This window comes from Helianthus annuus, chromosome 8 (assembly GCF_002127325.2).
Source record: "Helianthus annuus cultivar XRQ/B chromosome 8, HanXRQr2.0-SUNRISE, whole genome shotgun sequence".
Lineage (NCBI taxonomy): Eukaryota > Viridiplantae > Streptophyta > Magnoliopsida > Asterales > Asteraceae > Helianthus > Helianthus annuus.
Window position 1 is genome coordinate 12,798,345 of NC_035440.2, and position 72,089 is coordinate 12,870,433.

Here is a 72,089-nt window from a genome sequence, read left to right on the forward strand (position 1 = left end):
TATTTATAATTGATTATCTCATGTTTGCTATCTCCTTGTAGGTTATTCATCATCAATTCATAATTATGTTCTTCATGGTGTAAGTAGTCAACTGAAACCCAAACATACTCACTTTTAACCATGTGCATCTGTTGGTGTAGGAACATGGAATTTCAACATTAGTCTTATCGGAGGTAAAATTCTCAAGGCACAAGTTTGGTCAAACTAATATTCTATGTATGTGTGCATTATAAATGTGACCTTTTTTATTTGGTGTTTGTAGAGATATCATTCCAAGACAAAATCTTTTATTACAATTGGAAGCGAGCATTATTTCTCAGAAACATGAAAGTTGCAGTTTAATCATTTTTTTTCTTTATTAATTTTGTTCTTTCCATTATGTATATAGTATATCTTGTTTGGGGGTATATAGTGAATTTGTGTAATAGTTAACACATAGTGTTAAATTTGTACAAGTCAAATTTCAATTGTTCCATGGGAATTTGAATATGTATTGTTTATAGCAAAAACGTCTAGATATAAATTTAGATTTTTCTTCAACATTCTATAGCAAAAACGTCTAGCAAAAAATTAGCAAATTTTCTTAGCTAAATATGTGGCAAAAAGCCAATAAAATATTTGTAGCTAAATGTATAATTGAAACCAGAATCTAAATCTATAGCAAATACTCCATAGCAAACTTTGTAACTGAAAATTCGTAGCAAACCTCATAGTTAAAGTTAGGTAGCTAAAAATCCGTGGCAAAATTTCGTAGCCAACATTTATCGTAGCAATCTGTAACTAAAACTACAACGTCCCTTTTTGTAGCAAAAGTCGTCACAAATATGATTTCGTAGCTAAAATTCCTAGCAAATAAATTCGCGACGAGACTTGTAGCTACTGACCAAATAAGTAGCAAATCCGTAGCAAAATTGGTGTTTACTATGAATTAGCTATGAATTTAGCCGTATCAAATACCGGTTTTTGTAGTAGTGTGTAATGAACTACCTCCTTCTTTGCTAGAGCGTTAACTTTGGGCGTCAAACTCTTGCACTAAATTGTGATGTATTTTACAAAGATAACACTATATATATATATATATATATATATATATATATATATATATATATATATATATTTGAGAATTGTACTTTAAATTAATACTTACATATTGTTGGCTTGCTGGTCGGCTAGCGGGCTGTTAAAGAACGCTTGGATTCGTTCCCAATTCTTTTTAACACTAAAACCTAGATTAGACATTAAATAAACACACACACACACACACATATATATATATATAAAGCATTACTTGTTTGTAACAAGTACCACTGTATGTGTTTGTGTCCCCTGCGGTTTTGGTATATCCAGGGTTGACGAACTTCTTTGTTAGTTGTTGATCGTCTTTGATGTTCACCCGACAAGAAATGATCTACAACTTTTTCCAGTTCTCGTAAGACATATCCTTAGTGGGGATGGGCCTTTTCTCTAGGTACCCTCCTTCACGCAGAAATGCCTTTTTGACATTGTGTTTGCGATCTTTGTAACGTTTTTGGATTACAAAGTCAATGCCACCCTTCAACTAAGCAAATTCCAAATCATGTCGAACCTTATCCAAATTGAAGTTTGCCTAAGATTTAAATAAAAGAAGTTATTCAAGTGAAAAACAAATCAACAGATTACATATAAAATATATATTTTTAAATCATTTACCCTGAGATGCACATACAAGGCATTCTTGTAGGCAGCATAAATATTTTTCCAACCAGTTTTATCAAATGAAATGGTCTTCCACATATGTATCTCTACTTGTGAGTCAAGAAATCATTACGCACGCCAACTGGGGTACACGTTGCCTTATATCAAACGGAAGACACAACCCCCCCCCCCTTGCGTTTGTGCCACATGTTGGCAAAGTTTGAGGTTTTTAGCCTTCCCCCTCACCTTTTCTACAGAAAAACTGCAATTTTAAATAAAAATTATTAGTCACAATATTTATAATAAATTAAGTAAAAAGAGTAAAAAAATAATTTTTAACAAGACTAACGGTCTTGCTCTTGAGCACCACGAAAAAACCACTGGGAGGTGGTCGATCCTCGACTCCATCGCCGTTATATCCTCAGCCCATCACATCAGCCATGATAAAAACGAGTACATTCCATAATGAAAATATTTCCTAAAAGTTACAAATATAAATTAGAACATGTGTCTCTCATATATAAATAAAGATTACAACAAGTGTTTTTCAAGTACAAATTAATCGGGATCGTTCTCATCAAAAAATTGTCTCATCGAAATCGGGATCGTTCTCATCAAAATTAGTCTCACCCTCAGGAACTTCATCGGCGGTAGCCGTTGGCGGATCAACTTCACTTGTAGTCTTAGCCTCAGTAGCATGAGAAGACCTGTTTTGAAAGTATTGGACATGATTGATGAAAAGTATACTGTTAGATGAAGAGTTGTTGTGAACGTCAAGATCAATGGAAAAGTCATTGTTAACATTTCAAACATTCTCGACGTGCCTATTATTTAATGGTCAATTCTAAATTATTCGATGATTAACATTCTCGACGACCCACCTATACTTATTGTTTTGTTTCATGGAGAAGGTTCTTCGATGTAGAACACTTTCTTGGCTTGGGAAGTAAATATGAGTTGATGTTCTTTGTCCCATTCGTGTTCTGAGCTTATTCATGTGATATTATTTTTATATCTTTCACCCCCTTCGAGTATCGAACCACTTGCACGGAACTAGGGCAATTGAATAACCATTTGGATAACACTACTCAATTATTTCTTCTAAGTGGCCATACAATTTCTCATTGTTCTCTCCCTCCGCCAGAATCCTAGAGTTTTGCGTTGTCCAGTTTGCATCATGTTTAAGTACTATAAACCTAACACCGCTGGCTATGCAAGTAGTGTAAGTACATGCATTTGTTTTCGCGCCCATTGAAAGAGCATAAAACTCTGCACGGGGTTCTGGAGAATTTTTTGTTTTCCTCGAATATACCTAACAAATATAGAGTAATAATGCTTGTTATATATGTATTACCTAACAAAGATAGAGTAATGTGTGTTATGTATGTACTATACCTTCTCAAGAAACCACTTTGGAAATTTGGTTTTAACATATCTTGGGGATGTTAAGATTTGAATTCACTACATTGATGACAAATATAAGCAAGTAAGGAAGGAAAAAAATACTAATTAACAGATAAAGAAAAGTTAAAGACATGAACACTCAATTCTTGTAGTCCCTGACTTCTTTGCAGTTATCGAGGATAAACCATCATATCTTGGTTTTTTCGCTTACTAAAAGTTGTTTGCTCTTTGTTACGCTAGCCGGATAACATTTAGACTCAAACATCCACAACTTTCATTTATCAACAATGTCATCCTCGTCTCTATCAGGGCGATTGAACTTAGTCTGAACATCTCGAAAAAAACATGCTATGCTCATCCACGAATGGTCTAAGGAAAACGTCCATGTCCTTCCTGGGTGATTTAAGGCCAGGTATCAACAAGCACAACATAAATGAGGACTCTTTCATGCATAACCATGGAGGCAAATGGTATGTAATGAGTATAACCTGCCACATGCTATGAGTTAAACTTAAGTTACCAAATGGATTAAACTGCCAACTGTAAACCCCTACTCTCTGTACCCGGGTTCTCTTCGCCAAGATTGGTATCCTCTTCCATACGCTCCCCTACAAGGTCTTCAATAACGTCATCCATATTGTTTCTTAGCGCAACTTCATCTACAACCAAAAGCATTGACCTTTCACTGTGATATACCACGTCGTGTAACGCCGATAGAAACCAAATGAATTCATAAGAAATTTCATATTTGTGAAGGGTATTAAGCTAGAATTATGAAATTTTGTACATGCACATCTAACATTGCCTTTGTTGTCGACCTGTTCTTTGCACTTCTTGATAAAAGACTTAGGTCCTTGTTTGTACTCAGGTGAGTTATGTGGATAGGTAAACCAACTTTTATAGACATGCATGATGCAACTGAAAACACAATTTAAATTAGGGTTTACAAGACAAGGATAGACTACTAAAGCCACTTTTTGAACACATTATCTCATATATAAATGTGTATTACATGATCGTTTGTATAAGAAAAATTCGACAACATTTCCCTTTGGCTCCCAAGCGCATATGAAGGAAGAGTTTGACAGTTTGGGGAATCTACGATCAAAGAATGCTTAGATCTAGGAAAGGTCAAGATGGTCCAAAAAATGAGGAACCAACATTTTTGTGAAGGATGATATGTCCATGAAAAGATTAAAGGGTATTTGTTAGACTAATCTTGTTATAGGTTAATAATTTGAGGAATTAACTAGTAAGTTTTATTTATGGAGTCATATTTTAAGTAAAAATATGAGTCTTTACTTAGTTATTCTTTTGGGGATTTGGATTTTAATAATCCAAACTTTGCCCAGTTGGCCGACATTAGTTCCCACTTAAGAAATTCCTAAGAACAATCCTAACTTTCAAAATAATATCCTATACCAAGCCTTTTAAATTGAGGTTTAACCCAGGTAGTTTTTCCTAACGTGGATTAAAACTTAGTAATTTACTGAGGTGACTGTTTATGTGGTACCATCACCACCTCCCCCTCCACCATCACCACCACCACCGTACCTAACCCAACCTACTACCTCCACCACTATCCAACATTTGCCATCACCACTCCACCATTGTCACAAGCCCTAATATAACCTCATCATCTTGTTCATTCAACTTACCCAAAACCCTAGTTTTGAAAATCCAACCATAATATCAATCATTGTACGAGATTTCACATTTAAAACATGGAATATAGTTTGCGCTACTAATTAGGTAGTATACCTTGTTCGGAACTCACAAAACGGTGGCCGAGACTTCATTAGAAAAAAGTGAGAGCTGGTGGAAGTGAAGATTTTGAAGTTTTTGAGTGGCGCTGAAGGTCATAAAAGGTCAGAGATGACTGGTAGTATTCTTAGTTTGTGGTTTTAAGGGTAAAGAGGGTCGCCGAATCAAGTTGAAGGTCACCAGAGTTGTGTAGAGTCTCTATAAAATGTAAGAACTCATCAGAATCAGTTTTGAGTCATTCAAACTTCATAAAAATAGTTTTGACAATTTGGTTAAAGTCATAATGGTGGAATGGTGGTGGAGGGTGGTGGATCATGGTGGTCGTAGCATGTTGGGGTTAGGTATGATGGTGGGGGATGGTGGGAATGGTGGTGGCTAAGGGTGGTGGTGGAGATTGAGGTTGTGGTGGTGCCGCATAAGCAGCCACATCATCAAATAACTAAGTTTTTTGTCCTCGTTAGCAAAAACCTAACTAGGTTAGACCAAATTAGAAAAAGCTCGGTGGAGGAAATAGTCTGAAAGTTTGGTCTGTCAAGAGGAATTTCTTAAGTTGGGATTGATGTCGGCTAACGTGTCAAAGTTAGGATTATTAAATCCAATTCCCTTTTTTTGAATGGAAAATGTTACTCTTATTTTACTTTGCCAATAATCTTAAAATACTCACTTTTGCTCAGGTTTACCTACTGAGACCTGCCCTCTAAGAGGCATATGCCTTTACCATGTAGGCTAGCCCTACGTTGACATTATTTATTTAGACATTTAGTTTCCTATTTGAGTGGTTTAGATTTCTTGTGTTCTAAGTTGATTTAGTATAAATAGACGTTTAGTATTATTGTCATTGATGTGCTTTGGTTAAATAATAAAAAAAAAGAGTTGATCAAATATTTTGAACGAGCGACCTTTAGAACTAAGGTAGGGGGTTATCACTTCAACGCTCTTGAAGTTATTACTATGGGTTCACTCAAAAAATTCTTATGGGTTCACACAAATAATTTTTATTACGTATACTAATTTTTTTATAATCAACGGTTCCTGTCACATCGACCCATACAATCTGGGTCTGCCCCTGAACATATAGCATAATATACACAGTTTTATGTTTAAGATGCAATACAATGCTTGGATATTTTTCATATCCTTTTAATACTGCCTGTAGAATGTCATTCTTATGTATAGTCTCATGATAAGTAATGTTGTAAACGTGACTAGTAATAACTTCATATCTCACCTCATTTTCGTTCTTGACCTATTACTTGCAATCATCTTATTTTTAAATAGAAAATATTGAAGGATATCACACTAAAGAAAAACTTACTTGGTGGAGGAATTGTAGTTTGAATACGACTGCATGATAACTAAAATGTCTGTTGTGATTGTTTTTTAAAGCATTTAACTAGTCTACCAACTCAAATAGGACAATACTTTTAAGATGATTTTTATTGCACCCACAACTTTTGTGGCCAAGAATTCGAGCTTAGTCCCTTCATGTGACAAACTACATTTAACATTTGGTGGGTTCAGGAACCGATCATCACCGCTTTATAAACATATTAAAAATTCTCCTAATTTGATATACTTAGGTAGGAGCATTGGAATTATGAAATGGTTCCGAATAAAGGTAAATCGAGCGAGGATTGAAATCATTTACTATTAGCTATTCCAACTTTTGTATGCGGCCACTAAAAGATGTATGTTCTTTCTTTAACTTGTCAAGCGTTGAAGTTCTTTTACTAGACTTCTCGACTTCTTATAATAGAGTAGAAAGTTGTAGTTTCTTTAAAAGTATTGGAAATGTTTACAAATAACATATAAACTTGTTTTTTGAGGAAATTAAAAGAATCCAATACAAAACCCTTCTTTTAGGTGTAATATATAGTGCAGTGTTTTTTTTTATGAATTATCATATCTATACTATCTATTAAGGGAGCTTAAATGATGACATAGAAATACCTACGTGTCAAGCTCTCATGTATGCCACGTAGTCCAAGCTGATGTCATAATTACGAATTATCTATTATATATATAAATATTAAAATCTGAGTTTATTAATATATAGAAAGTAAATTTTTTAGGAGGCAAATTTGAATTGCATGAGGAGTTGTATGGCCATTTAATGCACATCAGAACTAATCAAATCAGCTCTCTCTTTCTTCTCAATTCAAATTCACAGCCCCATTTCTCTCATTCTTCTCTCTTCAAAGTTACTTCTCCTCTCTTCTAAGTTCAGGCATTTCTAGGGTTTGTGTTTCTTCTCGATTCAAAAAGCTTCAAGACGAATAATGTCATCGGCAAAGAAATCCGATGGTGAATCAGCATCTTTGTCACTCAGTTTCGTAGAGTATTTGAATCCCTCTCACTGAATCTTTCAGATATGGATCTGCTCTAACCTACCGATTATCATAAGTTCAGATCTGAATCTCCTCTTTTCATTTGCAGATCAAAGTTTGAGAAAGAAAAAAAGATTACAGGTTCGTTAGGGTTTACCGGTTCATTCTCAACTCTTTTGATTCGTTTTTTTTGTGTGAACGTTGATGATATGTTGTTTACAGGTTCGTTAGGGTTTATGAATTTGTGTATATGATTCGATGTTAGATTTGTATTGATTTACGCGGTTTTTGTTAGTCGTGACTTTATTGAAGATGTATGTTTCACAAAGTTGAAATAGTTCTGAGTTTGACTTGAATTTTGAAAGATTTGAGAAACTCAAGCTAGCTTCAACTGATAGGAAGCTCATATACATGATATAACGATGTTGTGTTTTGTAATCATGTTGGATTTGAATATCGATTAACTTATTCCTTTTTTTCTTAGGGTTTTAAAAGCTGATATCATGTTGTTTGTTTATATGATTTTGATTTTCACCTTCGGATGATGAATAGAAAAGGGTATGGCCTGCAGCTTAGATGATACGGACACGATTACTATGGTTTGATTACCCTTGTGTCCTTCCTTCTTTGTTTCTTCTGTTCCCCCTTTTGCTATATTAGAGTTTTTGATAAGGCAATGATGAGTTCGAAGTTCTGATTAAATATTGTTGAATATGGCACCTTGGCTTGGCAGGGTTAAAGGATGGTAGATCTTCATCTGCAACCTCCCTTGCAACCATGGTGCTTTCATTTTTGTGTAAACTCTGAGCCTGACTGTAGCATCTTTCCGACGAGCGAAGGGAATTCCGATAGCCTTAGGTAACTCTACACACTTAGAAATCTTCTCTTGCACAATTACTTAGTTATGAGGTATCCATCGTCTTGCAGAGTCTTGTGGATCTTGCTGGCAGTGAGCGTGCATCTCAAACGTATGCTGCAGGTGCCCGATTGAAGGAAGGCAGCCATATAAACAGAAGCCTACTCACATTGGTTGGTCGGATATTGGTGAGCTTTTCATGTTTTCTAGGGTTTGTATGTCTTAATATGTTAAAATTGGTGTTTCAACTTTTGATTTGGTTAAGTCTTTTGTTAAAGGTAGTGTTTGTTGCTAAATTCAGTTGATATGTTAATGTAATTAGTGAACTTTTAGTGTTTCTAGGGTTAGTAAGGTTTGATATCTAGAAATTAGTGTTTTAGTTTTTGATTTGTTAATTAGTGCTTTTGTTTAAGGGAGAGTTTGTTGATTAATTGTTGTTTCTGTGCTTTTTATTTTTGCTGTACCTGTACAAGGGCCTTTTAGCAGCTTGCTAAAGGCTTTTTCTTTGTTTGGTTTGGTTTAATGAAGTCTCCTTTGGCCAGTAAAAAAAAACGTATTAATCCCAGCCATTTAGTGAAATAAGGTTATCTTACCAACAAATTAACAGCATATGCCATGTTTCAATGTTTATGATTGAATTTATGTTTTCAATGTTTCTACTTCTATATCTTAATTAAATGCCAAAGTTATACAGTAACTCTACATTTTCAGCAATTTCATATTCTTTTTTTAGATAAAGCACAATTACATGGCAGTTTCTTAATGGGTACAGTTTCTTTAATTTTGTTGTATAAATAACATATTGACTTGACTTTCGTAGTAGGTTAGAAGTCAGTTTGGATTTTAGTAGGTGAAATGTTTAGGTACACAGTGTTTTTAAGAGTTATTAAGTTAGTGTATGTTGCAAGGTAGATGTTTGAAAGAATTATCTTTCTAGATTTGTTTTGTTTATTCATGTTGCAAGCTATATTATTTTGGCAAGGATATCTGAAGGAAACTATTATGGAACTGTTAGATTTATAAAGTAAATAAAACAACCAACGTACTATTGATGTAAATAAAAATTATACGGATTTGACTATTCGGACCAATGTTAACAAACGATCTCTCTTTTTTTAGGTTGTGGCTGCTCTTGGATCAGAGTATTTTGAGAACCTTCTTCCTGACATTATATGTAATTGCTCTCATCCAAAGGCACCTGTGCGTGATGGTAAGTATCATTTTCTGTTGACATTTTGAGATAAAACACATCATAATGGACTCATTAATAAGTGGGTCAAACTTGCTAATTATAATCCTTTTTTTTGTTGTAACCTTGGTTTTAAATTGCGTGATGCGCTCCGATGCGTTTGGTCTAAAAATCTGATGCGTGATGTGTGAAGCGCGATGCGAGCGCATCACGTATGTGATGAGCTCTTTATAAAAAAATATCAAAAAATTATTTTTGTTTGGATTATTTTAAATTATTTTTGAGTATATACATCAAAGTTGGTATAGCAATATAAAGTATAAACAATTAAAATTGGTACAAAGGGTTCATCGACAATGAGAGATCTTGGATTTCAAAATAAGAATGTGTTATTTTAATTTTATTTTTATTTTTATACAAATCACGGTTTAATAGTGCTTTTCTCTTGCTTTTCCCTTTGTATGCCATTGTATCACATGTATGCTTATATAAATAACTTTATTTTTGTGAGTACAAGCAAATAACATACTTATGTGGCTACTAGTTGCTTGGATTTATTTTGCTTGGAATGGAGCACATCGTTCCACAGGTTTGTCTCATTATTTTGAAATTCCAGTTATCAATTTTGCCTATTCTGTTTTTTTTTTTTTTGTAATTAGATTTCTTAATATTTGCATCACTTATGTTGGTTGCGTAGATTTTCGTTTAATAGGATAGTGATGATGAAGGTAAATTTGGCGATGATGAAAATACCACACGTAACTGGAGTGTATCAAATGTTGTTGTTGCAAATTGGACTGTGGCTATGCGCTCTTGATCCTGAGATGTTGGAATGGCCAATTGCATCATTTTTTGTAACACCCTAAATATCTTGACAGAATTTAACTAAATATTTCATACCACTTTATAAAAATCAGAATTTCAAAAGCATTTCGTTTTTTTTTTAAACCATACACACTAGTGAAAATACCAAGCATATCCAAGATAATGCATAATTCATTTAAAGTCAACCCCTACTAGTCAAGTAACAACTAGTTTAAAGGATTCAAAACACTATTAACAAAAGTATTTACGACATGTTTAAAGTTTAAACAAGAATATATTCAGTGCGGAAGCTCCAAAATGCGTGTTCGGTTCTTGACAAAGTGCTTGATCACCATCCGGGAGAAATTTATCCATACCTAGAGTCAAACACTAAAACCATTAGTTTTGATATTAATACATTATGTATACACAGGTTCTAGCAACACGAGGTAATAACAAAATATAATTTTGGTTTTGGGTTCCACCGTAAATTACGGTATCACCGTAAGTTACGGTGGACCTGGAATGTTTATGGTTCTGCCGTAAAACAGGGGCGACATACCGTAACACCTTTGATGTCCACCGTAAATTACGGTGGGACCGTAATTTACGGTGGGTTCTGCACATTTGCCCTTTTGCTATTTTTTTTTCAACTTTAGAAGATCATAACTTTTTACCCATTGATCCGATTTAACCGATTCTTCTTCCTATGAGTCCGTAATAAGACTTCGGATTTAACCATGTAAATTTTACATTGCGGAAACCGAGATACCCACAATTGGTTCACAATTTCCTTATTTCCATTATTCAACCCATTAGTGTGAGTGCATAGCACCTCTTTTCATTCTTAAAACCCTTTTAAACATATTTACCCAATTACCCGGGCTCACATACTTGGTGTTTTCACGCCAATTCCATGGCTTTGCAATTCCTCTAGGGCTAATACTTGATTATTCGGAATTCAAGCATTCCGTTTCAAACAACCCTTTTTCCTTTAACATTATTGTTTGACCAATATCCCGGGTTCTTATACTTAGATTAATATCACCAGATCATTAGTATGGTACAATTTATCATTTAACAAGGTATAAGACCTTCAAGTCTCTGCTCTCGTGATTCTTTTGAAAACATCATTTTGACCTGTTTTGCTAATTAGTGAAAACCATCACTTCATTGACTGACCAAACTAAATACCAAGTCCTTATTTTGACCCGTTTGATAGTCGAGTGTACTTCGTCACTTAAACGACACATCAAACGCATCCTTTACACTACAACATCAATTACATATCAAGCTAAAGCATTTAAGCATAATTTGACGAGACTAAAATCACGTACCTTTAAAGCACACCTTTTCCGCGGGTATCACTTCCGGCGTGTCCACTTGACGTTCCGGATTCCTTGCCTAAAGAGTTCAATTTATAACAAAAATTAGAACCCCTTTCGTAAGCTTTAACGCATTATTTCTTAATGTATTCAAATCTGCGTTTTGCCCGACTTTTAGCATTTTACCCTCTTTTAGGCATTTTATCAAACACCTAACGGGTCAGATTTTTATATGATCTAAACCAAGTTCATGACTCGAGTTTATCACCAAAATTAACTTCAATTTGACTATATGTCTATATGTTAACATTAACAATTTAGAGTTTTCCTCATAATTTCAGTTTACACTAGAACACGAGTTTTAATCCTAGTGTTCATCAAGTTTTACTAACATGCTGATCACCCACTATGGTGATTTTGATCTATACAATTATCATGCAAGAATTTGACAAGAAATTATCTAGGGTTTGTCCCTAAACCTTACATTACTTCCAATTTCATGTTTACTACACATAATCAAGCTCTACATTCGATTTTTGATCACATACATGAACTTTGAATCGAATGAAAATGACCTAATTCGACATACCTTAGGATCCCTTTGACAAGGTGATCACGATTCTGTGCTTGGATTTTGATTTCTAACTGATTTGAGGCTTCAATTTGTGATTTTCTTGCATGTTAGGGTTTGGGTGAAGAAACCCCTTGTCGCCCCTGCTTGTTGATCGACCAGACACCTCTTGAATGGGGTGTTTGGTTGGTTTTTACTATTTTAGTAATTCAAGTTTTGATTTTTACAAGATTGGTCCCTCCATTTATTTAACATAACAAATTGTGTTGTTTTAACCTCATTGTAGGCTAATGCTAGACATGTTAGCTAACCAAGTTACTACACTTCTAGATGGGTAATTCCTCATTTATTTAAACTATATGTATTATTATAAAGTTTTATATTTTCGGGATGTTACAAGTCCACCCCCCTTAAAGAGGGTTTCGTCCCCGAAACCGAATTACGTACTGAATAACGTAGGGTAGAGCCGTTGCATTTCTTCTTCGGACTCCCACGTAGTATCCGCACCCTTCCGGTGTTCCCATTTAACCTTCACTTGGTTGATCCTTTTGTTTCTCAAACTCTTCACTTTACGATCTAGAATTGCAATTGGCTTTACCGCGTAGTTGAGGCTGTTATCCACCTCGATATCGTTGTAGTGGACACGATCAGTTTCGTCCGCTAAACATTTACGGAGATGTGACACGTGGAATGTGCTGTGTACTCCACTCAACTCCTCAGGTAGCTCGAGACGGTATGCTACATTTCCAACCCGTTCCACGATTTCGAATGGCCCAATAAATTTTGGGCTCAACTTTCCTCTTTTTCTAAATCGAATTATCCCCTTCCACGGCGATACTTTCAACATTACCTTATCGCCCACTTGAAATTCTATTGGCCTCATTCGTTTATCCGCATACGATTTTTGTCGATCCTGAGCTGCTTTTAAGTGAGTGCGGATCAAGTCGATCTTACAATTTGTAGCTCGGATTATATCAGTCTGAGCTAACCCCCGCGGACCAACTTCTCCCCAACAAACTGGGGTTCGGCACTTTCTACCATATAACATCTGGTATGGAGCCATTTTAATACTCGCGTGATAGCTGTTGTTATATGAGAATTCGACTAAGGGTAAATGGACATCCCAACTGCCCCCAAAGTCGATAATGCAAGCACGCAACATATCTTCCAACGTTTGTATTGTTCTCTCACTTTGCCCATCCGTTTGGGGATGGTAAGCAGTGCTAATGAACAGCTTGGTCCCCATTTGCTCTTGGAAACCACGCCAAAAATCCGAAGTAAACCGGGTATCTCTGTCGGACACTATGGATATCGGTACTCCGTGACGCGCTACAATCTCATTGGTATACACTTCTGACATCTTCTCTGATGTATAAGTCTAACGAATCGGAATGAAATGTACACTTTTTGTCAATCGATCCACAACTACCCATATGGCGTCAAAACCACGGCTGGTTTTTGGCAGTTTGGTCAGCAGGTCCATCGTAATTTGTTCCCACTTCCAAACTGGAATGTCTAATGGTTGCAGCTTACCGTATGGTTTTTGATGCTCTGCTTTGACTTGTAAACAAGTCAAACACTTCTCCACGTACTTCACGATATCTCTTTTCATTCCGGGCCACCAATAATTTTGTTTTAAATCATTATACATCTTAGTCGCCCCCGGATGTATCGAATAACGAGATTTATGGGCCTCGTCAAGTAAAAGTGCTTTGGCTCCACATGTATTGGGAACCCAAATTCTCCCAAATCGAGTTTTTAATCCTTGGTCGCCGTCCTCCAAGTCTTTTAACTGCCCTACTATTCTTTCCTTTTTCGCATTCTCTTCTTTTATTGCTTCACTTTGAGATTTCCGAATTTGGTCGAGCAATCCCGATGTCACTATTAGTTGCATCGATCGGACTCGAATAGGCGCATAATCTGTCTTTCGGCTTAACGCGTCCGCTACTACATTAGCCTTCCCGGGATGGTAATGTATATCACAATCAAAGTCTTTGACCGTCTCCAACCACCGCCTTTGCCTCATATTTAATTCCTTCTGATCGAAGAAATACTTTAAGCTTTTTTGGTCGGTAAAAATAGTGAACTTTACCCCGTACAGATAATGCCTCCATATTTTCAAGGCGAACACCACCGCCGCTAGCTCGAGGTCATGAGTAGGATATCTCTTTTCATGAGTTTTTAGCTATCTTGAGGCATAGGCTATAACCTTGCCTCGTTGCATCAGAACGCAACCAAGCCCCGAATGCGAGGCATCCGAGTAAACTATCATATCATCCGTCCCATCCGGTAATGACAATACCGGTGCTTGTGTCAATTTTTCCTTAAGCGTTTGAAACGCCTTTTCTTGGTCCTCGCCCCACATAAACTTCTCCTCCTTGCGGGTTAGTTTGGTCAGTGGCATGGCAATTTTGGAGAAATCTTGTATGAACCTCCGATAATAACCCGCAAGCCCCAAAAACTTCTGATTTCCGAAGGATTCTTCGGTGGATTCCATTTCGCCACGGCTTCTATTTTTGACGGGTCTACTAACACCCCGTTTGCATTAATGACGTGCCCGAGAAATTGCACCTCTCGCAACCAGAAGGCACATTTTGAAAATTTTGCATACAACTTTTCCTTTCTGAGCGTCTCCAAGACTTTGTACAAATGTCTTGCGTGTTCCGCTTCGTCCTTTGAGTATATTAAAATGTCGTCAATAAACACTATTACCGACTTATCTAACATAGACTTGCAGACCCGGTTCATGAGGTCCATGAAGGCTGCGGGCGCATTTGTTAACCCGAAGGACATCACCAGGAATTCGTAATGTCCGTACCGCGTACGGAAAGCCGTCTTCGGTATATCTTCCTCCTTGACTCTCAACTGGTGGTACCCCGATCTAAGGTCGATCTTGGAGAACCATTTAGCACCTTGCAATTGATCGAATAAGTCGTCAATTCTTGGAAGTGGATATCGATTTTTCACCGTGAGTTTGTTCAACTCGCGGTAATCGATGCACATACGCATACTCCCATCCTTTTTCTTAACAAACAACACCGGTGCGCCCCACGGTGACACACTTGGGCGAATAAAGCATTTGTCGAGGAGATCTTGAATTTGAGACATTAACTCTTGCAATTCTGAGGGTGCAAGCCGATACGGCGCCTTGGCCACGGGTTTCGCGCCCGGAATCAACTCGATCCCGAACTTTACCTCCCGTTCCGGCGGTATTCCCGGTAGGTCTTCCGGGAACACATCGGCGTATTCGCGTACTACCGGCATGTCTTCAATCTTTAGCGACCCTTTGTTTGGTTCATTTGCGTATATCATGAATGCTCTACATCCGTGCTTCATGAGCTTGTAAGCTTTTATCATTGAGCACATAACAGGTTTTCCTTCCTTCTCGCCACGTATGATAATCGATTTCCCACTTGGAGATGTTAGTTTTATCTCCTTGCGGAAACACATGACTTTCGCATTATGTCGGGATAGCCAATCCATTCCGACCACTACTTGGAACTCTCCCATGGACATAGGAATTAAATCTATCGGGTATTCCTCATCATCTATGCTTATCCTACAACCTCGACATATATCACATACAAGGAAGTTTTTGTTGTCACCTATTTCTACCTCTAATGGCATAGGTAATTTTGTTAGTACAAAGGAAGGATGTCGAATAAGCCCATGTGAAATAAAGGACTTGTTCGCACCCGTATCAAATAACACATGTGCAGGGATTGAATTTATGGCAAATATACCTGAGACCACATCGGGCTCCGTTTTCGCCTCCACTTCCGTTAACTGGAAAGATCTAGCTTTTGCTTTCGGTGCTTCGGTGTGCGCACTCTTGTCTTCCCTCTTTCCGAACAATTCCGGGCACTCGGATTTCTTGTGACCCGGCTGATAACATTTGTAGCATACCGACACCTTCCCCGGGCACAATGCAGCCGTGTGCCCTGTCTTCCCACAAATAGGACATGGCTTGTCCTTAAATCGACACTCACCCTTGTGTCCCTTTCCGCACACTTTACAGCTTGGCGAGCTACTTTTTCCTTCTTGTTTCTTTGATGAGTCATTTACGCGTGCCTTTTTCGTAGGACTTGGATTAACCACTTGCGTCCTTCTTTCACCCCTATCTATTTGTTTCTTCAACTCTATCTCTCTTTCCCGAGCGACATTGATGATTTCGGTGAGGGTTTCGTATTTTGAGGGAGTCATAAACTCCCGATACTCTGCGCTTAGCATATTATAATAATAATACACCTTCTGTTCTTCGGTCGTCACCAATTCATCACAAAACCTTAATTTGTCAAGAAAGGTTCCCGTGATCTTATCAATGGATTCGCCCTTCTGCCTAAGCTGGATAAATTCTTCTTTGATTCGATTGATGACCGCTTTGGGACTGTGATGTTTAAGGAAGGGTACCTTAAACTCGTCCCATGTCATCGCATTCGCTTCTTCGCTACCAATTTCCTTTTTCTTATTATCCCACAAGTCTTTTGCTTGGCCCCTCAGTTGACCCGTGCCATAGGCTACGAAGTCACTTGTATCACAGTGGGTTCTCTCGAACACCCCTTCAAGATCACTCAACCATCTTTGGCACACTATCGGATCCACTTCTCCGTGATAGAGTGGTGGTTTACATGCCATAAATTCCTTGTACGAGCAACCCTTACGCTCTCCCAACTTCTCCTTAGCTAAATTTGCATTATCCTCCAATTTCTTTATTCTTTCATCCACCACTGATAACACCGTGTTTTGGATTTTATCGATGAAACCCGACAAGCTGTTCTCGATTGCTTTTCCTACCTCTTCAGCAATCACTTCTCTCATTTGTTCGGTGACTCTTGGCACCGCTTCGTCATTTCCCTTATCCGTCATCTTTGAAACTGAAATGTTTACATTTAAACGTTAAACATTTCGTTTATAACATTGCTTCTTTTGTTTTGGTTTAGTCAAGTTCTCAACTTGCTTTAACCGTTTAAATTTGGTGCACTTCCCGGGTTTAAGTGTGTTAACACACTCTTCCCATGCACTTTAATTTCCTTCTCATTCATATATAAGACATGATTTGTTAACATAATAAGTTAATTCTTACCGGACGATCGATCAAGCTTGAACCGAACACTTTGTTGACAACCTTAAGCTCTGATTACCAACTTGTAACACCCTAAATATCTTGACAAAATTTAACTAAATATTTCATACCACTTTATAAAAATCAGAATTTCAAAAGCATTTCGTTTTTTTTTAAACCATACACACTAGTGAAAATACCAAGCATATCCAAGATAATGCATAATTCATTTAAAGTCAACCCCTACTAGTCAACTAACAACTAGTTTAAAGGATTCAAAACACTATTAACAAAAGTATTTACGACATGTTTAAAGTTTAAACAAGAATATATTCAGTGCGGAAGCTCCAAAATGCGTGTTCGGTTCTTGACAAAGTGCTTGATCACCATCCGGGAGAAATTTATCCATACCTAGAGTCAAACACTAAAACCATTAGTTTTGACATTAATACATTAAGTATACACAGGTTCTAGCAACACGAGGTAATAACAAAATATAATTTTGGTTTTGGGTTCCACCGTAAATTACGGTATCACCGTAAGTTACGGTGGACCTGGAATGTTTATGGTTCTGCCGTAAAACAGGGGCGACATACCGTAACACCTTTGATGTCCACCGTAAATTACGGTGGGACCGTAATTTACGGTGGGTTCTGCACATTTGCCCTTTTGCTATTTTTTTTTTCAACTTTAGAAGATCATAACTTTTTACCCATTGATCCGATTTAACCGATTCTTCTTCCTATGAGTCCGTAATAAGACTTCGGATTTAACATGTAAATTTTACATTGTGGAAACCGAGATACCCACAATTGGTTCACAATTTCCTTATTTCCATTATTCAACCCATTAGTGTGAGTGCATAGCACCTCTTTTCATTCTTAAAACCCTTTTAAACATATTTACCCAATTACCCGGGCTCACATACTTGGTGTTTTCACGCCAATTCCATGGCTTTGCAATTCCTCTATGGCTAATACTTGATTATTCGGAATTCAAGCATTCCGTTTCAAACAACCCTTTTTCCTTTAACATTATTGTTTGACCAATATCCCGGGTTCTTATACTTAGATTAATATCACCAGATCATTAGTATGGTACAATTTATCATTTAACAAGGTATAAGACCTTCAAGTCTCTGCTCTCGTGATTCTTTTGAAAACATCATTTTGACCTGTTTTGCTAATTAGTGAAAACCATCACTTCATTGACTGACCAAACTAAATACCAAGTCCTTATTTTGACCCGTTTGATAGTCGAGTGTACTTCGTCACTTAAACGACACATCAAACGCATCCTTTACACTACAACATCAATTACATATCAAGCTAAAGCATTTAAGCATAATTTGACGAGACTAAAATCACGTACCTTTAAAGCACACCTTTTCCGCGGGTATCACTTCCGGCGTGTCCACTTGACGTTCCGGATTCCTTGCCTAAAGAGTTCAATTTATAACAAAAATTAGAACCCCTTTCGTAAGCTTTAACGCATTATTTCTTAATGTATTCAAATCTGCGTTTTGCCCGACTTTTAGCATTTTACCCTCTTTTAGGCATTTTATCAAACACCTAACGGGTCAGATTTTTATATGATCTAAACCAAGTTCATGACTCGAGTTTATCACCAAAATTAACTTCAACTTGACTATATGTCTATATGTTAACAATTTAGAGTTTTCCTCATAATTTCAGTTTACACTAGAACACGAGTTTTAATCCTAGTGTTTGTCCCTAAACCTTACATTACTTCCAATTTCATGTTTACATTACATAATCAAGCTCTACATTCGATTTTTGATCACATACATGAACTTTGAATCGAATGAAAATGACCTAATTCGACATACCTTAGGATCCCTTTGACAAGGTGATCACGATTCTGTGCTTGGATTTTGATTTCTAACTGATTTGAGGCTTCAATTTGTGATTTTCTTGCACGTTAGGGTTTGGGTGAAGAAACCCCTTGTCGCCCCTGCTTGTTGATCGACCAGACACCTCTTGAATGGGGTGTTTGGTTGATTTTTACTATTTTAGTAATTCAAGTTCTGATTTTTACAAGATTGGTCCCTCCATTTATTTAACATAACAAATTGTGTTGTTTTAACCTCATTGTAGGCTAATGCTAGACATGTTAGCTAACCAAGTTACTATACTTCTAGATGGGTAATTCCTCATTTATTTAAACTATATGTATTATTATAAAGTTTTATATTTTCGGGATGTTACATTTTTGCACCAGATCCAGCTAATGTAAGTTTTCTGTCACTTTCCGTTTATATTAACCTTTGAATTGGGCATTTCAATAAGGGGTTGTTTCGATTGACCCTTTCAACAATTTGACCCTTTCAAAAAGTCTTTACGATGTTCGATTAAGCTATTCCTGTCCAATATGGTTGACTTTTACTATACAAAAAAATGCGCATTTCAACCCCAGCCCGTTTTCACTGCATAAAAATGGTCGCTTTTAACATAAGTTGGAAGTTTAAATCATTTACTAAATAATGCATCAGTTTTGGTTTTGCTTTATCTCAAATCAATTAAATTGATCAAATTAAATTTATCAAATTTTATTATGTAACGGTTTGAATTCAGGATTCTATTAAGGGAGATTAGAGGATGACCTCGATTTGCCTACGTGTCACGTTCTTAGCTATTAAGGGAGATTAGAGGATGTCCTCTGTTGAAGAAGCAACCAGTGAGAGTGTGTTGGCTTTCAACTTGGAGGGGTCAGTGACGTTGTCGAGGGTTGTCAGGAAATGCTATGTGATAGCATTTCCTGACAACCCTCGACAATGTCACCGACCCCTCCTAAAAATTCCATCAAAACACTCTCACTGGTTGCTTCTACAACAGATGGTTTCTTTTTATTACCTGAACATGTATCATCTCAACTGTGTTGACTGACCCTGTATGTGTTGTTACATTAAGATTCAATTATGATTTTTTTGATTTTGAAAATTGATCGGTTCAGTTTTGATCACCTTAGATGCTTTTGTATCTGAGGCTATGATGGCGAGATCTGGCGTGTTGTTGCAACATGCCCTAATAGTTGCCGACTGCCGTTCGCGGCTGTTCTAGGTAGCGTTGGGTGTAATCGATGTTTGGTTGATGATAATTAGATCGATGTCACCTAAGGATATTCAGTCAATGATGTTGATGAGATGCTTCTCACCTGAGACTAAAACTATGATGAAGCAAACGCCTGCCCGAATATAAGCGAGGTCTGACATTTTCAAATCATTTGTATTACTTTAGCAAATCATTTAGTGTTGACTGTGATGATGAATAAAAATGAATTCAAAGTGCATTTTTCTTGTGCTTTCAACATGAGGCTATGATGATTTTGCAAACTATGTAAAAATTGAATGAAGATAGCATTATTGTATGGCAACGTTGTAGGATGGCAGTTGTTCATGCAACCTCTCTTGCAGCCATGGTGTTGTCATCTTTATGCACAATCTGAGCCTGACAGTCTGACAATATAAATGTTTTGCAACTTCACCATGAATAGAGAAGAAAGAGAGAGTTTGAAGGAGATATGATTACTTCTGAGTGCATTAAATGCCCAAAACAACTTCCTATGCATTTCAAATTTTGCCTCCTAAAAAAACAGATTATTACCTGAACCTGTATCATCTGAATTCTGAACTGTGTTGACTGAACCTGTATGTGCTGTTACATTAAGATTCAATTAGGATTTTTTTGATTTTAAAAATTGATCGGTTCAGTTTTGATCACCTTAGATGCTTTTGTCATTTGAGGCTATGATGGCGAGATCTGGCGTGTTGTTGCAACATGCCCTAATAGTTGCCGGTTGTCGTTCGCCGCTGTTCTAGGTAGCGTTGGGTGTAATTGATGTTTGGTTGATGATAATTAGATCGATGTCACCTAAGGGATATTAGTCAATAATGTTGATGAGATGCTTCTCACCTGAGTCTAAAACTATGATGAAGGAAACGTCTGCCCGAATATACGCGAGGTCTGACATTTTCAAATCATTTGTATTACTTTAGCAAATCATTTAGTGTTGACTGTGATGATGAATAAAAATGAATGCAAATTGCATTTTTCTTGTCCTTTCAACATGAGGCTATGATGATTTTGTAGATTTGAGTAAAAATTGAATGAAGATAGCATTATGGTATGGCAAGGTCGTAGGATGACAATTGTTCATGCAACCTCTCTTGCAGCCATGGTGTTGTCATCTTTATGCACAATCCGAGTCTGGCATTCTGACAATATAAATGTTTTGCAACTTCGAACCCATAAGACAACGTTTTTTTAGATTGCAAGTGATATTCAGTCAATGATGTTGATGAGATGGTTCTCACCTGAGACTAAACTATGGTGTTTTCCAAGAATTCTATGGTTGGCGGTGCTCCCAGAGTGGTGATACATATTAGCTATTTCACATTGAAGGAGCTTAGAAGCGATTGATAATTTTCCCTACGTGTCATTATATTAGCTATGCCACATTGACTCCGCTGATGTCATAATTCCGAATTTTGAATAATATTATGCATATATAATCTGTTTTTTATTTGTTATTAAATTGAAAAAGTATTCTTTTTTTGAGCAGGCAAAATTTGAAAATGCATGGGGAGTTGTTTGGCCATTTAATGCACATCAGAAGTAATCATATCAACTCTCTCTTTCTTGAAAGGGGACCGTGTATAATTGTTGTTACATCTATACAAGAAAATGTAGTTTGGTTGGTCTGAGATGCCTATCTATATCTAATCTATTAAGGAAGCTTAGATGATAATAACAATTTGCTGATTTCGATGACGGTTAGTTTGATAAGCAACAAACCGGTGTACACATGTGGAGGCTGCGGTGCAACACTTCAAGGTTGGTAGCATATAACTAACTATTTGTGTTTAGTTTTTTTTTTGGAACATTTTGTTTGCTTTTATGTACAGCGAAGAAGCGGAATAACAGTACAATTGATTATTTCCAACATTAAACAGTCTGGACAACAATTCGTGCGGGAAAAACCGGTTAGTGCATTCAGAAGTTAATAATCTGAATTATGGATTGTTATTAAGATGGTTGTAAATTGGTTCTTTGTTGTTAGCTGATGTTGAGATTCTTGAATCAGTGAGAATCCGGTGCCATATAATTAAGTACAGGTTATACTTCAAGCTTTTTTGATCTCTTTGCAGGCGGATAGGTGGCTTTGGGAGGTATGAAAATCAGAATTGATAAATTTAGGGAAAATGTGATTGAAAGATGATAATGTGTAACACCCCGAAAACGGGTTTGATAATCAAACCACGTTAATCCTAAAAGACGGGTAAGATACCGTTAATGGTAAAATTGAACCCAGTGAATATTAGGACTTAAACAAATAGTCCTAATATTAATTAAAAGGGGGAAATACAAGCTTGAGAAAAAAATAAAGTTATGAAAGGCCCGAGTTAACGAGACTTAAAATATAACGGGTTATAACTTCCCGAACCTATTAAGTTAACTAGGGATAATTAACCTAGTTACTAGTATGCGGCTAAGTGATAAATGGTAAGTTGTAGCTTCAATTGATCAAAATAAAAACATGAGGGACTAATACTTACCAAGTGGGAAACTTGTTTTAATTAAAACAAGTAATAACACACAATACACACACTAAGGGTGTGTGTGGAGATCGACCAGGAAGAGCTCTTTGGAGCCCAAACCCTAACTTCAACAAGAATCAACAAATTGAAGGTCAAATCCAGCTCAAATCAAATGCATGAACACGTATAAACGATCACCAAGTCGTGGGGATCATAAGGTATGTAAAATCTTGATGTTTGGTGAAGTTGTAAGAATTTGATAATCATCCTAATCGCGAATTAGGCATGGATTAAAGAAGCTATGGCTAGATTAGTGATGTATACTTGCTTAGGAACGAAACCCTAAGTGAAAATCATACATAACATGCTATGATTCGAGTAATTTGATGAATTACCACTTTTAGACAAGTGGGTTTTGATTATGTAGTGAAGATGATGAGGTATTTGTTCTAAAAATCGTCATAATTGATAGTTGAAGTTAGATACTTGAACAAATTATAAGTTTGAGTGAAAGCTCATGCATGACTTGAAATGGGTTTTTGTATGTTATGATGAAATTGGTAATTTCGTTCATATAAATAGGCGTATGAAATAGTGTAGCTTATTAGTTCGTATGAAGAACTTGATTTTATAAGATGTTGGGATGAATGCTAGTGATATGATGAACGGGTCTCACTTATAGATGAGAACCCTTTTGTTCTTGTGAAATGAATAAATAAATTAGTCTTGATAATCGCTTGATCTAATTAAAGTGATTGAAATGTGATAAACGTGGTTAGAACTTTTGGTTAAAACGGTGGCCTAAAGATAACGCCTACCGGGTAATTAAAGAATGCAAAAACTAGTTGATGAACTCAAATATGCATTTAGTATACTAATGGGCATTTGACTTTTAAAAAGTCAAACTGACCTACGATGTGATGAATGATAATTAGATATAGAAATGCGTAAGGTGGAATAATCGTACTAAGTCATGATTAAACTAACCACCTTGTGAGTGACGAATAATAGTTGGCGCTTAACAAGCTAGGTGGAGCTTGGGGAGAAAGCGGGTCAACCGAATCAAGAAGGAAAAGAAAAGTGTAGCTTGGATACGAGGTAAGTAAAACTTACACCCTTTTTGTAGGACACGTGTTTATTTTATAAACTATAAATGCGAATGATGTAATATCCAAAATAAGGGTTCCGACATGATTGATACAAGTCGGAACAAGTGTAAATGATAAAAACCATGGCTTATGGTAAACGGGGCAAATGGGTGAAATCGGAAATTTAAAACCATGTTTTTATTTTTGGTCTTATAGTCCAAACGGGTCAAAGGGTGATGATAACACCATTTGACAATATCGACTAATATGATTGTTAAGTCGTATGTTATCAGGAGCGATTAGCAATTTGGATATTTGCAACGCCATAGAATATTGGTTAATTCAACGTGAGGTATAAAACGGGTCTATATGTTGACTCGAGCCAGGTACGCATATATATAAATTTATAGTTAAAAATGCAATGAGGGTCAAATACCTTAGCAAAAGGACCTATGTCGTAAAAGGAGGAAATAAGTTGACGAAAATGCCCTCGATAGGCAAATCAGGCAAACGACCCTTAGGAGTCGTTTAAATACTAGTATTATCATTGTGTAACTCGTAGGCACGTGTAAGAGTTGCAGGCATCAACCTTGGGGGTCAAATGTCTATGAACGGGTCAATCACGTAAAATGACTATCCTATGGGTAAAAATAAGGATAGCGGTTCATTATGTTAAATCCACCACAAAAATAGTTGTGGTGGAATGTAAGAGGCTATTTTAAAGTGAGAATATGAAGTGTAGGAAGAGAAGAGAGAGTTTGATGCTTAAATGTACATAATTCGCTCCAAACGGGTCAAAATAAGAACTTAAGTGTAAGCGGGTTCTTATTATGTAAGAATCCCGTGATTTGAAATTAATATGATAGGAGATATGGAAATTATGAATTTCATGAGTTTAAGGATCAAATAAACATGTTTGTTTGATAAAAACCTAAACGGGTCAAAATTTGGTAAAAAGGGTAATAAGCCGAAGACTTAAAAGTCTGAAATTTTGTTAAACCGGATATCGGATTTTAACTCTATAATGTGGAGAATCAAATTACAATTACGTAGGAAGAAACAGTAGGTCAATCGGACAAGCGGATTGAAAGATACGAAAGTTTTCGTGTCAATAACGGCAAAAAGGAAAGGAATGATGCAGGGGCCACCGTAACTTACGGTGCCACCGTAAGTTACGGTGGAGCTGATTTGGTTACGGTGCTAGACTACTGATGTACGGTAGGGAAATGTGAACACAGGGGCCACCGTAACTTACGGTGCCACCGTAAGTTACGGTGGAGGTCAGAATTGAGTTATTGTTTTGGGATCCAGATGTAAATGTTGGATTTTCCTAATTTCCTCGTTGTATTAGTTATTTAATTATCAAAACTGACCTTTAAGTTGGTTTTGATCATAGGTGAATGTCGAAAGTTCCGGATGAAGATCGAGCATCGAGCAAGAACCGAACACACGTTAAACAAAGCTTCCGCAACGTTGTTTGGTCATTATTCTAAACGGCGAGTTAAATCACATTATGTATAACCCTTAAATTGTAAAAGTTTTTTGAGTTAACTGCCATTTTCATCCCTGTGGTTTGGTCACTTTGGCCATTTCAGTCCATTTTTCAAAAATGCGCCATTTTCCTCCCCGACGTTCTGGAAAGGTGCCATTTCAGTCCAAAAATCATAACCCAGTTAAGTCAGTTAGTAAACAAGGACTGATTGTGTAAATTTGTAACATAAAGGACTGATTGTGTAAATTTGCAACACCACCACCACTAGCCCTGCCACTACCACCACTCCGCTGCCACCACCACCACCACCGCCACCACCGCCACCACAGCCACCACAGCCACACCGCCACCACAGCCACACCGCCACCACAGCCACTGCCACCACCACCACCACCGCCGGAACCGGAGCTCCGGTGGTCACCACCGCCGCCATCTATTCCTTGCTGCAGCTTCATCACCTTCTCTTCCAGCTCCTCCGTCTCCTCCATCCTCTTCACTAACTCCGCCTCGTCCGCTGTCCGCTGCTGCAGCGTCTGTTACCGCCGCCACCTCCATCATGTCACTCGTTGACATGATATCGTTTAGTTTGTTCTTCTTCTTTGAGACTGACATAAAAATACATGTAGTAATTGATGATATTATCACAATCAAGCTTACGGGGATACCGATTATTATTGCTAATCTCTTGTGATTTCTATTGTATGAGTTTTTAAAATTCATTGTTTGCCCTAGCAGGACTGCTGGAGGTGGTGGCAGGAGTGAAAACGACGGCGTTTTAGTGGAAGATTTGCCGAAAAACGGTGTGATGGAGCTGCATTATGTATGGACAATCTGACCGCAAAGTCCAGCGTTAGGCGAAAACGACGACGTGCTGAATTTAGTTAACGTAGGAGTTACTGGAACTGGACCAGTTAAAGCGTTGAACGATATGTTGAAGATGTTGAGATATGTCTGGTTGAGCGGTGGAATTGAACCGATAAGTCGATTAGAATCGAGACGAAGGTAGGTTAATCTGGATAGATTTGTAATATCAACAGGAATGATGCTGGATAAGATGTTGTGTGAGAGATCTAGTGTTCATAGACGATGAAGAGAGGCGATTGAAGGCGGAATTACGCCGCTCCGGTGGCGGTGTGGCTGTGGTGGCGGTGGTGGCGGTGGTGGTGGTGGTGGTAGTGGCTGTGGTGGCGGTGTGGCTGTGGTGGCGGTGTGGCTGTGGTGGCGGTGGTGGCGGTGGTGTGGTGGTGGCAGCGGAGTGGTGGTGGTGGTGGCAGGGCTAGTGGTGGTGGTGTTACAAATTTACACAATCAGTCCTTTATGTTACAAATTTACACAATCAGTCCTTGTTTACTAACTGACTTAACTGGGTTATGATTTTTGGACTGAAATGGCACCTTGCCAGAACGTCGGGGAGGAAAATGGCGCATTTTTGAAAAATGGACTGAAATGGCCAAAGTGACCAAACCACAGGGACGAAAATGGCAGTTAACTCAAGTTTTTTTTTAACAAACCATATTTCCGATGTATATGTAATCATTAATTACATGATTATTTTGCAAAATATACGTTAAACCTTGATTTATAAGAACGGGTGTTACATAATGCAATAGTGCAGGATCTAATTCTACAGCTTCGATAAATTCAGGTGTGTTTTCAAATATTGTTTCCTAGATGTTTGAAGATCGACAAATGTCCAAAGAAGCAGCACTGTGGACATTTGTCGTTCTTTGTCGGTTTTCAAACATCTATGAACCATTATTTGAGAACACCCCTGCATTTATCGGAGCTGTAGAATTAGATCCTCTACTGTTGGGTTATCATCTTTCAAACCTATTTTCCCTAAATTTATCGATTTCGTTTTTCATGCAGGGATATAATCTGTTTTTTAGTATTTGATTTGGCCAATGACCCATGTTCAAGGATGCTTTATGTTTCAGACTATACCAAGATTGCCTCTTGGTTATCATAAGGTTAAATTTTAAATTAATATGATCTCATTTATTAATAAGCTTATAATTATACTTAAGCCATAACATTCTTTTTGTTAGGTCTCATTGCATCTAATCACAGCAACCAACATTGAGCCATCACATTCTTTCTGTTTGCATCTCAGGTAAAAGTTGTCCTTAATACATCTCGAAACTTAGGTTGTTATATATGATTTTTCAATGTGGTTTTGAAACTTACTGGATAGTAATTGTCAATTTCAGGTAGGTTGGGTATTGAAATCAAGAAATTCAGCGCCACTTGCAGATATGGTTTCAAGGTCAATATTTTCCTTGAAACAGAGACAGAGGACTTTTGTTTCTGAATGTTTTGTAGCTTCACTTATGACTTATAGCTGATGTTGTTGTCAATTCATAACTATAATGCGAATGTGATGTTCTTGCAATTATTTACTCACATCATATTTTGCATATAAATGTAGGAAAAAACTTCGCACATTATAAACTACTTAGTTTATTTCTATATCAAACATGTACACTAACACACACTGTCTTTAACATTGTTTTATAAATATATTTAACTAAAAACAAAGAATTGAAATAATATATTATAATATGTTTTTTAGTATTTGATTTCGATCGTTATTAAACAACCTTGTATATTCACACGGGTGTACAACTAATTATATTAAGAGGAATAAAGTACCGAGTTCCATATAACAAACATGGTTATGTTGCTTGATGTGCTCACTTGTACGACCAGGTAATATAATTATATTAGACTATTCTTGTCATAGTTTAATAGTTAGAGGATTTAACTAATAAGTTTTATTTATAGAGCTATATTTTTTTGGTAAAAATATAAGTCTTTATTTGGTTATATATTTAGATTTCTATTTGAGTGATTTAGGTTTCTTGTTTTCCAAGATATTAATTTAGTATACATATATGTTTAGGGTTATTTTAATTAGTGTGCTTTGGTAAAAAAAAAAAAGAGCTTGTAATTTTTTTTGATCAAACTAAGTATTATGTGTTTTGTTCTTGCTAATTTTATTTTCTTCCAAATTCAAGTTTTATACCATTAATTAATTGGTATTCGAGCTGAGATCTATGACATGCAGAGAAATAGCAAAAGTCCATGGTAGTAGTAGTTTTGAAGTGATTCAACACAACATCAATACTTATCAATAGACTTGGATTATCATGCCAAGGATACGAACAAAGTAACTAGTAAGTTGTTCTTTTAACAGAATATATTCCATTGAATTTGCGGGTAGGCAGCATGAAGAAGATTCGTCAAAGTATGAGTCTTGGAATTTTGTTGAGTATAGAAAGGGAAGAAAAAATGGTAGAAACGACGAGCTTGTGTTTTGTTAGATCAGTGGTCAAGAGCAGGGTTGTTCTTGTGACTCGTGAAGGGGGTGATCAATAAATGGTCAAGTGGAATTGAAGTTTCGAAGAAGAGAAGAAAACAAGACGGGGAAAGAATTCAGAAAAGGAAGGTGGCTTTGGTTGCGGTAGAAAACCACAAAAGCGGGTGACCTATTTTTCTTGGTCGGTGGGAAAAGGATGTTGTAGCAGAAGGTTCAATCCAGGTTTGATCATATTGTTTCATTTCTCGTAGACTTTTTTTGGCAGAAAACCAACGGGTGTAGCGCAGAAGAAACAAAACATGGAGAGGAATGTGGTATTAATTTAGCAACTCAACAACGGTCGGATGGTTGTTGTCTTGTTGGTGGTTAACACACGGTGAGTTCGTATCAAGGAATAGTTTGACAGTTTGGTGAATTTAAGATCAAAGAAGGATTGGATTCGGGAAAGGTCGTGATGGTCCGGAAAACAGGGAACCAATGTTGTCGTGAAGGATGATATGGCCATGACAAGATTAGGGGGTGATTGTTGGACTAATGTTGTCAGAGTTCATTAGTTAGAAGGGTTAATTAGTAAGTTTTATTTATAGAGTCATTGTTTTGGTAAAAATAGGAGTTTTTATTTAGTTATTTAGTTTCTTGTTTGAGTAGTTTATGAGTGGTTTCTTGTTTTATAAGATAGAAAATTTACTATAAATAGATGTTTATGGTTAGGGTGAGGGGGGCACCCTCGGTGACCCCATGCGGGGACCAAGTTCGTCGAAGAGGGGCGGTGCCGCCATCAAGGCGGGAGGCCAAATCGGGGAGCCGGCACCGAAGAGGTGAGGAGAGAGAAGGTGGGCCCCCCATTCAATCAACCAATGAATTTTTTTTTAATAAAAAAACAAGTCACCAAAGAGGGGAGTGCCGCCATCAAATTGGGGTGTGAGGGGAGTTGACGTGGCATAACCTGATTGGGTGTGCGTAACAGAGGGGACTCCCCTCTTAGGGGAGTGCCCCGCTCACCCTTATTATAACATGGTGTGCCCTGGTTAATGATTAAAAAGCTGAACAACTTCTATACCACTGATTATTCTAATCGATCTCATGAGAATATAACCCGATTTCGTTTTGCTATTATATTATTAATTTTAACCGCGTTATATATAGTATCCCGTTTGTAGTAGCGTATATTCAAGACGATAAAAAAGTGTGAAATTTTGCATTCATTCAAGTGGGGTTGATTATAGTTTTGAATAACTTCACTTGGGAGAAATCAACATAACTTAATATTCTTGATAATATTTAGGGTAAAATGTCTCGAGCCATGCATGGACCAAAATGTTACCAAATTTTCTCGAAATCAACATGATTTATCTATTTATTTTGTTATAAGACCAAATGGTAAGTTTCCATCACACATATAATAGGTGTATAGATAGTTTGAACATGACAAAAACATTACGTTTCTTACGTGTAACATTCTCGAAGGATTTGATCATATATGTTAAAAGAGTTGAAAACGCAAAGAAAAATGTTAAGAGTTGAAAAGGCAAAGAAAAAGAAACCAAAAAACAAGTGGATATGCAGTCTATATTAGTGGAAATAATTATAAAAAAAATAATAAGTATAATGTTGTGATGCTCAATCTTCCGATCCCTCACAATTTCTGCTAATTTCATATTTTATATGTGTAAATAATTCGCTAAAGACCAAGACTTTTCGAAGAAAAGAAAATTCGTACACGGCCCCATTATTCCCTATATATATCTTCTGTGTCCTTTAATGTGGAAATTAAAAGAACAGTACGTGGTTTCCCATAATTCTATTATTTGCATTCAACAAGGACCATTTCTTACCCAACCTGAATGGACCAACTTTTGCCACAACTCTTGGAATCTTATATAGCTTAAAGAATTTGGAACCTTCTTAGCCATCTCTTTTTACTATTTAGGGCAAATCTGGTGTACGAGAGTGTAGGTTCCGGGTTTGTAAGGTCAACTTGGATCTAATATACGCATCCATACTTTGTGTTATTGTAAGAGACTGTTTCCACGACTCGTTCTCGTTATCTCTTTTCCTTGTTACTATCTAAACTCCAAAAAGTATTGTGAATATTCATAGAGGATAGAGCCCATTGAATTCCTACATCTAAATTTGTTCATGAGCGATTAGGATTTGTTAAATTTCCGAAGAAGTGAAAGTATAGTAAAAGTAAATAAGCTATATAAAAGAACCATGAGATCTCATTGTAAAGATGTAAGCAAAATAAGACAAGAAGTTGGAAATTAATTAAATTGGAAAAATAATGTATATTTTTCAAATAAAACAAACCTTATCTTCTTTTTCCTCGCATAAAATAAGAAATTCAGCACCACTTGTTCGATAGTGAAGACGTCACCGGCTTTGGTCTATGCATGTATGTGGTCTGATGGTAAATTAGTTACGTACAAACTTATATTAACTATCAAAGAAATGTATATTTAGATATCAAGGATTTTGTTGGTTAAATACATTCAGTGTGACCTATTCTATTCTAGACACAAATATCTGATAGAATAATTTAAATAACATTGGAGAAATATTTGTAAGCTACATACTTCAAAATAGTAAAGAAAATGCTTACCTGAGAGATATCAAGTTTGTGAGTTTCTGAGTATATAACGAATTACCTTGAAGTTTAAGTTTGAACGATATTTGAATCTACATATAAATGATTAAAAAAAACAAAATTATCTAATGATAAAAATTTGAGATGCAAAATTAGTGTGTTCGAATAACCGAAAAATGTGTCACTTAATTACGTAGGATTGACTATTCATGATTCTCGGTACACCTTGTGAGAAAATCATCAAATGCTCAACAAGTGGCACTTCCAGGTAAAGTATTCGATCATTACCTTTCAACACTTAAAATCCATGTTCCTGGAAGCGATATCACTTTTTCATGACTAAAGTTATGGTTGTGGCAAAACCATATATAATACTAGGGAGTTATAAATAGGTGAAAGGGTAAAATGAATTATAAATAGTGTAAAGTTGAAAAATAAATGAGTATTAATATATAAAATACCATTAACGCAAGAAGTGAAAGGAAATTTTTTCCCTACTACTTAAGAATGACGTTTAGTTGTAAAACGAAAAAAAAATCATGATTTTACAGTAGTAGAGAAATTTTGTAGAGTAATTATAATTGCTCTTCAAAATTACATAATTACTCTACTAATGTAAAATCATTTTTTTTTTATTTCTGAGTCTAAAATATGTGTTTAATAATTAGGGAAAAAATTTCAAAAAAAAATCTCATTCACTTTTTATGTTAAAAATATTTGGAAAATTGGTATTGAATAAACCAACCTTTAACCAGTTGGTAAATAATAATCCAGCCTATAGAATTGGTATATAATAATCCTACCTATCAACATGTTGGTACTCAATGAACTTTCGTTAATTTTTTTTAACTGAAGTTAGTTTTTAAGTTTTATTTATTACACAAACAGTCCCTGTAGTTGTAATTTACTAGTTTTAACTATTTTATAAACCTCAAATCGAGGAAAAGGAGGATTTTCGAGTGGTTTTTTTGTTTCATAAAATAGTTAAAACTAGTAAATTACAACTACAGGGACTGTTTGTGTAATAAATAAAACTTAAAAACTAACTTCAGTTAAAAAAAATTAACGGAAGTTCATTGAGTACCAACATATTGATAGGTAGGATTATTATATACCAATTCTGTAGGTTGGATTATTATTTACCAACTGGTTAAAGGTTGGTTTATTAAATACCAATTTTCCAAAATATTTTATATGTTAAAGAGTTATTTGTATAATAAGTAACCCTTATAAATATTATTTGTTGATTTTTTTGGTTTAAATCAAGTTCCACTATTCTTTAAACTAGTTTTTATATGCATCATTACTTTCAAAACAAGTTATACAATTAAATCGGGAAATCATTTATATATATGAGTACATTTTTTATTTATATTTTTTTATAAGAGGAAAAGATTTAAGAATAAAATTGATGTATTGCGTGAATAAATGTCAAAGTATATATAATTATGCTTTATTATATTTCAATTGATGTGTAATTTTTTTTACATTTTGGCATAAACGCCATTGAGAACAAAATGTATTTAAAGTAATGTATTTTTTTACAACTTAGGTTATGTAATTTGTATTCGATTTAACATTTTTCTAATAATTAATCTTAGCGTTCGTTAACTTTTTTGAAAAACTGAACACGGAGCTTTTTTTTCTCTCAACATTCTAGCATAATTTTTGTTGAAAACATGTATGTATTCAAATTAATGTACAATTTTCTGTCGTAAGTTATACGAGTGCTGATACCATACCGCTACCATGGCGAGGCGAAGCGAACAAATTCCGACAAAACAACATCGGTACCGATGTTGGTATTAAAGAAACTGGTATTCTTTTTATGGTTTTGATAGATAAACGTGTCGATATCCTTCTGGACCTATCACTACTTTATTTTTTGAGTTTTCTCTTTTGATTGATAAAACAAGTTTCGTTATCATAATGAACCAAAACGATTTCAATTGAATTCCTGATGTGTAGCGTGAAGAAATCTCACTAATTATATATAACTAGGTTTATCACTATGACCGTGTTGCGGCGAACTTCTTTTGTCATTTAGTATGTGTTTACATGTGTTTTGAAATCACTACGAGCGCGTTACGCACAGAACCGCTGACAAAAATAAAAAGAAAATGTAGAAAAAAACAGTATAAGATAACCGACAGAAACTCAACAAAAAAAGTTTTATGGTAATGATATTCGTATGACACTCGTGGTCAGAGATGAGCAAATAGTATTGGGTACCGGTACCGAATTTCCCGAACCGAAAGATTTTAAGTCAATTCGGTAGCAACTTTTGGCGTTCCTGGTACCGGTTTGCTACCAATTTTTACCTTCATATACCTATACCATAACCGGTATTTTTGGTACCGGTACCAATTTAGTATCGGGTGGCACCGAGCTCATCCCTAGCCCTTAATCTAAGAAAAAGAGAACATTAAAAGTTGAAGAAAATCAATAAAAAAAGTTGTACGATACCGTTGGTGTTTGTACGATACCCATGATCAGGGATGAGCAAATGGTATTGGTTAGGAATACCGAATTTCCCGAACTAAAAATTTTCAATATCAATTCGGTATCGACGTTTGATGTTTTCTGTACCAGGCTGGTGCCGGTTTTCACCTTCATGTAACGAGACCGAACAGGACCATACCGGTATTTTGATAAAAGATGGATAAATGGAAAAAAATTACCAAATTTCCTGAACCGAACGATTTTAATTCAATTTTGTAGCAACTTTTAGCGTTCCTTGTACCGGTTTGCTACCAGTTTTTATCTTCATATACCGTACCGTAACCGGTATTTTCGGTACCAGTGCCGATTTAATATCCGTTGGCACCGATCTCATCCCTAGCGCTGAAACTAAAAAAAGGAAACACTAAAAGTTGAAGAAAATCAATAAAAAAAGTTGTACGATACCGTTGATGTTTGTACGATACACGTGATCAAGGATGAGCAAATGGTATTGGTTAGGAGTACCGAATTTCCCGAACTAAAAATTTTCAATATCAAGTCGGTACCGACATTTGATGTTTTGTGTACCAGGCTGGTGCCGATTTTTACCTTCATGTATCGAGACCAAACAGGACCGTACCGGTATTTTGATAAAAGATGGATAAATGGAAAAAAAAAAAAAAGCTTGCCACGTGTCAAACTTTGAATGGAGAAGATGCTATTCATTAAATGAAAAAAAAAAACTTGCCACGTGACAAGCTTTGAGTGGTGAGGGTACTATTAAAAAAAGGCTTGCCACATGGCAAGCTTTAAATGGTGAGAATACTATTCACAAACTTGCGTTTTTAATATATAGGAGAATTGAGTGTTGCTATATAAATATATTGTAAATGTAGCGGGAAGAAATTTCACTAGTTATATATAATTGAGTGTTGCTATATTATAAATATGAATAATTGCATATTTCCCCTTAAATACACCCTTAATTGCATATTTACCCAAGCCTAAATAAAAATTGCATATTTCCCCTTATCTATTAAAAGGACAAAATACCCTTCTTAAAATTAAAAGATCAAGTTAGAGAATAATCAGATCATTTTGGATTAAGGTACGACGTTTGGATTTCTTCTTCATCTACGGTGACACAGCATCGCGTTTTCCATTTCGGCCGGCGATTCTTCTGCCGGCGACACAGCAGGATGCGCTTTCCATTCCGGTCGGCGATTCTTCTGCCGGTGACACAGCAGGGCGATTTCGGTCGCGATTCTTCGTCCGACGATTCTTCGGCCGGCATTTGTTCAGGTTAGTTGTTGTTCGCTTGATTGAAAACAAAATTAGACCTATAATCTTTGCAACTACTGTTAGTAGTTATCATAGTGATGAAATCTATCATTATAATCTTTGCAACTGGGTTTTGCTGATTCATTAAATCAACAGATAATATGCAAAAAACCCTAAATAGGAATCTTTAGGGTTTAATGAATCTGTTGATTAATTGCGGGGTTAGCTCATTATCTATAATCTTTGCAACTGCTGTTAGAACCGGCATTTTAACATTGTATTTTTGTGCCAATGCAAGCACAGCTCCGGCAGTTGATACAAGATGGAAGATGATAATATAGATGCACCAACACGGTTCTAAATAGCACTAATTTGTTCATCAATATTTGCAGAAAAACAAGCGTCATTCCAGATCAAGTGATGTTGATTGGAATGGTAATTGATAATAAAGTACTGATCATGTGTCAACTATGCCTCTTGAGAAACAGCTCAAACTAGCTAATTTTGTCTGATTTACAGTTTTAATATTGTGTTAGGTGGTAGTTCTCAGATTGAGATTTCAGCTTCTGGAAGACATTCAAAGAAAGTATGATTAATCTTCCTTTATCCCACAATTTACAATGAAAAAAATTGAATATTTTAGACACTGTATAACCTTATTGTCTATGTTTTTATCGCAATTTTTATTTTCTGAATACTTAGATTCCCTTAAAGACTGTCACATCGATCGTTGATGGCCTGAAGAAGCTATCATTCAGAAACTAAAGCCTTTAGAGTCCATGCATCGTTTTAATGAATTTGTTTCTCCCACATTGGTAAGTTATCTGCATATTTCAAATGATTTCAAGCGTTATGCCGATAATTTATAATTGGTTCTTCAAAAAGCATGACCAATGATAATAAGTTTCCTTGTGAATTGTTGCTGGTGGTTGTTTTAGACCAACAGTGATTTTGATGCCAAGCCCATGGTGATGCTTTTGGGTTAATACTCAACAGGGAAAACAACAGTCATAAAACATTTGCTTAGAAGTGGTTATCCAGGTAAGTTATTCACTCTCGAGCATAGATGATGAGGAGAAGATATACCCACCTATTATCAAACGGCCGCCCGGAAGACCAAGAAATGAGAGAATTAGAGCAAATGATGAGCAAAGAAAAAAATATAAGTTTCACCGGTGTGGTGGGTATGGACACCAACAAAAAAAATGCAAAAATTCGGCATCGCAAGATCAACCATCAACAAGTAAACGGGGAAAAAGAAAAAGCATGTGAAAATAACTAATCAAAGTCGAGCAATTTACTTTTTTGGTACCAAATGGTCAAAACTTTAGCATTTGTCTTTTTCATTTTTTGGAATTTTTGTGGTTGTTCTTTTGGGAAGATTTTTTGGTACCGTAATGGATTAAAGTTTTGGCATTTTGTTTTCTATTTAGATGATTGTCAATTGTATTTTTTGTGATTGTTAATCTGGTTCGTGAGGAAAAATAATGAAAAAAAATAACTTCAAGAAAAAATGCATAGTGAAAAAAAAAGACAAAAACTAGTAAAGAAAGGGTAAATATGCAATTTTCTAAAGTTTAGTAAAATGAAGGGTAAAATAGTCTTTTTATAATTTAACTTTAATAAATTAAAGCAAAATGGGTAAATTTGCAATTTTACTAGTTAATAGAGGGGAAATATGCAATTTAATTTTTGGCTTGGGTATATATGCAATTTCAAAGTTTTTTAAGGGGAAATATGCAAAAAAACCTTATAAATATATTGCAAAATTATGAATACGTCATGTGTCCGCAGGACATGCGGGCACGCACAAGTTCAACAAAATTCCAGCTCAGAAACACATTTTTGCACCCCCCCCTATGCGCGGGTAGGACTTGTGGTAAACCATGTCATAAAGCGACAATGGAGTAGGAAATGTTTTACCTTATAAACAACCACTCACTTTGTTCCCACACCAATGTGGGACAAAGTATTTACCACCTTTTGAGACTTTTATTCACACCCAAAACTTACAACATCTAAGTCCTAAACTTTTGCTACTAACTATTAGCTATATGATCTTAAATGACATATATAATAGTTTTTTTTAATTTTATATGTGGAATCTTATTTATTTTCAAAGCATAACATATATTTTGATAGTTTTTTCTCTATGTGCGTTTTTCTTAAAAAAAACTCACGTTTTTTTTTGTGTCTTGCGCCTAGGCTCCGGGCGAGGTCGATGCGCCTTGCATCTTTAACAACACACACACACACACACACACACATATATATATATATATATATATATATATATATATATATATATATATATATAGGGGGCTGCTAGAATGAAACCACCCCGAGTTGTAAGAACCGCGAGAACTACACCCCACGGAGCGCCGTTCGCCATGATTTTTTTTTTTACAAGTAGATGTGTGTATTATAAACACAGCCGTTAAAAATCATGGCGAACGGCGCTCCGTGGGGTGTAGTTTTTTACACCACAAGTTTGGTGTTTTTTAATTTTTTTTCTTTCTTCTTTTTTTTTCACCAAACTTGTGGTGTAAAAAACTACACCCCACGGAGCGCCGTTCGCCATGATTTTTTACGGCTGTGTTTATAATATACACATCTACTTGTAAAAAAAAAAAAATCATGGCGAACGGCGCTCCGTGGGGTGTAGTTCTCGCGGTTCTTACAACTCGAGTTGGTTTTCATTCTAGCGGCTCCCTATATATATATATATATATATAGGGTAAGGTTCATGCGAGAACCACCTTTATTGCGAGAACCGCGAGAACCAATGTGAACACAACCTAAAATAGCTAAAAAAACCTAAAAAAAACCCTAAAAAAACCTAACCCCCACCCCCCCCTCCCCCAAAAAAAAAAAAAAAAAAAAAACCTAAATCCCCCCACCCCCACCCCCCCCCCCCAAAAAAAAAAAAAAACCTAACCCCCCCCCCTAAGCTAAATGCTAAAAACTAAAATCCACAAAAAAACCTAACCCCCCTCCCCCACCCCAAGCTAAAATGCTAAAAAACTAAACCCCTAAAAAACCTAAAAAAATCTATAAAAAATCTAAAAAAATTTTTTAAATATTTTTTATGTTAAAATCGCTACTTTTAGTAGCCAACAAAAAAATTTAATTTTTTTCTTGCTACTAAAAGTAGCGATTTTTTTATAAAAAATATTAAAAAAAATTTGTGTGTTTTTAGCTATTTTTTGGCATTTTTTTTGTTGTGTTCACATTGGTTCTCGCGCTTCTCGCAATAAAGGGTGGTTCCTAACGGATCTTTGTCCTCTCTCTCTATATATATAGGGAGAAGATCATGCGAGAACCACCTCTTATTGCGAGAACCGCGAGAACCAATGTGAGCACAACCAAAAATGCCTAAAAATAGCTAAAAATCACACAAATTTTTTTTAATATTTTTTATATAAAAATCGCTACTTTTCGAAGCCAAAAAAAAAAAAATTTTTTGGCCACTAAAAATAGCGATTTGAGCATAAAAAATATAAAAAAAAAATTTTAGATTTTTTTTTTATTTTTTTAGGTTTTTTGGGGGTTTTAGTTTTTAGCATTTAGCTTTGGGGGGGGGGGTTAGCTTGGGGGGGGGGTTAGGTTTTTTTTTTGGGGGGGGGGGGTTGGGGGTTTGGTTTTTTTAGGTTTTTTTTAGGTTTTTTTAGCTATTTTATGTTGTGTTCACATTGGTTCTCAAGGTTCTTACAATAAGAGTGGTTCTCGCATGAGCCCCTCCCTATATATATATATATATATATATATATATATATATATATATATATATATATATATATATATATATAAAATTCTTAATGAAATGATTAGAGGCCTACATTTACAATGTTTGGTCTAAAATCGAAATAGAGCTCATAGAAGTTATTGGAATTGAAGTCTAATACTGATAGTCCATTGTCCAATACTTTAATGCCCATTTGAGTAATTGAGTCAAAATGTCAAATACTGAAATGTGAAGCGTAGATCACTACCAAAATGTCCAAAATCCAAATAGAGCTCATATAAGTTATTGGAATTGAAGTCTAATACTAATAGTCCATTGTCCAATACTTTAATGCCCATTTGATTAATTGAGTCAAAATGTCAAATACTGAAATGTGAAGCGTAGATCACTACTCAAGTCTCAACCTGCTATTTGATTAAGAAGTACAAGATCCTAATTAAATAAATCCCCCAATTGGCCATCATTATTCGATTTCTCCATCGTATTCGCCAAAATGCCAACTGATCGCCAGGGTTTTCCTTCAATTAATTCATTCAATTTCAAACTTCTAATAGAACAAGGGTCTGCTTCAATCGGTTGACGATTTATCTGCCTGCTCAGTTAATCTCAATAGAACTAGTTGAGTGTTTTTGTATATTTTGTTATATATTAATTTATACTTATTATTAGGGGTGCAAACGAGCCGAGCTACTCGAGGTCGGCTCAAAAAAAAAAGCTCGAACGAGCCGAGCTTAAACGAGCTCGAGCTCGAGTCGGAGCCTAAAAACAAGCTCGCTTAGTAAACAAGCCCGAGCCCGAGCTTCGCTTAGAGCTCGAGCCGGCTCGCGAGTCTAAACGAGCTTTCTGTTTATATATTTTTATGAACATATTAAACATAAATTTATATAATATTAATAATAATTACCATTTATGTAAATATAAAAAAATAACTAAATTATATGTATAATAATAATAATTATAATTAACATAAATTAATTAATAAATATACTAAACGAATCGAGCCCGAGCCGAGGTGGTTTTCATTCTAGCGGCTCCCTATATATATATATATATATAGGGTAAAGTTCATGCGAGAACCACCTTTATTGCGAGAACCGCGAGAACCAATGTGAACACAACCTAAAATAGCTAAAAAAACCTAAAAAAAACCCTAAAAAAACCTAACCCCCACCCCCCCTCCCCGCCCCAAAAAAAAAAAAAAAAAAAAAAAAAAAAACCTAACCCCCCCCCCCCCTAAGCTAAATGCTAAAAACTAAAATCCACAAAAAAACCTAACCCCCCTCCCCCCACCCCAAGCTAAAATGCTAAAAACTAAACCCCTAAAAAACCTAAAAAAATCTATAAAAAATCTAAAAAAATTTTTTAAATATTTTTTATGTTAAAATCGCTACTTTTAGTAGCCAACAAAAAAATTTAATTTTTTTTTGCTACTAAAAGTAGCGATTTTTTTATAAAAAATATTAAAAAAATTTGTGTGTTTTTAGCTATTTTTTGGCATTTTTGTTGTGTTCACATTGGTTCTCGCGCTTCTCGCAATAAAGGGTGGTTCCTAACGGATCTTTGTCCTCTCTCTCTATATATATAGGGAGAAAATCATGCGAGAACCACCTCTTATTGCGAGAACCGCGAGAACCAATGTGAGCACAACCAAAAATGCCTAAAAATAGCTAAAAATCACACAAATTTTTTTTTTAATATTTTTTATATAAAAATCGCTACTTTTCGAAGCCAAAAAAAAAAAAAAATTTTTGGCCACTAAAAATAGCGATTTGAGCATAAAAAATATAAAAAAAAAATTTTAGATTTTTTTTTTATTTTTTTAGATTTTTTTAGGTTTTTTGGGGGTTTAGTTTTTAGCATTTTAGCTTGGGGGGGGGGGGAGGGTTAGGTTTTTTTTTGGGGGGGGGGGAGGGTTTGGGGGGGGGGGTTTGGTTTTTTTAGGTTTTTTTAGCTATTTTAGGTTGTGTTCACATTGGTTCTCAAGGTTCTCACAATAAGAGTGGTTCTCGCATGAGCCCCTACCTATATATATATATATATATATATATATATATATATATATATATATTGTATATAAACTTAAAAAGAAAGGTCGGTGCACAGCCACCACCTTCTTTACTATATAATGAATTGTTTGGCTGTAGTAAAATGAGAGGCCAATATGGTCAAGTGGTCAATTGACTTAGCTCTTTAGAAGTAGGTCACGCTTTCGAAGCGTGCCCCCTCCAGTTTCCTTTTTTTTCTACTTAATGAAAATTAATTGTTTCCACATTTCAATAATAATATAATTAAATCATTATTCAATTCATATTTAGTACTAATTTAATATAAATTAGTACTGAACTTGATAACTAATGTTTTTTAAAAACATTTTTTACACTAAAATTTCACCTAGCTTTGAACTCGCATACTAAAATTTCACCTAGCTTTGAACTTACACCATTGTCGTAAACCAAACACTATACAACCAGATCATAAGTGTTTTTTTTATTGTTTAATTAAATACTTTGTAATTGTTGAAAATAATGTTCTTAATCTCGCTTAGCTAATTTAATTGAAAAAACGAGTCGAACACGTGTCGATAAGTTTTAAAACATTACGATTTATTTTGTACGTTTTTCCGTTCGGTTGCTATAGCGATTGGTAATATCGTACCATATCAGTACCTTACCAATCCTGTAATAAACCAAACCAATATCGACTGAGTAAAAGGAAAAAAAACACCATAATCTTTCTAAATTGACAAAAATAACCCCTAGGCTTTGGAAAACTTTCTATAAACTTTATAAATCGTCATTATCACACCATTGGGTTTTAACTTTTCAAATTTACCCTCATATTTTCATTCTTTAGCTTAAAACTAAAAACAATTTTCTTACATGGTTAAATTTATCGTGTCGTTATAAATTCACATTTTCACGTAATTTTTTCGGAAACGAGTCGTGTCATGTATAATGCATTTTCATGCTTATTTTTATGTACGTCTTCGTTTGGTTTACATTTTGACTTTTTAATATACGTGTCGGTATAAATTCACGTTTCTGCGTAAATGATACAAAACTCATGTTTCAACATAGTTTTTTTTTTTTTTTTTCCGGACGCGAGTCTGACAAATATAATATGCTTTCATGCTTATTTTTACATACATTTTCGTTTGGTTTACGTTTTGACGTCAACTGTGTTCGCAAACGAGTGGGTCAAATATAATACATTTTCATTCGACGCTACAAATTCGAGTTACTGTACGTTTGACATTGCTAAGTCTTGATGCAAAGGTAAGGGTGGTGTAGTGGTTAGGTGGAACCATCACTAAACGAACCAACCCGGGTTCGATTCCGTTTCTTTTTTAAACGCAATGCTTTAGATCGGATACATCGCAACACACGTTTTCGTATAGTTAACGGATTATATAACGTGTTGCCAAGTATAAACAACTAAGCCGTTGCCGCCGCAACGCGCGGCCGATGGCAACAATCTAGTATATATAATTCTTAATGAAATGATTAGAGGCCTACATTTACAATGTTTGGTCTAAAATCGAAATAGAGCTCATAGAAGTTATTGGAATTGAAGTCTAATACTGATAGTCCATTGTCCAATACTTTAATGCCCATTTGAGTAATTGAGTCAAAATGTCAAATACTGAAATGTGAAGCGTAGATCACTACCAAAATGTCCAAAATCCAAATAGAGCTCATATAAGTTATTGGAATTGAAGTCTAATACTAATAGTCCATTGTCCAATACTTTAATGCCCATTTGATTAATTGAGTCAAAATGTCAAATACTGAAATGTGAAGCGTAGATCACTACTCAAGTCTCAACCTGCTATTTGATTAAGAAGTACAAGATCCTAATTAAATAAATCCCCCAATTGGCCATCATTATTCGATTTCTCCATCGTATTCGCCAAAATGCCAACTGATCGCCAGGGTTTTCCTTCAATTAATTCATTCAATTTCAAACTTCTAATAGAACAAGGGTCTGGTTCAATCGGTTGACGATTTATCTGCCTGCTCAGTTAATCTTAATAGAACTAGTTGAGTGTTTTTGTATATTTTGTTATATATTAATTTATACTTATTATTAGGGGTGCAAACGAGCCGAGCTACTCGAGTTCGGCTCAAAAAAAAAAAAACTCGAACGAGCCGAGCTTAAACGAGCTCGAGCTCGAGTCGGAGCCTAAAAACAAGCTCGCTTAGTAAACGAGCCCGAGCCCGAGCTTCGCTTAGAGCTCGAGCCGGCTCGCGAGCGTAAACGAGCTTTCTGTTTATATATTTTTATGAACATATTAAACATAAATTTATATAATAATAATTACCATTTATGTAAATATAAAAAAATAACTAAATTATATGTATAATAATAATAATTATAATTAACATAAATTAATTAATAAATATACTAAACGAATCGAGCCCGAGCCGAGCTCGAGCTTGATTAATAACCTTCGAGCCGAGCTCGAGCTTTAGAAATAAAGCTCGAATCGAGCCAAGCTCGAGCTCGAGCTTTCATATGTTAAACGAGCTCAAGCTCGAGCCTGATTGAGCTCGGGCTCGACTCGGCTCGTTTGCACTCCTACTTATTATTTATTAAATTCATACTTATGTTTTAATTGGAGAACTCACGGACGAAAACTGCACTTTATTCTAATAACTAACACTCTCATCATCACTTTTCTTTTTTGTTCTGCGACGCTCGATACTAGCTCGACGTTCGTTCGAAAAATGACAGAATCGAAAGACGCTCACTCAACTTTGGCTTGGTTGAAAAAACGTTCGGTTTGGTTCGGTTCAGTTTATAAACAAACCGAGTACGATCAAAAGTCCAATCAATTCGGTTCAATTCGTGAACAACCCTAATCTAAAATACGTAAAAAAGTTGCTTCATAACCTATAGGGTTATTTTAAGCCTACCTTTATAGAAACCTAAATAGTTATTTGCATTATTTAGTATATTGCACTCTTCATTTATTCTATGCATGCAAACTCCAGTTTACTTTTACTTTTATTTATAAATAACGTTCTAACTACGGCTTTCATGCGATAACGATTGCATTTGCCCTAAGGATAAGTTGGTCAAAAACATGAGGTGAAATCAACGAACCTTGATCATGTACGCTGGCCACACAAATTTCACTCTTTTGAATAGAATATAATAATATTTTTCTTGTATAAATCTGTTTTAGATATTTTATATTATGTCCGTACGTTTTCCAAAACTATATATGTTCTCAATTAAGTTTATACGTTTTACATGATACATAGTCAAATACCCAGCATTTTCAAATGGAATCTGTTTGTTTTATATAAGCATTGATTGAAACTTCAACAATTATGTCTTATTACTGGCCTTTATTTCGTATCAGCGTAAGTTTAGGTCAACTCTAGAATTGAAGAATTGGTAAAACACTCTAGCTTGAATATATTAGATGTTGATTCAAGTATTAAAATAAAATATAATCAACCTGTTGGGTACTAGTCAACCTGTCTACCGTTAGAACACGTGAAGTGTGTACAGTTGGAGATATGATAGACGTGAAGTATATGGACTCGGTAAAAGATTGAAATAATTAATTCTGATTTTAATAAATATGTTGGTTAATATATATTTTTTATTCTATTATGTGATATAACATGTAATAAAAATATATTACTGTTTAATAAAAGGTAGTACTTTTATACCAATTAGTGGGATTCTCGCGCGTTTTGGTGCGGCCTTTGGTCATTATCGGTTTAATAATTCATTAAAGTACTAGTATGATACCGGCACTCGACATAACAATCGTTGCCAATCGACATGATTTTTGCATCGATTGGAAACCAATAAAAACGAATAACCGTGCTGATACTGGTGTTGTTTGATCGGTATCAGACCATGTGTGTTTGTGATCGAGGTTCCCGAAAATATTATAGCACAAATAGGAGCTATATATGCATCGTCCATTCTTCCATACAAAAAAATAAAATGATGACATCTTTGTAATTAAGTGAAAAATAAGTAAATAGCTGAAAATATCGAAAAACAAAGTGATGCAAGTATCGTATACGTAAATAAGTGAACCCTTAATAATATATTGTTCTCGTTGATAATTACACTAAGTAGGTATAGAAATTTCACAGACACATTTTTTACAGGAGTGAAACATTGACACTAGATGTGTTAAGAGTTGACTTTAGAGTAAACATCATTGGATACACTACATTAATCATGTAGTTTATGCATTGGTAATTACAATGATGTGTTACTGATCTATGATATCCGAGCATAATCATGTATGTATACGTTATATGTGTTATTGATTTACTACTTTGATATGTTGTAATCTGTTTTGTTGTTTTTATTGATATGTTGTAATCTGTTTTGTTGTTTTTCTTTCGGTTTTTTTTTGTTGTTCCTCACCTTATTGCTAGCTCTTTATATTTATATATAAAGTGTGGTTGCCGTTAAAAAAAAATTATTTATTGTCATCAAACTTGGACTGGTTCTCATGTTACATAAATCTTTTCGTTAATTATTTTTCTCTGACTATTCGAATCATAGTTTCCATATTAATCCTTTTCTTTTTCATTAGGGTGTAAGGGGTGCTCACCTAATAGGTGAGTCCCCCATTTTACACATAACCAATCAGATCAAGCCACGTCAACTCCCCTAATACACTCCCCTAATACCCCTTTTTGATGGCGGCACTCACCTATTAGGGGAGTTGTTTTTTTTTTTTTATTCTAAAATAATGCATGTTTTATAAATTAAAAAAAGATTAGTAAAAATAAAAATTAAATAAAAGACATTTCATTAAATTAAAAAAAAACATTCGAACTAGAAAAAAAAATACATTCAACCTAGAAAAATATAAAAACAAACTACTCCTCGTCCGACTCAACTTCAAGGTGAGGCAAATCTAAACTTCCGAGATGCTCAACGAGATCGTGTTTTAGCCTCCAATGCGTGTCTTCGTCAATGAGCTCCGTATAGGCTGTATCATCGAAGACGGGTTCGACTGGAGGATCTTGAATATGAACCGGTGCTATCGCCCTTCCGTCGTCTTTTATAATCATGTTGTGTAAAATAAGGCACGTATACACGATGGACCTTATCTTTTTCACCGTTTTCGAACGCATTGGACGATTTAGTATTCCCCACTTCGACTTTAACACACCAAACGCCCGTTCCACATCTTTTCTTGCGGCCTCGTGTTGCCTCTTGAATTTTTTTTCGTTCGGGTCGTGTGGATATGGAAAAGACTTCACAAACACGGACCAGGTAGGGTAGATCCCATCAGTAAGATAATACCCGCGTTTGTATAAGTGGTTGTTCACTTGAAATGGACAATTTGGCGCCGTTCCGTTTCGTTGAGCAAGAAATAACGGAGATTGTTGCAGCACGTTGATATCGTTTTGTGAACCCGCTGGCCCACAAAAAGCATGCCAAATCCACAAATCTTGAGACGCTACCGCTTCTAACATAACCGTCGGGTATTGATGATCGCCTCTCATGTATTGTCCACGCAATTCTGTAGGGCACATTCTCCAGACGAAGTGTGTACAATCCAGACTCCCTAACATACCAGGTAGGTGATGCCTATCCTCATGAGCCTGATACAATAGCGCGATGTCGTGGCTCGTTGGTCTACGTAGGAATTCACCGCCATACCTTTTACATACCGTCTCGCAGAAATATTCAAGGCACTCACGAGAGGTCCTTTCAGACATATTTAAATACTCGTCCCCCTCGTCTGGTGGGTTACCGGTTGCAAGTTGTTTAATTGCCGAAGTAACCTTTTGCAACGGTGTAAAGCTTTTCTTCATTCTCCCGTCTAAGCCTTCTTGAAACCACTCGTCATACGCTTCCACGTCACTAACAATTTTTAGGAACAACGACTTGGACATACGAAACCTGTGACGAAAAGTATCTTCACTAAATTTTGGATTTTCATCGAAATAATCGGCCATGAGTGTCTCGTGGCCCCCCACACGATCCCGACGGACATAATTTTTTTACTAGACGATGCCGTGTCTAGTAGCTCCGCTTGCTGGATGAGATTTTGGAAGAAAACTAAGCTACTATCGCTTGACGACGCATCTCCATCGTCGGGAAAGTCGGGTATGGTAGAAAGAAACGGGAACTTGGAATCCATTTTGTGTTTGAAAGATATAAGTTTGAGAATTTTGGTGTGGGTTTGTTGTGAATGTGGTAAAAAAATGAATTAAGATTGGTTAGTATATATATTGTTTAAAAAAAAATTGATTTTTTTTTTTTTATAAATCCGACCGTTTACCAACGGTCAATTCTCGATCAATGTGCAAAATCATTCGGCAAGCCCACACCCAAAAGCCACCCCGATTCGGGACCCCGCAGGGATGGCGGCGGTGTTCCCGATCGGGGAAAGGCTTCACCGATCGCTTCCCCGAATGCGCCCCGTACACCCTTACATCACTACTAGATTTCTAGTTTTCTTTCGTATGTTTGATCTAATGATATATGCATTACATTTAATTTGTAATTATTATGAGTTGATGGAAGTTATAGTTAATTATAGCTGTTTGAGAATAAATAGCAATGATTATTTGCTTCTTTAGTGAATGAAAACAATAACTTTAGCTGAAAAATAAATTTTTTTTTTGGAAGGCAAATTTCATTCAAAAACAAACACCACAACAGTATATGTTCCAGCAGGCTACTGGAAACAAACAAACAAGCATCACCAAAACTATCAAACCCAGCTAATTATTAAAAAATACATTTTAAAAATTAAAAGTGCACCATTGTTCCCATTCCACCCTCAAGTTCTTCGCTCGGTGTTTTATCCACAAGTAAGCCGTGGATTTAATCTCTCCCAACAGCCGATCCGGATCGACCCGTTTACCTGAGAAGATTAATGCATTCCGGCTTCTCCAAATCACCCAACATGTTATCAGAATTACTGCATAGATCGCCTTTTGTTTCGCCCTGCTCGTGCTCGAGTTTTTGTGTATGATTAAGAGATCTTTAAAAGTGAACGCGAAGATCGGTGGGATATTACACCACTCCCCTATTTTGCACCATATCAAGGTAGCAATATAGCAGGAAGTGAAAAGGTGAGCTGCCGTTTCATCGCACTCCCTACACAAACGGCATGTTGTTGAGCCGTGGAGAATCCTTCTTTTGTGTAAAGCCACCAAGGTTGGCAGCCGCTCTTGTTCAGCACGCCAACCAAACGCATTTATTTTCTTTGGAACCCAATTGCACCAGTTAAACGGAAAATACGGTACGGTGTAGGCGTTTAGTATTCTTTTGCACGACTGAACCGTGAATAAACCTGATGGATCAGCCTCCCACACCCATTTATCTGGGCCTCCGTTCAGCGTCATACCCATTAGCTCGTCACTAAGAGCTAGTAACTCGCTGATTTCCGATCCAGTAGCCGGATTCCTTCTCCATTCACCTAACCAGCCTAACGATGTGAATCTATTAGCCACAGTGACACCTTTTTCGGCTTCTAAAGCAAACAGAGCTGGGAAACGGTCCATTAGTGGCCCATCGGTTAACCAATTATCGACCCAAAAGCGAACAGAATTCCCGTCTCCGATGATACCTTTAATATGCTTATTGACCAGCATGTTCCTGTTACTTAATTCATTCCCAATTTTGAAAATTGCATTCCAAGGACCTGAAATTCCAGCCTTGACCGGAAGAAACGACCAAGTGCTAGATTGATAATGTATAGCCGAGATCAACCTTTTCCATAGACTTCCGTCTTCCGTTTTAAACCTCCACCACCACTTGACAAGGAGGCTTAGGTTCATGTCCCGAAGAGACCCGATACCAGTTCCACCCTTTTCACGAGGCCCGATCACACGCTCCCAACATACCCAATTGGTTTTATTTTTACTTTCATCCCCACCCCAAAAGAATCGCCTTCTTATTACTTCCAGTTTATCCAAAACTCCGATTGGAGCTTTATACAACGAAAAGAAATAAAGTGGTAAACTATCCAAGACGGATTTTAATAAAGTTATTCTACCTCTGATTGAGAGTGTGAACGCCTTCCATTTAGAGAGTCTAGACTTGAGAATTTCAATCACTCCACTCCAATGTCGAGCTTGATTCATGTTGGCACCCACTAAAAGGCCGAGGTACTTACATGGAAACGAGCCGACTTTGCAGTGGATATTATTCGCCATCACATGAACCGTTGAGGGGTCGACGCCGATGCCAAATAGATGTGATTTTTTATGGCTTATTTTCAGCCCCGAAATTAAGTAAAAACCCCGCATAATCCTCACAAGGTTCATAATTGTGTTTTCGCTCCATTCCCCCATGAATACCACGTCGTCCGCGTACATTAGGTGAGACATAACAGGACCCCCGTTTGGGAGTTCTATACCCTTGATGAGACCCCCCGAAATCTCCTTAAACATGAAGCACGACAAAGCCTCCATCGCTAATATGAAGATAAAAGGCTATAGCGGATCCCCTTGGCGAACCCCCCTATAGCATTGAAACTCTAGTGTTGGTGATCCATTAATTAGCACCGACGCCCTAGAAGATTCCAACATACCCCAAACCCATTTCCTCCATCGTCCCGGGAATTCCATTTGAGACAATACTTTGTCAATGAATTCCCAACTTATTGAGTCGTAGGCATTTTCAATATCTATTTTTAAAAGAAAAGATCTTGCTTACGTTTTCTTCACCCAAGATATGATTTCATTTAGCATTAAAGGGCCATCCAATATGTTCCGGTTTGATAAAAAACCGGATTGCACATCGGAAATTAAAGTGTCCATCACCTTTTTGATTCTATTTGCCATAACCTTAGAAATGACTTTTGAGATGCAACCGATCAAGCTAATTGGTCGGTAATCGTTAAGAAATAAGGGGTCCGTACCTTTAGGAATTAAAGCGAGAAAAGACGATCCACACCCGCGACTAATTATGCCGTGCTCATAAAACTCTTGCAGAATTTTACTGAAATCATCCTTTAGAACTTCCCAAAAGCGTTTTATGAAACAAAAATTAAAGCCATCCGGGCCGGGGGATTTATCGCTCCCACATTCCCACACCGCCTCCTTGATTTCCGTTAACGTGAAAGAAGCTACCAGCATCTCCTTATCTTCTTCCGAAAGTTTTTTTATGTTGTGACACACGAAATCCGGACGATTTCTCAAAGGTTCTCGGAATTTAAAAGCAAAAAATTTTCGAGCTTCCTCTTTAATTTTTGTCGGGTCCGAGCACCATTCTCCATTCATCATAATTCCGTTCATGCGTTTATTGATATTATTATAGTTCGCGATGCCATGAAAAAATTTTGTGTTTTCATCACCTTCCACCGCCCATTTAACTCGTGCCTTTTGTTTGATCTCGCTTGTCGCTGCTATCTTTAATTCTTCCACCTTTTTTCTACTATCCACCCACTCCTTTTTTTCGGCCTCTGTTAACAGTCTTGATTCCATGAGAAGATCCAAATCACCAATTTTCTTTTCTAGATCTTTTTGAATCCCTTTGTTTCTTTGTTTCTCCACTGCCATCCAAGTTTTAATTGCATTTTTTGTCGCCTTTAACTTATTTGCGAGTTTTAAGTCAGCCGGCCCCTCACCCTGTGAACTATTTAGTGCTTGTAAAACCACTTCCTCAAACCCGGGCTTTTCCAACCATGAGTTGAAAAAATGGAAAGGAATGGCCCCACCCTTGTATTCCACCGTGGACAATACTACAGGATTATGATCTGATTCAAGTCTAGGAAGAACCATAACCGATGCTTCCGGCCATCGGTTCCAAAAGTCATGACAAACTAGAAAACGATCCAATTTACTAAGTTTCGATCCCCCGTCGGTTACTCTTGTAAACTTGTTCCCCCCCCCCCATCGGGTATTCCATAAGCCCGTTATCGTCTATGAAGTTGTTAAAATCAACCGCACATGTCGAGTTAAATTCACAATTCCAACGTTCGTCAGGAGATCGAACGGCGTTAAAATCACCCATAACCACCCGCATCCCATTCAAAGACTCAAGCACATTCGACACCGCTGACCACAGACCCCTTTTAGGCGTTATACCTTGAGGGGCGTAGACGTTAACGACGTGAATGGGGATGTTTAGCTGTTTTATGTACCCCGAGACCACCAAGAAGTTGCGGTGTTTTATCGTCTGTGAGCATGTAAAAACGCTGGGGTCCCAAACGCTTACCAACCCACCAGAAGTGCCAACCGCATTTACCCAATCGTATTCCACTGGATTTCTACCCCAAATTTTTTGAATTTGAATTCTCGCACCGTCACTTTTCATCGTTTCCTGAATAGCAGCAAAATTAATGTGTTCGTACCTGATTAATTCGCCTATGGAGGACATTTTGTGGACGTCCCCGAACCTGATGTTGTATGTTAAGAAATTCATTGGACCGAGCCCTGTACACCATCTTCCCTGATCGAAGCTTTCAGATGATCTTCAAAATTTCTTAAATCCATGCCAACGACATCTCCCACCTCCACCGTCACTCTCGCTATTTAGTTTTAGTTAATTCAGTTAATATGATTTATTGCATACAACATAATTTTTTATATAATTAACTTTCCAAAGTAAATATGGTTATATTCTCAATGTTTGGTGGTTAGTGTGAGTTAACGTTAAAAATTAGGCAAATCTCACATTGTTCACTTCTTGTATGTAGGGGCGGACTTACCCCTAGCCCAAGGTGGGCGGGTGCACCCCCGGGGGAAAAAAATTAGTCCTATTTTCCGTTGAAAATCCCGTCCGCACCCCTTGGATTTTTTCGTCCGCACCCCTTGAAATTTTCCGTCCACACACCTTAGGTAAAAAATGTTATCGATTTATATTTTAATTTTTTTTAGTAAACTCTAATTAAAAGAAAAACTACCTGAATTGTATAAAATAATACTACCCAACTTAACCCAAATACCCAATACCTTAACCCACTATTTCATTAAACATAATTAGCCCACTAATTACTAGCCCATTAACCAAACTCAACCTAAGTTCAAACTATAATAATTAAAATAAGCCCAATAGTCCCTTAGAATTTCTCTCGCCCTCCCTCTCTTAGGTCGTCTCCTGCCAGCGATCATCGAACACAACAACAACCACAACAACACATCATCAGCAGCCGCGAACCACCGCCGTCCGACACCAAAGGGTAACAAAATTCTTAAATAGGTTTGAAATTTCATGTGTTTTGATGTTATTTATGGCTGTTTAGATGATTTTTAGGGTGATTATGTTGTTTAGATGATTTTTAGGGTGATTACACACGATTTCTAGGGTTGAAAATTAAAATTGAAACATTAGCTATGGAGCGATGAACTTATGGATCAATTTGTTTGCGATAGAAACCATGAGTAGGGACGTTATGGCGCGATTTCTTTTGTTTTACATGACCCGACCCGACACAACCCGAACCGACCCGATACGAACCGATTTTTTTTACTTATATACCTAGGGACCTAAAATTTTTAAAAATGCTCCGCACCCCCATGGAAAAATTCCTCGGTCCGCCACTGCTTGTATGTCACGATAGAGATGTCGGGATATAAGGAATTACCGCTTCATATATCAACATATTTTGAACGTATTTGGCTATAGATGGGTGGAGAACTCCGCGTGTTTGAGTGGGAGTAACCCATGGTGGATTACCCCCTCGGAAGTTTCCTCTCATACAACCAAAAACCGAATATGTAAGTCGCTTCTTTATAAATGATACCAATTCCACTCATGTCATGTTTTGTTTAAAACGGTGATGTAAACCTCATAGAAGATGATGATTCCCCACAGGGATGTTTATGACACTTTAGATAAATCTCACATCATTGTTTTGTCCGTAAGAGAGATATTGGGCCATGAAAAGTGCCCTACCTCAAATATTATTAACATGCCTTCGATGTATTGTGGTGGATATGAGGACAACTCCACGTTTTTTATGTTTAAGAGAGAGCAACTCAATGATGGGTGGCGTCATAGGTGAGTCTCAACTCGGGCAACCATAAACAAATTCATTAGCTCTTAGTGAGCAAAGCAAACAATACAGATCAGTATGAGATGCTAGATATTTATATACTATTAATTTATAAGAATCTTAGGCATCATTACTTGTAAGTTGTGCTAGATATATTGTACAAGTTATTTTCCATTTATCCTTTTATTGGTTTTCTTGGGTGGTGGCTAGGGGTGTGCACGGTTCGGTTCGGTTTTTGGGTAAAATCAAAACCGTAACCGAAATTCGGTTTTTGAAAACCGTTCGGGTTCGGTGTTTTCGGTTTCGGTTATTACGGTTTTAACAACGGTCCGGTTCGGTTTTTCGGTTTATTAAACAAATTAAGTTAGATTCAAAAATTAAAAGTATAATTCAAAGTTTAAAAATGTTTCTTAAATGTTTACATGTAAGTTAATATATTTAGTCTTTTTTATTAATAGTGTTCATATAAACATAACCTTCTAATCCATTTTAATGTTTTTATTAAGACGTTTTCTTTTATAATACTTTGAAAATCATTTAATTTTTATGTTAAATTTAGTTATTTCTTGTAAACAATGGATGATACATAAACATGTTATATTCTTATTATAAATATTTGACAATCAAGAATAAAATTAATAATAATTCTTAGTATCATGGATTAAACACTTAAACAACTTAAACATAAAAATATATGGATTTGACATACTATTATAATATATCGGTTCGGTTCGATTATTTTCGGTTATTGAAAATGGTTATCCGAAAACCGAACCAAAATTTTCGGTGATTAAAAATCTAAAAACCGAACCGTTGAATCAGAAATAAGGAGATGTTGAGTGCATAATGAGAGAGGGGGTGGTCCTAGGAGGCAACAACAACCCTCAACCAGTTTTCTGGCGAGGCGGAGCCGGTGCTTAAGTGCTCTGATGATGAAGTTTTGAGATGGTGGGGGTTGGAAATAACTTTTAAGAATTTGGACACAGTTGAGGGGGTTACATATACAAATACATATTATATATGTATTTAGGTATAACCTCATAAAAAGAGATTTATATAAAGATATTCTTGAAAGACTTGAGGATATGTTATACAACATTTATGAAATCAAATATTGAAGGAAAAGTTGAGTTTAAGAGAGTGAGAAATATAGGAAGGTTTTGGGGAGAGATAAATATAGTGGGTAAATAGGGATGTTTATACATATAGGTAAGCAACAACTCTTTTATCGAATAAAAAATTAACTTTGGTAAAACCTTTTGTTTATTACCATCACAGCCACCGTCAAAAACACCACCAACCACTATAAAGTAAAAAATAATCTTATTTCGGTTTTTACTCGATGTATAATAAATAGTAATTTAAAACATGTTAATCTGTACTTAAAAGAAGATAGATTAATCCCAAACTTTTTTATTATTATATATGCTTTGAGGTACTTTTTTAAGGAAAAAAATACGTAGATATGAAAGGAACACATATCACAACAAAGGCGAAGTTGGTATTCCTGGTATATGTTACACCTAAATTTGTAAGCCCTAGCCGCAACGCGGCGGGGCTTACATCTAGTTACAATTAATTTTCATTTTAATTAATGATTTAGGTTAATTGGAACCCTTCTAGATAAGTTTATACTTTACTTAAACTAGGTTTAAAAAAGTTCGCCGCGTTGCGGCGAATTTCTTTTATTATTTAGTTTGTGTTTACATGTGTTTTGAAATCACTACAAGCATGTTGCGAACGGAACTGCTGACAAGAATAAAAAGAAAATGTAGAAAAAAACACTAAAAGAGAACCGAAAGAAAATTAACAAAAAAAGTTGTATGGTAACGATGTTGTTCGTATGAAACCCGTGGTCAGAGATGAGCAAATTGTTCTGGGTACCGGTACCAAATTTGCCGAACCGAAAGATCTTAAGTACTAATTCGGTACCGACTTTTGGCGTTCCTGGTACCGATTCACTACCGTTTTTTACCTTCATATACCGGTACCGTAACCGGTATTTTCGGTATCAGTATCGATTCTTTATCGGTTGGCACCGAACTCATCCCTACCCCTGAAACTAAAAAAAGAAAAAATTAAAAGTTGAAGAAAATAATAAAAAAAGTTGTACGATATTGTTGTTCGTACGGTAACTGTGATAAGGGATGAGCAAATGGTACCGGGTAGCAGCACTGAATTTCCCCAACCAAAAGGTTTCCAATATCAATATCAATTCGGCACCAACTTTTGGCATTTTCTGTATTAGTGCCGGTTTTTACCTTCATGTACTGATACCGAACAGGACCGTCCCCGTATTTTCAATACCAGTACTGGTTCGATACCGATTGACAATAAGCTTATCCGAACCCCTGATATTAAAAAAAGGATTAAAGTTAAAAAGTAAAGAAAATAACTATTATTATAATATTAAAATAATAAAAGTATTAAAAAAACTATATATTATTATAATATTAAAATCACTATTCGTTTCACTTCATGTTTGTTTTGAAATTGGAATTGGAATTAATTGAAGAAAATAACTACTAATGACACATCCTTATTGATAATCAGAAACACTTTAGTGTTTGTTTTGGAATTAATTGGTAAAGAAGACCATCATGTCAATTAGGTAAGAAATCAAGTATTAGACAATGAAACCAATGTTTTAAAAACTGGTATTTTAATTGTACCGGATTTGGCTTAAAAATGGTTTAACTGGTTGAACCGGGTTGTACCGGGTGTTTCAACCGGGTTAACTAGTTAACTGTATAATTTCATAAATTGCAACTTCAACTCAAAAAAATAATCCAAAGTGCATGATAACAAATTAAAAAGAATCCAAAAGTTAATCCATAACAAAAAAACATGATTCAAAAGTATTCAGTTTTCCAACAAAGTTTAAGCCATTGGAGTGTTGAATGCATCAAGTTCCCGGTCGCTTAAAAGATGAAATTCACTATCGTCACCATCCTCATCAACTAGAGCATAACTATGTTTGGAAGATAAAAAACTCATAAACATCTTAAAGCCTAAACATTAAAGTGAAAGAATTGTTCACGATTTGCCATGCTGTATGTATAAAAAACTCAATATTCCATCAATTACATCTCATACATTAAACCACGTTTGAAAGAATAAATCACATTAAAACCTACACGTTTGAAAGCAACTGTAATAATTACCTGTTCAAAAGAGGGAAATGAACTAGAAGGTAAGTGCTGAAAGTGGAAGAAGACGAAGCCTGAAGGGATGAACTGATGAATGGTGGTTTGAATTTTTGATCGACTGATGAACTAATGAATTGATGAAGGAGTATACTAAAGAAGATAGAAAGGCTTAGGTTAATATTATGGATTTAAAAATGACGGGCTTGATAAAATTGTAAAAAAAACCCCAAAAGTTACAATGGGTCGGTCCGGTACACCGGTACATACCGGTATTTCGCTACTTACCGGCGGTATAAATCCAATGCCGTTTCATGTAATTACCGGCCTGTTTCGTACCGGGTGAAGATCCGGAATCCGGTATTACCGGCCGGTATGAACCGGTTTTTAAAACATTGAAACGAACAATCAGTTTACTAAAATTAACATAACTGCGTGTGTGACAACCCGCAACTTCAGGTTACTGCTTTAACCTAACCACAGTTAATTTAATCATACATTCATAGCACTGCATTTAACTAGGGTTAGTTAAATGAGTCTACTTTGATAATTCGGGGAATTACCGGAACACACATATGGTAACTCTCGAACGTTGGTGATTAACACGAATAATCATAAACAGATGGTTTACATGATTAATGTGAATTATGTGTTTTAAGTGTGAATTACAAGATGTTATGTGCTTTTTTATGTGAAAAGTAATAATTAAGGGTGTATTATGACTCTTAGGGAAAGTTATAATATAATATAACAAAAACCCTAAACACTCCCCATCATTTCACTTGTTGAATCCTCCTCTCCAATCATTTGGGCATCACACAAATTCCACACAATCATTTCTATTTCTGATCCTTCTATCTATCAATCTTTCAAGAACCAACTCTAAATCAATCTAAGGTAAGGTTTATATTACACTTGTTATGTTGTTTCCTAGATTCATATAAACCCTAGACATCCAAACAACCGGTGTTTTGTTTCATGACTGATGAATATGTGATAATTGCTAGATTGATTGAATTGTATTGTTGCTATTAGTCATTTTGGATGCTATTTGATGTGGTATGAATGATAAACTATTATTTTGATTCTTGATGTGATTGATTACGGTGATCGGGGGTTTTTATCGTCGGTTCTTTATTGAAAACTGTGATATTCTCCGTGTTACTGATTTGGGAAGAAAACTGTTAGACCTTGTGAAGTCACAAGGTCCGCATTTCTTAAAAATCAAGGGGTCCACATTTGTTATGGTTCAAGTGTCCGCATTTATTTTCTACACTTAGTGGGAAGAAAACTGTTAGACCTTGTGAAGTCACAAGGTCCGCATTTGTTAAAAATCAAGGGGTCCACATTTGTTATGGTTCAAGACTTAAGGGCTGAAAATATGCTATTAAAGTAGGGTTTGTTACCTTTGGGATAAGATAATGAACAATGGGTTACACCCCTTGGAATATGAAGATTCTTAATGAAATTCACCATAAAATCCAAAACAAGTGTTTCTTCATGAATAGCATAGTAAAACCGTTAGGGCATGTAGCTTTTTCATTATTGCACATCAACACCATATCTTGAACTTCCCCCAACATAGGTATAGAGTCCAATTTCAATAATTTTATCTCTGATAATGGGTTTAGAGAATTCGAGATGAAAGGAAGGAAATTCACGTATCATAATGATAATGGCAACAAACAAAGCAAGATAGATAGGTTTTTGGTTTGTCAGCAATTCTTTAATGAATGGCTGGTGGCCTGCTTGAGGACTCTCCCTAGGTTACACTCGGATCATTGCCCTCTTGTGTTGACTTGTTCGAACAAAAATTTTGGGCCCAAACCGTTTAGTTAGATTTTGATGAGGTGGTTAAGAAAGCTATGGAGGATTTTGTCGGAGTTGTTGATTCCGATGTGCGATTAATGGAAAAATTTAAAAGGATTAGGTAGGGCATAAAAATTTGGAAAAAGGAGGTGTTATCCGAGGAAGGGGAAAAAGAGAGGATTTTAAAGGAAGAGCTTGATAAAATGGACGTGTGGTCGGTAGTTAAGGAGTTATCTAAAGAGGATGAGTGGATTATAGCAGAATGCATTAAAGATTTAAAGGAATTGGAAGAACTCAAAATCAAAGACCTCAAACAAAGAGCCAGAATTAAACGGGAGGTGGATGGAGATGAAAACTCTGCCTTTTTTCACGGGTTCATTAATAGTAGACGGGCGCTTACAACATTCCTGGCCTCTTGATTGACGGAGTATGGACGACTAAACCTTCTCTAGTCAAAAAAGAGATTATAGGATTCTTCAAATCTGCTTTCAGGGAAAAACACAAGAATAGGCCTAATCTTACTTGTCGTGGTATCAAGACACTTTTGGAGGAGGATGCAGCATTTCTAACAATTCCTTCCACAAACGAGGAGATAAAGAAACCGATTTTTGAGTATGGGGCCGACAAACCTCCTGGTCCAGAGGGTTTTAATTTCAATTTCATAAAAAGGTACTAGAATTTATTTGAGAATGATTTCTATAACTTAATGGCTGACTTTTACAGAAAAGGTTTTATCGAGAAAGGATGCAGCTCTTCTTTTTTTTTACTCTTATCCCTAAAAACAAGGATCCGGTGGGGATGAGAGATTATCGGCCTGATTGGGGTGATTAATAAAACTATTTCTATGGTTCTTGCTAACCGTCTCAAAAAGGTTATAGGTACCGTTATCTCGGAAAATCAAACGGCTTTTCTTAAAAGCATGTACATTCTTCACAGTTCGTTGATGGTAAATGAAATTATTTCTTGGATTAAAAAAGTTAAAGTAAAGGCTTTTCTTTTAAAAATCGATTTTGAAAAGGCATGTGACAATGTAAGTTGGGGTTTTTTGTTGGATATCATGGGTCAAATGTGTTTTCCTGTTCTTTGGCGTACATAGGTGGGAGGGATTCTAGCCTTGGCAAGATCCGTGGTTCTAGTGAATGGTTCTCCGACTTTTGAGTTTAGTTGCTCGAAAGGGATCAGACAGGGAGATCCCTTGTCTCCTTTTCTGTTTCTTTTGGTTATGGAAGCCCTGTCTAGCATTTTTTGCAAAGCAGGGCTTGAAGGGTTGTTCAAAGGTATTCAAACTCCCAATAACGGTCCGGTTATCTCGCATCTCTTTTGACGATGCATTAATATTGGGTGATTGGGATAGAGGTAATGTGACTAATGTGGCTAGATGCCTCAAAATCTTTTACTTGTGCTCAGGTCTTAAGATTAACCTACATAAATCGAACTTATATGGGTTAGGGGTGGAAAACTGTGACATCAAGGATATGGCTAACGTTATTGGGTGCAATACTGATAACATCCCGCTATCTTACTTAGGAATCACGGTGGGGGCGAATATGAATAGAATCAGCAATTGGGCTCCAATTGTTGAGATTTTCGATAAAAGGTTATCGGGGTGGAAAGCTAAAACTTTGTCTATAGGAGGGAGACTTACTTTGATTAACTCAGTGTTGGAGAGCCTCCCAATTTATTTCTTTTCTTTATATAAAGCCCCGGTTGGTATAATAAAAATTCTTGAAGCTAAGATGAGAAAGTTTCTTTGGGCAGGATCTAATGATAATAATAAAATGAACTGGGTGGCTTGGGACTGGGTCACTTTGCCCAGGAAAAAAGGAGAGCTGGGTATCAACAGACTCAAAGAGGTCAATGAAGCTCTCCTTTTTAAGTGGGGTTGGAGATACAGGGTTGAATCTCAAAATCTGTGGAGGAGAGTGGTAGAAGCTTGTCATTATAAAAACAATTAAAATAGCTTCGTGCGTTTAAACGGTAATTTTGCAGGGTGTTGGACCAACATTGTGAAATTGATCTCGAAAATGAAACTAAATGGGAAAGGTATAAATCGGGTGATTTTGGGTAGAGTGGGGAATGGGGTGGATATTCGTTTTTGGTTAGATACCTGGATGGGTGATCTTCCTTTCGTGGAAAGATGGCCACATCTGTTTGTTTTGGAATCATTTAAATCTTGCAGGGTCTCGGAGAGAATTAGATCAGGAGAAGGAAGTGGAGGATACTCTTGGAACTGGGTTAGACAACCCGAGTCTGATACAGTGCTTAAGGAGTGGCAGGAATGTCAAGAAGCCATCAACTTGGTTAGATTGTCAAATGATAGGGATTCTTGGATATGGGACATTGACAGACAGGATGGCTTCTCGGTGAATTCGATTAAAAAGACTTTAATAACTGATAGGGGAAGTAGTCACCCCCCCCCCAAATTCGAATGGTGCAAATGGGTTCCAATCAAATGTAACATTATGGCTTGGAGAGGTAACTTGGATAGGCTTGCAACCAGAGTCAATTTGAGAAGAAGGAATGTGGAGTAATCTTCGGTTATGTGCCCTTTCGTTGACGAGTATGAGGAAACGATGGATCATTTGTTTACTGCATGTTCGCTGGCTATTCAGGTGTGGGCGGCTATCAGTGCTTGGTGCAACATTCCCCCGATATACGCTTTCGAATAAAAAGATTTAATGGATGCTCAAAATTCTTTTCAGGGTGGGAAAAAGATGAAGATGATTATCAGGGGGTTGGTTATTATCTCGTGTTGGTGTATTTGAAAAAGCAAGAACGAATTGGTTTTCAAACAGATCAGGAAAAGCCTGCAAGATATTTTGATAGAGATTAAATCGAGAGGTTTTGGATGGTTAAACTATCCATCATCATGTAAATATATTAGTTGGAATGAATGGTGTAAATATCCTATGTATATGTTGTAGTTGGCCCTTTGCCCGTTTTGGTTGGAAGCGCTGTTTTGTATTGGCCTTTTGCCCGTTTGGATTAGAGTATTCAAGGCCAAACTTTCAAATTTTGAAAATCGACCCATCACACCTTGGGTTACCAAAAATCCATAAACTTTAGTTTCCTTGGTGAGATTAAAGCTAATTCAACTATACTTAAACACCCCTCGCCCCTCCCTCCCAACCCCAAACACCCCCACCCAATAGGAACTTCAATCAAAAGTGAGTTGTCAATAAAATTATCAAAGTCAAAAGCTTCATTTGTTTTTGTTGAAAACCATCCCCCAAAACTCTCATTGGTATGCCTTAATGCATTAAAGTCTCCAAAAACCATGTATTCACCTAGGGTGATTAAGCATAAACAACGATACAAAGTGCGTAATTTCATATCGTATGTTCATATGTAAAGAAATATTGTATTTAACACTTTCACTATATATATATTAAAAAGTTTGTATTGATGCATAATATCCACATCTTTTATACTTTCCACCCACAATAGCTAGTTTACTCTGTTTAGGACCCTAAATTTTGTTAAATTTATCAAACAATCTTTAAACTTCAATTAACTTTTCTTTCGACTTTATTTTTATGTTTTTTCTCTTTTGGTTGTTACACCAGGTGCCGGCATCATATCAGTACCGTATTAAACCGAGCCGATGTCGACCAAACTTCCGTCGTAACGTGTGGATAATTTTACTAGTAACTTTACAAAAAAAAGAAAGAAACGGAGGGGTTACTATTTCCACATATAAAAATTGTTAGTAATTCTAAATCTAAATTCTACTTCTAATTCTAATAATCAAATCTATATTCTAATTCTAATATGCATATCAAGTGGAATTATGAGAACTTTTCTTCATAATACTATGTGTCGTGGATTTGCAGGTCTAAATTTCATCCCATGCACCAAGTGAACAAGTTAGACTTTGTTTATACATTTAATACAAGAGTTACACTAATCTATACTAGTTACGAAACCTATCCAAACGTAGGTTAACTTACTAATTTAGTTTCTGATCTGCAATTAGTTATTCGTAATACTCAAACATTATTAACTGGACCTTCCTAAAAGTATGTATTTAGTGAAACGGTAACATTTAACCTCTAAACAATGTGATAACTGTACACTTTTAGAACTGTGTATCTCAAATCTCAATACATGTATTACGGAATGGTGGGAGTATTAATATATTAAACTTCAAATCCAGAAGATAAACTGTTCTTGAGCGGTGGATGTATCGTTAACATCTTTACACCAACTGCCAATTGTCCACCGACTCATGCCAGCTAGCTAGCTCCGTCCATGAATTGAATTCCCACTTTCTTAGACAGATAACTTCTTGACTTTTTGCTTACTTAACCTGTAGCCATTGTCCTACACATTAGTTTATTACACAAAAGCATTATTTTCTACTCGACTTCTTTGAATGCAATTAAAAGTTTCTTATGTTTGACAAATTTTCCATCATTTTTGTTATGACTATTTATTCGATGAAATGTTTTCTAATAACTTGGGTTTTTTTATTATTCTTTTTGGTGAAAGTGTAAAATACAATATTGATTAACGTACGAGCGTACGCTATGAAATTACGCACGTTGTAAAATGCAAAACCTTAATCACGCATGTTGAAAACCCATAATCACGCATGTTATACTTATGTAATGAAGCATGTTATGGTTTTCAACATGCGTGATTATGTCTTTTCAACATGCGTGATTAGGATTTTAAGCTTTACAACATGCGTAATTTCACAGCATACGCTTGTACAATAAGGAATATTATATGTTAACCGGCCTCTTTTTTTGAATGCCTTATTTATTGCATTTGTGTTGAAGTCGATTTAAACACTACATGTGATGTTAGAAAAGTCAAAAACAAGCTGGTCCATCATTGGCCAACACCTCTCCATCCCTAATTATAGATAGCATGTACTCCAAGAAAATGAATCTGATATGTCGTGGCTAGCCATAAGGAAACTTGTCCGTACAGCAAGAAAAAAGATTGAAAAATTATATTATAGTATATATTCATTTGTCATGTAGTATTAACCAAAGAAACCATGTCTTTACTGGATAAGATATGGGAGAAAATATTGAAGTTAATATATGTATGCATAACGGATAAGATATGGGAGAAAATATTGAAGTTAATATATGTATGTATGTATACACAATTATACATAAATATATACACACTTGTATATAGAGAGGTAGGATCAAATAAGTATCACTCAGTTTGAGAAGCACTTTTTTGATCTAGCTAGAACCACTTCTCGACCGTCAATTCAAGTGAAAATCTTGTGCTTAGAGTGCTAAGACATCCAGGAAACAGAAAAACAACTAAAAGATGCCTAGTCATATGTCACAAAAGAGAAAACTCATTCTTTAAAAACATGCAAAACTCAACCAATAAATAAAAGAAAACTCATTCTTTAAAAACATTCAAAACTCAACCAATAAATAAGAGAAAACTCATTCTTTAAAAACATCAAAGCTCATCCAATAAGAAAACTCGGAAACATTTAAAAAAAAAATTGCCGCATCATCACCAACATTTTTTTTAATTCAATTGCTCATCTCTCTTTCTATATATATTTTTATAATTAAAAAGTACAATATGCTACACCTTAATCCATTTTTTCTAGTTCTTAGCCAAGAACCTCGTAGTTCAAAATAGGTAAGAATTACTGATTTGGAAAAATGAGGAAAATGGATGCTAAAATTGCTTTATTGGCCAATGGGCGGAAAAAAAAAACATGGTGTTGTAATTTATTGAAACAATAAAAGTTTAGTGTGGGGAATACACTATGTTTACACTCTAGTGTATTCCGTTTCTAATGGATGATATACGAATTCCTAGAACTCATTCTTACTTCGCCTGTTCCCTAGAGAATACGCTAAAAGTGAATACATTCTTACTTGCAAATTGTTAGTATATCATTGCTTTCATCGTTAAATACATTGATCTGATGATTTTTATGTAGTGCAATTACTAGTTAATACCCAAAGTACACTAGTGTATTCATCAATGTATGGCTACCATGTGAATACACTGCACATTTTAGTGTATTCATTGATAAATACACTAATTAAGTTTTATTGAGTCTTATATTTTAGGGTATTGGATTTTAATAATCCCAAGTTTCACTGATTGGCCGATAATAATTCCAACTTCAAAAATTGCCTACAACAGTCCCAACTTGTAAGATTTTGGCCACCAATGATCCTTGTCTAACTGGGTTATAACCCAGTTAGTTTTTTGAAGTTTTGAGCGGCGGAGAAGGTCACTAGAGGTTGGAGATGACAAGTGGTGGTCTCCTTTGGTGGTTTCAGGGGTAAAGAAGGTCGTCGGAATAAGTTGCAGGTCACCGGAGTTGCGTAGATGGTGGAAATTTTAAACTTTTGAGAAGCGGAGAAGATTACAGGAGGTCGGAGATGATTGGTGGTGGTCTCGTTTGGTGGTTTCAGGGGTAAAACGGATCGCCGGAATAAGTTGCAGGTCACCAGCCCAACAAGGTTATAACCCAGTTAGACAAGGATCATTGGTGGCCAAAATCTTACAAGTTGGGACTGTTGTAGGCAATTTTTGAAGTTGGGATTATTACCGGCCAATTAGTGAAACTTGAGATTATTAAAATCCAATACCCCTATATTTTATTGGGTGGTAGGTTTCAAATTCAATACTTTTTATATAATGTATTTTGTAGTTAATCCAATACATACATGTATGTGTGTTGATACACTAATGAATACACTAAATATTGATAGTTTATATATTTTAGTGTTTTCAAGGATAAACATATTGTTGCTGATATCTTAGAACCATACGACAAAACATGGTTTTGCAACCTAAGCATCATCTCCATCACCAAGAATCTTCTTCAACACACCAAGCACAAAGATGACCGGCATTTGAGCTTGGTAAACCTTGAAACCAAGAACGGAGAGTTGGTTATGCCAAGGGTCAAGAACTAAAGGATTATTTTGAGTCTACTGATTTAGGTGAAGTGCCAACTATTTAATAATTGACAACCAAATTAGCACTCTCACTATTGAGGTGCATGGAACCAAAGGTTCACTTGTTAAAATTGAGGAGATTGTGCCCAACAAGCATCAATGATGAGTACCATGGTGGTATCACTTGCCCATATCCAAATTCAACTTCAAATGCTAACCAACACAATAACAACATGAACTTATTTCTTGTTGTGTGTATCACGAGTTCATAACCCACCGACCTTCCTCTTCTTCTTCTCACAGCTCGAAGGTTAGTGCTTTCCTAAATGATGAATTTGAAGCACAAGCATATGTTATTTATAACATTAGCAAAGCATATCAAGGTTCCATTAATAACACCTTTGCTAGACTTATATCAACAACCATATGTTTGAAGACACAGTGGATGCATATTAACCATATAACAATGTTGGATCAGGATCGGTTGCAAAACAACAAGAATAAGAATTTATGTGATTCACTAAGTAAGGCGGAAATAAATAAGTGTAATGCACTAATTTGCAAGAACAATAAACACACACATAAAACTTTCAGCTCCAAAGAATCTTACTTTTAATGTGCAAGTTGCAAGGTTACAAATGAAACCACAAAACACATCCTATAGTGAAAACTAGCGTTATACTTATAGGAAACACCAACAAAAATGTTGGCAGCATACTAGAGTAAATATACACAATTCATTTTAGTAACGAGATCAATACAATCTATTGATCATACAAAAACATGCTAACACTTAACTATTACATGATTGGATAAAAGTAGATAAACAAACTATACAAAGGTAATGTTGTAATGACAGTTGCAATGCTGCTAAAGCCTTGTCTGTAGTGGAAGACGATCGTAGCACTAACTGACAACAACAAACTACACAATATATCAGTGTTGCCGAGTCTTTAGTAATTGCACTCTTCAAATTGGATAAGTGTCTTCAGCACTAGCAGACTTTAGCCTTGATTATTGATCTTTAGCATCGGGAAACTTCAGTAGCGACCATCCTCCAATACTTTAGTATGCATCAACATTAATAATACCTAATAAACGCAAGTGTAAACAACAATGATTGGTATTTGAAATGGTAATCATTAAAGTGACAACCATAGACTTGAAGCATCAGTAAAATATAATTTTCTTCATTAATAATAGAACGGTTCTACCCCCGTCAAATGAAACCATTCTGACTAGGCGCAGATGGTACTCACAATCAGACAACAACACCAATAGCACTAGAGGTGTTGAAGGTCCGGTTTTAACGGTTTTTAGTTTAAATAGTAAGCCAAGCCGTTCGTAACGGTTTTTGGTTATCGAAAACCGTTTTAGGTCAAATTGTTGAAAATGAAAACCGACACAAACCAAACCGCTACTAACGGTTTGGTTCCGGTTCAATTTAATGATTTGGTTGGTTGATATATCAAAGCATCATTTACAAACCTAAAACGATGACACGGAGAAGGACTAGTCACAAGCATATCGAACTGTTGAAAATCAAAATCGAACCGTTACTAAAGGTTTGTTCCGGTTTGATTTAGTAACTTGGTTGGTTAATGTATCAAAGCATCATTTACACAACTAAAACACAGAGAAAATGACTAGTCAAAAGCATAAGTTACGCTTGCTTCCTACAATATGGAAAATTTTATACCAACAAAACCTCTATTTTCCAAGAGAATAAATAGATAATTGTTAGTTGGTTACTACAAAACTAATGCAAAACTAGCAACCCCTAATAAAATCAACTGTTAATAGAAAGCAAGAATTGGGAAAAGGAGACCCTATGGCGTCAGGGTCAAAATGGGTAAAACTGTGTTAAATCACAAGGTGAAAACTATGAAACGGTTCAAAATGGGAAAAACTATGTTAAATCATATTTTTGTAATTAAACCAAGAATTATGAAAAGGAGACCCTATGGCGTAAGCCATAATGGGTCAAATAAGTAAGATAACAAGTAGATCACATATTGGTGATAAAATTAAGAATTTTAGAAGTAAAACCCTATGGTGTAAACCATAACGGGTCAAATAGGTGAAAAGGTAATTTGATCACATGTTGGTAATAAAACTAAGAATTTTAGAAGTAAGACCCTATAATGTAAACCATAACGGTTCAAATGGGTGAAAAGGTAATTTGATCACATGTTGATGATAACACTAAGAAGTTTAGAAGTATGACCCTGTGGTGTAAACCATAACGGGTCAAATGGGTAAAAAGGTAATTTGATCACATGTTTATGATAAAACTAAGAATTATAAAAGTAATACCTTTTGGTGTAAACCATAACGGGTCAAGTTGGTAAAATTTGTGTTGAATCACCCTGCTTGGTGATAAACAATATATAGTTTTGTTTGAGATGCCAAAAGAGCAAACCAAGAATAGTCAAAAGGGGCAAACGAGTCATATGGGTCAGATGGTGATGGTATCACCATTTGAACTCAATATTTAATGCTTTGTTTTGTTAAGTTCTACACTTACAGGTAAGCATAGTGTACGGGCATGCATTGCCAAGAATTTACAAAAAGAATTGTAAGGTATTGATAACGGGTAATTTTTTTACCTCGCCAGGTATGTGTAATAGGTCATACTCTCAGTAAGGGCTTATGGTCCGGCTAAAGATGGTTGGGGTCAAAAGTGGATATTAGATCACCTCAAGTGAGGTATAACTAGCATTTGGGTAAAATGGCCTTTTGAGCCAAGATTAGGTATATGATGCAAAATTATGGTTAAATGAGTTTTAAAAACTAGGCCATTAGAAATCTTTACGACCTTAGGGACATAATTAATCTTGACGGGATAACGTGCTAAACGTACCTGCTAGTTTTCATCTAAACTTTTAAAAGTTCGCCGGCTTGAAAAAACGGGTTAAATTGGACTAAACCACCCTCAGATAATGGGTTTGTGTAGACTACCTCCAACGGTAGAAATTGGTTAATGAGCCCTATGATCGAGTCAACCATTTCATTAATTTAATATGGAGGTTTAGGATAAAATGCTCAAAATCTCTTAACGGGTCCGTTTGGGTAAAACGTCTAACCGAAAGAAAGTATCGAAAAGTTAAGGTTATGTCAAATGCAACCATCCACAATTGTGGCTATGGTTGGGGGAAAATGTGGGAAACATGATAAGGGATATAGGTGACTTGAGGCATAATGCTTAAAGTCACTTAACTGGCTGGTTGGGTAAAACACCAAACAGAATTGAATGTCAATTGTATTATAGATGAATAAACCTTTAAAGAATAAAATTGGGTCTTGACCGAATTGGATTGTAGAGGAATAAACCTCTAAAGAATAAAGTTGGGTCTAGACTGAATTCGATGTGAATTGGATTGTAGAGGAAATAAACCTCTAAATAATACAATTGGGTCATTCTCCGTGACACGCAGGGGCGCCTGGTCAACATCTGGTCAAATGTTGCTCCCCTGCGCCATGCGAGGGAGCTGGGTGGCCTCTCCGCTACGCGTGAGGGCACCTTGTTTTAGCAAAATTGTTTTCTTTGTTATTTTTAAACGCGTTTGATCATTTAACTTAAACATTAATTGTTTTTGGTGTTTATGTTAGATTTATACAAAGGCGGGAATCGGATATATGACCAAGCACACGAAGAACCGATCCCTATTAAATCGCCATCTCTTGGAAACATTTCTGGAAGGATGAATAATGATCATGCACGACAAGTTTTTGAGTTTAAAACTTTATTATTTTTAAACTATAAATTTAGTGTAATAACCCATCTTGTCAGTTCGTCTGGGTTACCAGTTAACCCAAACGTGTAAGTTATTATAAAAAATTGGGACCTAGTTATACGAATGTTCAAAATATTGATATAAACGGGTTAGAGTGTTACACCCCTAACCCTAACCACAACCGCACCTGAAACCCCATCCACCATTATTTCAGATCTGTGAAGAGAGAGAGAGAGAGAGTGAGAGAGCGAAGAGAGAGAGAGAGAGTTTTGAGTGTATATTTCAGATCTATGGAGAGAGAGGGTGAAGAGAGAGAGAAACTTTTGAGTTTATATATATTTTTTTATTATCATATATTTAATTAAATTGATAAAATCACAAAAGTACCCTCATATGTTTACTAAAATTTCAAAATACCCTGATTTTACAAGAAAATTTAACTGGGTTAGGGGAAAAAGACGTAACATGCACAATTTTGAAACATTAAGTACAAATTTATCAATTTTAGCGTCAAAGGATATCCCCTGAAATTTGGTATATAGATAAAGGACAAAACTTGCAATTTACTCTACAATTTAAAAGTGAGATATGGGCATTGAGAATACCCAAACCCAATTTATCACCATCTTGATACCAGCCAATAATTTGATACAACACAAAAACTTGTTAATACACTTCATTGTAAACATACCTACGTCTACAAGACCATACCTAAAGAGAACCAATATATAACCGACTAAATTCAATGTAACCTACAAGGGTAATACGATATGAAACTCAAGTGTTATAGTTAAGATCCGATCCTCAGGATTAACTATACTTAATTATGTGTGTCCCCATGCATTTGTCATCAAGATGTTTACCTGGAATATGGTTTGTGTGGGATGCTTGCTATCTGGTGGTAACGTGGTCGATTATAGATCGATGAACACCAGGTTACCCTAAAAAACTTAGGGGTTGTAGCAGGTAGGAGACTAGAAGGTAAGAAGCTTAGGATGTTGTGATAAATACAGGGCAGTTCAAATGATTATTCGAGTCATATTTTTTATACACACGAGTTATTTTTCTCTCCTCTAGCTTGACGTGATATTGTTTTTTTTTTTTTTTTTTGAAAATTGAACTTCATTAAAACACGGCCGACTCTATTCCTAAGACAGGAATTAAGAGCCCAACAAACCAACTACAAGAAAGTGAAACTACGCCAACTGTCCCAATCTACATTTACACTTTTATGCCTATTTTTAAACCACAAATAGCTCATAGCCTTTATATCCCCAACCAACTCTACCACTTTAGTCATCTTCTCCGAGAAGATCTATTCGTTTCTCGCCTTCCATATTCTCCAACAAGCAACAATGACCACGCCATAAAAAAACCTCCTTTTTAACCGCCACCAACCTGCAAATATTATGTAATTCTAAAAGATCTTTTATTGTAAAGGCGTAAATATGAGGAACCCCGCACCAATTAGAAATAGCATTCCACACTCCCGCCGCCATACCACAAGCCGTGAAAATATGATTCACTGTTTCTTCATCGACTTCACAAAACACGCATCTATCACAATCGACAGTAATATTTCTTCTTTGAAGGGCGACTCTCGTTGGAAGGTGATCCATTTCTGCCCTCCACGCAAAGATATTACACTTAGCGGGAATCCATTTACACCATTTAAAAGCATAAACATTCTCTTGCACTACTGAAAGCAGCATCAACTTCTTCATGTTTCCCACCGAGAACAGACCATCTGAATCACCTTTCCATACACATTCATCTCTTCTCCGCAAGCATAGCCTCGAGATCTTCCAATTCTGACTGTATTATCGGATCTTGAGAACTCCAGGCACTCCTAAGAGTCGGCCCCCATTCCCAGCCGCAACCGTAATTCTATCAGAAACTCTACATAACTTATCAGCCTTCTTGCTAAACAGGCGAGGGAAACGTTGTTTTAACGGCTCATTAGCGATCCAAGAATCCATCCAAAATCTGACCTCCTCCCATCCCCAACCTTTCCAACTATCAATCTACCAAAGTCAATCCCCATCACCTTTAACTTCATCGAAAATCTAACAATATTACACCATACACCTGTGAACCGCTGATTAAAAGGAAGGAATTCCCATCTTCTATGAACCTTGTGTATACTTTCAACCGGTTTTTTTTTTTTTTTCATAAAGCATTATTATCCGTTTTAAATCTCCAAACCCATTTAGATAATAACGCCTCATTACAAACCCGAAACTTAGACAACCCCAATCCGCCTTGCCCCTTTGGAACGGTTACTCTATCCCAAGAGACCCACACCAATTTGTTGGTATCAACACTTCCTCCCCATAGAAACCGTTTGACCATCGCCTCTAAGGTTTGAATAACTTTCACTTGAGCTTTAAATAACGAGAAATAATACATGGGCAGGCTTTCCAGAACCGATTTAATCAATGTAACACGTCCACCTATAGAAAGTGTAGAAGCCTTCCACTTAGTAAGACGATAACGAAAGACATCTAGAATCGGCTCCCAATTTGCAATTCGATTCATGTTAGCGCCTACTCGTATTCCCAAATACAAAAAAGGAAGCTCCCCCACTCTACATCCTATACTCAAAACCAGTCTATTCATCTCATTGTTATCAACCCCCAATCCAAACAAGGTAGACTTATTAACATTTATCCTCAAACCAGAGCATAAGAAGAAAATTCTTAGAACCCGAGCAACATTTTGAATAGCCGATTCCTCCCACACACCAATTAACGTGGCATCATCCGCGTATAACAAATGATTTATTAAAGGACCTTCATTTGGTAATTTGATTCCACTAAAAAAAACCAACTTGCGTTGCTTTATTGATTAAACACGAGAATGCTTCCATCACCATAATAAACAAGAAAGGAGATAAAGGATCACCTTGTCTCACGCCTTTCTGGCACTCGAACTCGAACGTAGGCGCGCCATTAATCAATACCGCTGATCTGGCAGAATAAATAACTCCGCGAATCCAGTTGCACCATAGAATCGGAAACCCCATTTGCTTCATCACCGATAACAAAAACTCCCAGTTTACGTTGTCATATGCTTTTTCGAAATCAATTTTCAAAAGAAAACTTTTATTTCCTACTCTTCTATTCCATGAAATTAATTCATTTAACATCAAAGGCCCATCTAAAATATGACGACCGCTTAAAAAAGTGGTTTGAGTCTCCGAAATAATACTTCCCAAAACCATCCTTAGTCTATTTGCCAAAACCTTGGATATCACTTTACTGATTACCCCTATGAGCGTAATTGGCCTATACTCCCCCAAAGACACCGGATCTTTAACCTTTGGAATCAACGTAATAAAAGAAGACCCCATCCCTCTACCAATCGAGCCAGATTCATAAAAATGCTGCATTATGTCCATGAAATCTGAAGCCAGTAAACCCCAAAAATGTTTTATAAACTTGAAATTAAAGCCATTCGGGCCCGAAGCCCTATCATCATTACACCCGAAAACTGCGTCTTTAACTTCTTTCTCTGAAAAAGGACTAATGAGAATCGCTACATCTGCATCCGACAACTGCTTCATCCCATAACAATTCAAAATAGGCCTCTTCTTCAATTTTTCAACAAACTTATTACGAAAAAAATTGTACACTTCTTTTTTCACCAAAGTTGGTTTTTTTACCCATTCACCATTTATAGTCAATCCTAGAATATTGTTAGAAACTCTTCAGCTATGAATAAAACCATGAAAAAATTTAGAGTTCTCATCTCCCTCCTTGGCCCAACGATTCCTAGATTTCTGCCTCAGATCCTTAACCCGGTAACTCTCCAACTCCGCCAATCTCCGTTTCCCTTCTTCCCAAGCCCATTGTTCCTCATCATTAAACTCTTTTTCATCTAGAACCTGTTCCAGTTCTACCATATCTCTCTTCAGAATCGCTTCCTCTTCTAATTCCATAGCTTTTATCTGATCCTTCCAATCTTTCACAACGCTTCTAAACTTTTTCAATTTGTTCATTAACCGAACATCAGGAGCACCAACCCCCACAAATTCATCATTAGCTTTAACAATTAA